Source organism: Quercus robur, chromosome 2, assembly GCF_932294415.1.
Source record: "Quercus robur chromosome 2, dhQueRobu3.1, whole genome shotgun sequence".
Classification (NCBI taxonomy): domain Eukaryota; kingdom Viridiplantae; phylum Streptophyta; class Magnoliopsida; order Fagales; family Fagaceae; genus Quercus; species Quercus robur.
The window spans coordinates 24794635-24861883 of NC_065535.1; the positions used below are offsets into that span (position 1 = coordinate 24794635).

General features: G+C 35.8%; 2 protein-coding genes and 1 long non-coding RNA gene across 5 annotated transcripts; 1 reads left to right on the top strand and 2 right to left on the bottom strand.

Annotated features, from left to right (window-relative positions):
- Positions 1-1868: 1868 nt before the first annotated feature.
- Positions 1869-5304, bottom strand: LOC126713011 (uncharacterized). The gene is made up of 4 exons (XR_007651248.1): positions 4998-5304; positions 4815-4875; positions 4616-4663; positions 1869-4503 (listed from the first exon to the last, which is right to left on the bottom strand). It is a non-coding gene; the product is annotated as an uncharacterized LOC126713011 (long non-coding RNA).
- A 7988-nt stretch (positions 5305-13292) lies between these two features.
- LOC126713012 (eugenol synthase 1-like) lies at positions 13293-27898 on the top strand. 2 transcript variants are annotated; one of them, XM_050412599.1, is made up of 5 exons: positions 13293-13576; positions 13674-13808; positions 14487-14715; positions 14838-15041; positions 27619-27765. In XM_050412599.1, exons 1-5 carry the CDS (start codon positions 13382-13384, stop codon positions 27639-27641), a joined length of 786 nt encoding a protein of 261 aa, XP_050268556.1. In that variant the 5' UTR covers positions 13293-13381; the 3' UTR covers positions 27642-27765. The 2 variants fall into 2 exon arrangements, with proteins under 2 accessions (XP_050268556.1, XP_050268555.1); XM_050412598.1 differs by having other exon boundaries at positions 13297-13576; positions 27576-27898.
- A 17113-nt stretch (positions 27899-45011) lies between these two features.
- Positions 45012-55314, bottom strand: LOC126713013 (protein phosphatase 1 regulatory subunit INH3). Of its 2 annotated transcripts, none has more exons than XM_050412600.1 (2): positions 54832-55313; positions 45012-45369 (listed from the first exon to the last, which is right to left on the bottom strand). In XM_050412600.1, the coding sequence occupies exon 1, from the start codon at positions 55204-55206 to the stop codon at positions 54841-54843; it is 366 nt and encodes a 121-aa protein (XP_050268557.1). In that variant the 5' UTR covers positions 55207-55313; the 3' UTR covers positions 45012-45369; positions 54832-54840. The 2 variants fall into 2 exon arrangements, with proteins under 2 accessions (XP_050268557.1, XP_050268558.1); XM_050412601.1 differs by lacking the exon at positions 45012-45369 and adding an exon at positions 53185-53387 and having other exon boundaries at positions 54832-55314.
- Positions 55315-67249: the final 11935 nt, after the last annotated feature.

The window sequence follows — 67249 nt, forward strand, 5'->3', positions numbered from 1 at the left end:
CACTCAATACTGTAATTCAAAAACCGAAACTGTTTATGAGGTGTTTTCTGCGATGGAATTTATGAATGTGTGTACTTAAAATATATATTATATATCTATTTTAAAAAATATTTTATAAAAAAGTAATTCATTATTTTTACAATTTTTTAATTTTTCATAAAATATTTTTCAAAATGGATAGTTAATGTGCACACATTAACCGAACTCTTTTTTGAATCTTTAGTTTTCAATATTTAAATAATGAAAATTGTTGTTTGAACTTATGTATCAAACCGGCCTTATAATTTTTCTTATGGAAGCTTACTTGCCCACCATTTCATTAAAATTTTGATTTATATTTATATATAAGGGAATTCCTACTATTCTATTGTTTACTATTTTTTTTTTTTTTTTGCTTCTCGTAATTGAAGAAATAATTGCAAAATAAAACAACAATTACAAAGTTGATGAGTAATAACCCTAGTAAAGACTGGTACAATTCAATTCAACATTAAATAGGATTAATATAAATAAATGTCATTTTCATATTTACCCACTTAACCCGCAATCAACCCAAAATAACTTGATTAATATAAATAAATGCCATTTTTTTCTCTAAAAGAAATATGAATTCTTAATTCAAATAAAAATATATATGAATTATTAATTTAATTATGTAATTAAAAGAATTGACGGTTATTTTGAAAAATTCTTCATTAAAACTCTAAATTCCTTACCTTTTACTCAAAGTAAAGAGGAAAACTCTCCTTTTAGCTATTTATTTAATTATTAATTTTGTGTTGAATGGGTTGGAATGTATCCAGTTCCCCCAAATATCCGGATCTTGCTCTTCTCAGCCAATGCCATTTCTCTCCCTCCCTTACTTCCACATATTCCTACGTCACCTTACATGATGCTATATTTATTTAGTTCATTGAAAAATACTTTTAGGGCGTTCATTAACCCACATCTCATCAACAATTTGGCTTTGTCTGAAATATGTTTTGAAGCACGCATTTTGCCACCTTGCTTTTAGGTAATGAGCTAATCATTCAACAAAAGAAAAAAAGTTGTGCAAAACTAGAAAATAATAATAATAATAGGGTAGTGTTAACTGGTAAAGTACTCATTAAAAAATAGTTTTATATCAAATCATTTTACTTAATTTATATCAGATTTTTTTAATAACTTTTTATAAGAGGTAGAGTTAATAAAACTAAACTTTTAAGTTTTACTTGTCATTTAGTAATATTTTTAATTTCTATACCAATTTATACTACTTTTTTATTTGGTAGATTTCACGATAAATTATATTTAACGATCGTTCCCATGATATTACCCCATAATAATAATAAAACATGTGATTGCATGAACAGACTCATTTTGGTTAGTCTCACAAACGACAATATTGGTCATGTAGTCAGTGTGGTCCAGTGAGTGCGCCTAGTTTTATGGATATGACTAAGTGTACCACTAGAAGGCGAAAGATATGACTAATATACAGTACACAACAATATGGTTATGCAGTTGGCCAAGTTATTATTGCTCAAACAATAAGAGGCTGCTGGGAGGGAGAGCCCTGAGCCACAATAATTTTTTTCAAATTTCTAGATATATATAACTAGTCGCTAACCCGTGCTATGCACGGGAAAGTTTGACAATTTTATTTTAATTATTATACATATTTGTTTTCTTTATTAAGTACTAATAAATTAAAAAATATCTATTAATTTCATATTAACATGATATAATATTATATATGTTATCTGTAGAGTATATATGAACAAATAAATCAAGGTTAATAGTAACTTGAGGGTTATTTCATAGGTTCATATAACAATTTTCACATTAAAATTGCAACAATATAACAACAAAAACTCACATACAAATAAATACGAAAATAATTTGTTTATGCTTGTGTACTTCCACTTCTCATAAATGGAAATCTCCATTACTGTATACAGTCGTATCTCTATATTGCTGAATGTACAGAGGGATTGTATTTTTGTATGATGTAGTCTCATTTTTTACCTCAAGGTAAAGTTAAACATGGCCCCAAACAGCAACAAAAAGTTGTTTTTAGGCCCTTAGCAGTGTTCTTTCTTTTCCATGGTATACTCCCAAAAGTGTAGCTAATATGCCTTGAAAAAGAAAATAACTTATAATCTTCCTTGATAACAAACAATAAAAAAGACCTCCTTATGAAAAGGTCCACTTAACAAAATAATAATCATATTCTTTAGTTTCACTAATCCACAGTTGAAGAAAAGTGAGGTTTTAATATTAGAAAAAAATACACTTTCCACTTGTTTCTTTCTTCACCCTTTTAACAAAATCCTCCATCTTATAATTGATGCAAACATAAGCTCCACGATCCTTGCAAACACAATCATAAATATATTATACATGGAGGTACCATATATCATACATAGTTGTTAATACTATCATCAATCACATATATTGTCTAACTTCTCTTATCATAGATATTTCAGATTTTTTGGGGGGGGGGGGGGGGGGGAATTAAAAGAGCTACAATGGCAACCTTCTAGGCTGGACCATGTTGTCCTTTATTTTATGGTTGTAGTCAATAAAAATCAATATTAAGCAAGCAAGAATTTTAGTTCAAGTTGATCAAATGATGCGCATGAAGAGTGGCAGAAAAACATCTTTGAATGTAAAATAGGATTCCACTCATCATATCATAACTTAAAGATTACTTCCAAACAGCTCTATTACGTTAGTGAAGTAAGCAACAGAAAGCATAGTGATGTGAAGGTCTATTGACATATTAGAGACTTGCAGTAGAATTTAACTTGCATTTTCTTTATGCCTAACATCATAAAGAGGAAAACATGACTTAATATACAAAGAAAACAGAAACTTGGGAAGAGAACAACTTTTGGATAAAATAGTATTAAAATTACTACAACTTGAATCCACCCAAAAAATTACACCCATGACAAACTAAACACTTTACAATTGAACAGATATAGCATAGCCTCCTGTAATAATACTTTGCCACTAAACACCCTTGCATTTTTCTAAATCCAAATATATACATAGGCAGCCCAAGCCAACTTGAATAATGAGGAATTACGTTTAGGATGTAACCAACTGATTTGAGGACTAATTTGTACATGAGTTTTGACATCTGACATGATTTATATCAATTTATAAACCAATAACCCACAAATTGGAATAAAAAATTAAAAATTATTAATTTCAAGAAAATTTCTAAAATTAGAATGTAGCATAAAACCAAGAATGCACAATCCAAACATAAATCAAAAGGTGTGGGAATGAACACATTAGATAGTCCAAATAATTATATTTCCACTATTTAAAACCAAGATAGCATATCCCCAGTCTGCATAATGCAAAAATACACACCTCAGGTACAATGTCTAAGATAATTATGATTATTGCGATACATAAAAGTAAATAAACATAAATACAGAACTTAGTGGGTCATCATCAAATAGTTTATGATAGTTCATCTATACTATAATCCCAATACCTGTATAGGCTTGTAAACTAACATAAGTGCAAAAATGTCAAGTAAAACCAATTGCTCTTAGAGTCCTTTTGTCAAACACTTAGCATATATAACCAAGAAATAGAACTTGGTTAATCTAGAGGTGTTGTAATAGAGGGAAGCAATATTTCCAGTACCTAAAGAATATTTAGAATAATGGAATATACAAATTAGAAACATATTGATGCCTCCTATTAGAAGCAAGCCTTCCAACATTATTTCTTCATTGGACCAAGTATGGCTTGATCACTTTTTAGCTCAGATACAATGTGAAGTAAAAAAGTGTGACTTGTTCTAAACCCTTTCGAAATACATTTAGGGGATAGATGGGTGTTCAACATTCTATAGCAAATCATATAATTATCTCCAATTCATTATCATCGAAGGATGAGGATTCATTAGCAATTATGTTGAAAACAAAGAATCAATGAAAGATAATTTTGGGCTGAGATCTTCATTATTTACATCAAAAGAAGAATTGCTAAGCATGAAAAGCCATAAAGTGTTGGCTTCAAGGAGATTTATATGCTTATACAACAGTGGTGGTGCACAACAGAAAAGGCAAACTGTTATAATAGTGCTTTTTTTTGCTTTGTTTCTGCTTCTCTATTTCACCAATAGACATGATCTCTATTTCAAGTAATTCAGCCTCAACATTGCAAGTGAAGGCTGTGGCCAACCCTAGGAGTATATTGCAAGGAGTAAAAAAACAGTGAAAATATATATGAGAGCGTGAAAGTTTGAATTTTTTTTGCTTCTTCCTCCCCAAACAAAAAAACAAAAAATAATAAAAGCGAGAGCCTAGAGACTACGGTAAACTAAACCAAACAACTGTATTCAGCTCATTCTTATTTCTTACGTCAAAAAGGAAAAACAACAATCCTTCTTATTTGTTTCTTTCTCAGCAACCAAAAAGAGAAAGCACAATCGGAAAACTGACCTGGTTAGCTCAACCGAGGAACTACTCTTTCACTTTTCACTCCGATCTTCTACGAAAAAAAAAAAAAAATCAAAGCGTGTAAAACACTACTTTCTAACCAAACAAAACTTAAACAAAGAAAATAGAAAAACAAACAGAGAGAGAGAGATAGAGAGAGAAACCTTTGGTTTAGGGCTTTGGGTCGAGGTGAGGTCCGATGAGCAAAAACCCTTCACAAATCCGAAAATCAAAATCAGTAAAATTGCAGAGAAATTAGACCCAAATTCATTCTCAACGAAAATTTTTAAATTTGCAGAGAAATTCCCAAACTCTAATGTTAATGCACAAATCCACCATAAATGAATCATAAAAAAATCATACCTATCGAATTTTGAATTTATCTGTAAATCAAAGGCTCACAAATCAGTGCCTACACAGAAACCTAAAAAAGAAAAAAAGAATCAAAATTTACAAAGGGAAGGAAACCACATTAAAATTGCAATAATATAACAACAAAAGCCACTATCAGAAATCGAACTGAGAAATTTTTAGGGCAACACTCACTTGGATGTGCGGAAACTGGAGAGGGACTTTCCCATTGATCCAGGATGGTTTGTTCTTGAAGAGGTATTGTGAGGCAGCCTAGAGAGAAGAAGGTTAGAGAGAGACGGTTGATTATTAAATTTGGGTTCCAAGGGAGGCGAGAAGAGAAGGTTTTAGGGAAGTATTGGTTTTAGAGAAGAGAGAGGAGAAGAAGACGATGTTTGGTATTCTTTTCAGAGTTGGGTTTTGGGGAGAAGGGTAGAGAAATAGAGAGAAAGGATTCAGAGTTGGCTTTGTGGAAAAATTTGACTACGGTTAGTGTGGGTATCGGGTTTGCTTTTCACGTTTGTGGAAAAAAATTTGGGTTGCTTATTATTATTATTTTTTTAATTTAATTAATGCTGATGTGGAAAATTGTGGAAGCTCCAAAAGTTTCGGTTTTATATATATATATAGATTATATATATATGAGTTATAAAAAAAATTATGGGTTAGGTGACGGTTTTCAAATATTGTTATTTAAAATTATATGAAAATTGTAGTTTAAAAAGTGTTATAAAAATATATATTTAAAGATTTTATAATATAAAAAATATGTTTAATACTATATTTCTAATGACATATTTTTTTAAAGTATAAAAAATATAATTATGTGGGAGCACAAGCCCAATTTGGTATGAAAGATAGAGAAATAGTAGTTGTCTCCATATGAAATGGAGAGAAATAGTACCGGTCTTGTCAGGTTTGGTGGGTCCCATAATTTTCTATATAATTATAATCATGTCACTCAAAACTGTAATTCAAAAACCGAAATTGTTTTTGAGGTGTTTTCTACGTAGGAATTTATGAATGTGTGTACTTAAAATATATATTATACATCTATTTTAAAAAATATTTTATAAAAAAGTAATTAATTATTTTGACAATTATTTTAATTTTTCATAAAATATTTTTCAAAATGGATAGTTAATGTGCACACATTAACCGAACTCTTTTTTGAATCTTTAGTTTTCAATATTTAAATAATGAAAATTGTAGTTTGAATTTATGTATCAAACCGGCCTTATAATTTTTCTTATGGAAGCTTACTTGCCCACCATTTCATTAAAATTTTGATTTATATTTATATATAAGGGAATTCCTATTATTCTATTGTTTACTATTATTTTATTTTTTTTTTTGCTTCTCTTAATTGAAGAAATAATTGGAAAATAAAACAACAAATACAAAGATGATGAGTAATAACCCCTGTAAAGACTGGGACGATTCAATTCAACACTAAATAGGATTAATATAAATAAATGTCATTTTCATATTGACCCACTTAACCCGCAATCAACCCAAAATAACTTGATTAATATAAATAAATGTCATTTTTTTCTCTAAAAGAAATATGAATTCTTAATTCACATAAAAATATATATGAATTATTAATTTAATTATGTAATTAAAAGAATTGACGGTTATTTTGAAAAATTCTTCATTAAAACTCTAAATTCCTTACCTTTTACTCAAAGTAAAGAGGAAAACTCTCCTTTTAGCTATTTATTTAATTATTAATTTTGTGTTGAATGGGTTGGAATGTATCCAGTTCCCCCAAATATCCGGATCTTGCTCTTCTCAGCCAATGCCATTTCTCTCCCTCTCTTACTTCCACATATTCCTACGACACCTTACATGATGCTATATTTATTTAGTTCATTGAAAAATACTTTTAGGGCGTTCATTAACCCACATCTCATCAACAATTTGGCTTTGTCTGAAATATGTTTTGAAGCACGCATTTTGCCACCTTGCTTTTAGGTAATGAGCTAATCATTCAGCAAAAGAAAAAAAGATGTGCAAAACTAGAAAATAATAATAATAATAGGGCAGTGTTAACTGGTAAAGTACTCATTAAAAAATAGTTTTACATCAAATCATTTTTCTTAATTTATATCAGATTTTTTTAATAACTTTTTATAAGAGGTAGAGTTAATAAAACTAAACTTTTAAGTTTTACTTGTCATTTAGTAATATTTTTAATTTCTATACCAATTTATACTACTTTTTTCTTAGGTAGATTTCACGATAAATTATATTTAACGATCGTTCACATGATATTACCCCATAATAATAATAAAACATGTGATTGCATGAACAGACTCATTTTGGTTAGTCTCACAAACGATAATATTGGTCATGTAGTCAGTGTGGTCCAATGAGTGCGCCTAGTTTTATGGATATGACTAAGCGTACCACTAGAAGGTGAAAGATATGACTAATATACAGTACACAACAATATGGCTATGCAGTTGGCCAAGTTATTATTGCTCAAACAATAAGAGGCTGCTGGGAGGGAGAGGCCTGAGCTACAATAATTTTTTTCAAATTTCTAGATATATATAATTATATATATATATATGAGTTATCAAAAAAATTGTGGGTTTGGTGACGGTTTTTAAATATTGTTATTTAAAATTATATGAAAATTATAGTTTAAAAAGTGTTATAAAAATACATATTTAAAGCATTTATAATATAAAAAATCTGTTTAATACTATATTTCTAATGACATATTTTTTTAAAGTGTAAAAAATATAATTATGTGACAGCACATGCCCAGTTTGGTGTGAAAGAGAGAGAAATAGTAATTGTCTCCATATGAAAGGGAGAGAAATAGTACTGGTCTTGTCAGGTTTGGTGGGTCCCATAATTTTCTATATAATTATAATCATGTCACTCAATACTGTATTTCAAAAACGGAAACTGTTTATGAGGTGTTTTCTGCGCAGGAATTTATGAATGTGTGTACTTAAAATAAATATTATAAATCTATTTTAAAAAATATTTTATAAAAAAGTAATTTATTATTTTGACAATTTTTTTAATTTTTCATAAAATATTTTTCAAAATGGATAGTTGATGTGCACACATTAACCAAATTCTTTTTTGATTGTTTAGTTTTCAATATTTAAATAATGAAAATTGTTGTTTTAACTTATGTATCAAACCGGCCTTATAATTTTTCTTATGGAAGCTTACTTGCCCACCATTTCATTAAAATATTGATTTATATTATATATAAGGGAATTTCTATTATTCAATTGTTCACTATTTTTTTTTTTTTTTTGCTTCTCTTAATTGAAGAAATAATTGGAAAATAAAACAACAAATACAAAGATGATGAGTAATAACCCCAGTAAAGACTGGTACGATTCAATTCAACATTAAATAGGATTAATATAAATAAATGTCATTTTCATATTGACTCACTTAACCCGCAATCAACCCAAAATAACTTGATTAATATAAATAAATGTCATTTTTTTCTCTAAATGAAATATGAATTCTTAATTCACATAAAAATATATATGAATTATTAATTTAATTAAGTAATTAAAAGAATTGAAGGTTATTTTGAAAAATTCTTCATTAAAACTCTAAATTCCTTACCTTTTACTCAAAGTAAAGAAAAAAACTCTCCTTTTAGCTATTTATTTAATTATTAATTTTGTGTTGAATGGGTTGGAATGTACCCAGTTCCCCCAAATATCCGGATCTTGCTCTTCTCTGCCAATGCCATTTCTCTCCCTCTCTTACTTCCACATATTCCTACGTCACCTTACATGATGCGATATTTATTTAGTTCATTGAAAAATACTTTTAGGGCGTTCATTAACCCACATCTCATCAACAATTTGGCTTTGTCTGAAATTAGTTTTGAAGCCCGCATTTTGCCACCTTGCTTTTAGGTAATGAGCTAAACATTCAGCAAAAGAAAAAAAGATGTGCAAAACTAGAAAATAATAATAATAATAGGATAGTGTTAACTGGTAAAGTACTCATTAAAAAATAGTTTTATATCAAATCATTTTACTTAATTTATATCAGATTTTTTAATAAGTTTTTATAAGAGGTAGAGTTAATAAAACTAAACTTTTAAGTTTTACTTGGCATTTTAGTAATATTTTTAATTTCTATACCAATTTATACTACTTTTTTATTAGGTAGATTTCACGATAAATTATATTTAACGATCGTTCACATGATATTACCCCATAATAATAATAAAACATGTGATTGCATGAACAGGCTTATTTTGGTTAGTTTCACAAACTACAATATTGGTCATGTAGTCAGTGTGGTCCAGTGAGTGCGCCTAGTTTTATGGATATGACTAAGCGTACCACCAGAAGGCGAAAGATATACAATACACAATAATATGGCTATGCAGCTGGCCAAGTTATTATTGCTCAAACAATCAATGGCTGCTGAGGGGGAGAGGCCTGAGCCACAATAATTTTTTTTCAAATTTCTAGATATATATAATTATATATATATGAGTTATCAAAAAAATTATGGGTTTGGTAACGGTTTTTAAATATTGTTATTTAAAATTATAGTTTAAAAAGTGTTATAAAAATACATATTTAAAGCATTTATAATATAAAAAATATGTTTAATACTATATTTCTAATGACATATTTTTAAATATAAAAAATATAATTATGTGAAACTGAAAGCACAAGCCCAGTTTGGTGTGAAAGAGAGAAATACTAATTGTCTCCATATGGAAGGGAGACAAATATTACTGGTCTTGTCAGGTTTGGTGGGTCCCATAATTTTCTATATAATTATAATTATGTCACTCAATACTGTAATTCAAAAACCGAAATTGTTTATGAGGTGTTTTCTACGCAGGAATTTGTTAATGTGTGTACTTAAAATATAAATTATAAATCTATTTTAAAAAATATTTTATAAAAAAATAAAAAGGTAATTTATTATTTTGACAATTTTTTTAATTTTTCATAAAATATTTTTCAAATTGGATTGTTAATGTGCACACATTAACCAAACTCTTTTTTGAATCTGTAGTTTTCAATATTTAAATAATGAAAATTGTTGTTTGAACTTATGTATCAAATCGGCCTTATAATTTTTCTTATGGAAGCTTACTTGCCCACCATTTCATTAAAATTTTGATTTATATTTATATATAAGGGAATTCCTATTATTCTATTGTTTACTATTTTTTTTTTCCTTCTCTTAATTGAAGAAAGAATTGGAAAATAAAACAACAAATACAAAGATGATGAGTAATAACCCCAGTAAAGACTGGTACGATTCAATTCAACATTAAATAGGATTAATATAAATAAATGTTATTTTCATATTGACTCACTTAACCCGCAATCAACCCAAAATAACTTGATTAATATAAATAAATGTCATTTTTTTCTCTAAAGGAAATATGAATTCTTAATTCACATAAAAATATATATGAATTATTAATTTAATTAAGTAATTAAAAGAATTGAAGGTTATTTTGAAAAATTCTTCATTAAAACTCTAAATTCCTTACCCTTTTACTCAAAGAATAGAAAAAAACTCTCCTTTTAGCTATTTATTTAATTATTAATTTTGTGTTGAATGGATTGGAATGTGTTATGTTATGTCAACCCACTTAATTAATGGGTTGTGTTAGGATTAAGAGAATTTGACACAATTGTTAAATTGGTTGGGTTATGGTTAATTTCGAATACCCATATCTATACACAACACGACATGATGCAAACCCGACCTATAGCAGTGGAGCCAAGAGGGGGAATAAGGGAGGACATGCTGGATGTAACCACTCCCTTGGTTGGGGGCTATGCCTCCCTGCCTTTTGATCAATACACAGTTGAGTAGGCCGATCACGAATGCTACAGGTGTTGGAGCGATCCTGGTCAGGGAAGGCTAAGATGGCGCCTCGCATATGGGTAGCAAGAGGGCGCTTATGCCCCAATGGTGGGGTCTTATGGGGAAGGCCCAGCCCAATAGGGACAACACACCCCCCACTTCAAGAACACCTTTGTATCGACTAAATCACTCTAAGAGTCTAGTTGGTGGAACCGGTGAACCACGCTAGCTGGTTAGATGCGTGGGGCAGAGGGCTCGTAGTACCCCCTTTTCTTAATCCAACATTTTCTTCGCTTCAGTAGTGAATCACCTACTCAAAAAAGAGGCAGCCCAACATGCCCTATTTGAGACTACGAAGGCAAGCAGTGGACTCTTTCATTAAGGAAGGGAAGAACGAGCCTAAGCACAGCAGATGTCGTACAATTGAGTGGCAAAGGAAAGCGGGATCGTACTTGTCTTTCCAGGCCTGTTCGGACATACAACTCCTACAAAAGATCAAGTTGGTGAGCCGTGTGATGGGAAACTTTCCCGCACGGTTCGGAGAGCACTAAATTAGAATGAGAGGTTCACCACCACATCATTGCATGCAAGGGGAGCTTGCTCGATTTGCGCAAATTGGTCCGACTTGTAATTCACTTCTGACTTTGTGTTTGATAGCCCGATCATAGTGATGTTAATTGTGGTTACATCCATAAGTAGCTTGGTCCATCTTTATTCCATTTCTTATATGTCCGAGGCAGTTGCCCCCCTAACCTCCTATAAATCCTTTAAAATAGGAGTTTAGATCTGTTTGCTCCCTCACCCAACAGAATTTTTAGATTTGGTTTTCCCTCGAACCAAACCTAATTACCCTTACAAAGAAATAACTATACCTCAAATCCACTAATTCATTTTTTCGAATTCCCATTTTGGTTACAAATTCCTCAATTAGCAGAAAAAATAAACAGAGATATAGAGATAAATATCATGTTATTAAATAAAAATCCAAAGAGATAACTTTAAAAAAATATATATATATGACTCACGGAACTTGTGAATTGTGATCTTTCATAACAATTAATATTCTATTTTCCCACGTTACAACATTTTTGGAGTGCCAGAGTCCTTTCTAGTGGGTGCTATTAAAATGGTCAGTTTTTGCTCAAAATTTTGCAATATTTGACTGTAATTTGAACATGATAATAAGAACTTTTATAAAGTGATGCAATCTTAATCATGGGCTCATGCTTTGCGTGGAAAGTGGAAGTTATCTCATGTACTTCAAGGACTTTGATCATGGTCTTCTTAATATGTTGCCAAAGAATAGGAATTTAGGTGCCACTGTTATTGCTGACTTCGTAAAAAAAAATGTGGTGATGCTCTACTTTGTCTTGAGGAGTTACCGTTGTGTTTTTTCTGCCTTAATATAGCGAATGATGCACTTCAGTTATAACTTATAAATCAATAAAGCTTTCTAACTTTAAATAAAACATTTTTTAAGGCCAAATATATTTCATCTTTTTCACTACAGTTCAACTCAAAGTAGCAGATTAGATCATTTAAAATATATACAACGCAATCCTTAAATCTCCATTCCTTTACCAATCTTTTTCCTTTCAGTATATGACTCTTTCCTAGTTTCAAAATAGAAAATCATTGAAGGCAGCTAAGTAAATTAACCTATGTATGAAAAATATGTTATAATCTACACTTATACTACATTTTGTATGATGATTCCATTGTTATATAATTGGCTATTTATTTTTATTAATGTAATTAATTTTTCTTTCAATCTTGTTTTTAATTTTGCCTCACCTGAATTGAAATCCTAGCTCCGTTACCGCCAACATACCATCCCTTTTGAAATAGGATTTTTAATTTTTTTAAATGAATAGTCCCTTTACAGTTTTTTTTTTTTTTTAAAATATTTTTCTTGTTTGAATTAATGGAGAGAAGCAAAGAGCTTTTATTCATTAAGGAAAGACAAAAAAAGCTATTTTGATTCTTACATTTTTGGATTATTGTCAATTTAGTTCATGTTATTTTCAATTTGTAGTCAATTTTTATTAATGAGTTAACGATAAAGATCAAATAAGCTGCAAATTAAAAATAACATGAAATAAATTGACGGTTAATTATTAAAACATAAAAAGCAAATTGACAATGACACCAAAATAGAATTTTCACCCAAGAAAACTGTAATATCTTTCTTTTGCCAAATCACTTTCTAGGAAGCAAGAGTTTGTTCCAACCACACATGTTGCATGTGTATGTTTTGAACTAGTTTTTTATTTAAAAAATAATAATAATATTTATTTATTCTTTAAAAAATAATAAAAAAATTTAATTGTAAACAATTTTAAAAAAAAATGTGTAGTGTGTATATATATATATATATATATATTTGATGAACGTGTGTATATATATATATATATATATATATATATAAACAAACGTGATAGTTTATAAAACTACATATAAAGACTTTAGCAAAAAAAAAAAAACTACATATAAAGACATAAAGAAATACTGTTGACATTAAAAAAAAAACTATCAATTTATTAGTATTTCTTACTTATCAAAAAAACAAAAATACTAATAAATTGATAATTTTTTTAATGTCAATAGTAAAGTGATGATGGGACAGTATCATGCCCATAACTCATAGACTGGCAGTGGCCTACAGACAAATATCACCTGGTGCATGCTGTGATATAGGAGTAAGTGGAAACTGGAAAGTATAGAATAAAGCGGGAGGAATGGCAATGAAGAATGAGAAGAGCAAGATCCTGGTATTTGGGGGAACTGGCTACATAGGAAACTACATGGTGAAGGCAAGCATCTTCTTAGGCCATCCAACTTACGTTTATGCTCGTCCTATCACCCCACAAACAACTCCTTCCAAAATAGACCTACACAAGTATTTGCAGTCCATGGGTGTCACCATTGTCCAAGTAATCTCTCTCTCTCTCTCTCTCTCTCTCTCTCTCAGCAGCAGCAACAATAATTCATTAAAGGAACTATATATATATGTTCAATTGAGACATGCAGGGAGAACTCAACGAGCAGGAGAAGATTGTATCAGTACTTCGGGAAGTGGACATAGTTATCTCCACGTTGGCATATCCTCAAGTTCTTGACCAACTCAAAATCATAGATGCAATCAAAGTTGCTGGTAATATAAAGGTACCCATTCCCTCTTGGAAGTTTTGGTGAGGACTATGCCAGCTCAATTTCGTAAAGGTTTACCTTCAAAAGGAAAATTTCTCTAATTCAATGTACTGTGGTTTTTGTCGGTTTATATAAAATTATTTTAGTGTATTTTTAGTTAAAGGACTTACTTATTATATTATTTCATTTGTTTAAATGATACACATCAATAGTTTATATCACTCGTAATAGATCAGAGTAAAACTCTATCCACCAAAGTTGTTTGAAACGTATTCTATGCTTATAATTACAAAATGATATATCTTCTAATTATAATATTTTTGTATCATACAATAAGCAAGTAATTTTTTAATTATTAAAAAAAATATGTTGCATGTATAACATATATGACTGTAAGTGTGTATAAAACTATGACCTACACATTTCGAGTAGAGCTGAAAGTCTTAACGGCACCCATAAAATATTTTTACATTTTCATCTTCAAGTTGCATAACTTTCAAACAATTAATTGTTGAAGGCATCAATAAAACAACTTTTCCACTCACGCTATCCTTTTGCGATTTGATCCAAAAAGATGCAAATTTATTCTAGTTCGATGGTTTAAGTCCAAAGGTTTTTTTTTTTAATATATATATATACACACACACTTAAATACTCAATCTTAATCATTTTTTTTTTCTAATGGCCTCTCAGAGATTCCTTCCATCAGATTTTGGATGCGAAGAGGACAGGGTAACCCCTCTACCCCCTTTCGAAGATTTTCTAGATAAAAAGAGAAAGATCAGGAGGGTAATAGAAGCAGCTGGGATCCCTTACACATTTGTGTCAGCAAATTGTTTTGGTGCATATTTTGTCAATTACTTGCTTCGCCCACATGAGAAAAAAGACGATGTTGTAGTTTATGGAAGTGGCAAAGCAAAGGGTATGCCTATAATTAACTTTCTTTTACCCAAAACATTCTTAAATTAAATTGGATAAAATTATGTTTGCTCCTTAATTTATGTGTACTAATCACCTTTTGTGAAATTTCTAATGTATGTTTAGCGGTGCTAAATTATGAAGAAGATATCGCTTTGTACACTATCAAAGTTGCCAATGACCCTAGAACATGCAATCGAATTGTCCTTTATCGGCCCCCAAAGAACATTGTGTCACAACTCGGATTGATATCACTTTGGGAGAAGAAGACTGGTCGGAGTTTCAATAGGGTTTATGTCCCCGAAGAAGAATTGGTTCGACTCTCTGAGAGTATGTTGGAACTGCACTTGCACTTAAAAGTGTTTCTAATCTGTTATTTATTTCATTATTTCAACATCATTAATAAATTTACTAATTATGGCCGATAAATGTTTTTCCCACAATTATTAAGTATTATATTATTTGTAAATTCCAGTTAGTTTAACTGGTAAAATTTCTTCTTGTCGAATAAAAGATTTAAGGTTTATTTCTCATCTATACCAAAAATGTTTAACTTAATGATAGAAGTAATCATCATAAAGTAGAAACCATAGATTGAAATTAAAAAAGAATAAATACTAAAGATACAAACTGTGGGGCCCGGCCCAAAAATAATGGGCTATTCCACATTCAGGCCCATCCGAGGAGCGTCTTGTCCAAAGAAAAACCACATATGAAGCATTACTCGATCCCAATAACGCCAAGGAAACCTGTCCGAGGAGTAACTCCTCCTCGGACATCACGAAGCCCAGACGAGGAACTCTCCCCAGCCATTTCAGTTCATCCTCCCAACATATAAAATGAATAAAATCCAAAATATCTTATGGAAAGCTACCACCACATTAATTGCGCCCCAACCACCCTCTTGGCCGCATTAACGAGGAAAAGACCCCTGAACAGTACCACCTTGACCTCTGCAACTCACAAAGGGAGTGATGGGGCGTCTGATGAGACAGGCGCTCAAGTAGCTGCTTAGATGATCAACAGGTGTAAGGTTGAGATGAGAGGAGGAGAACTATATAATGTAGTGGAGTCCCTCAAAGAGAGGGACGGAAAAACTGCATTGGGAACTGAAGAAAGAGAATCATACAGGAGAGATTCATTCTTGTGTTTTTATCTTTTCTGCAAACAATACTGTCCATGTATCAGACCGAATAGGTTCACTGAGGCTAAGTTCTTTGACCCATCCTCTACAAATATTTATTGTGGGTTGCGCTTTGGGCCAAGGCCTGATCAATAGAAGTTGGGCCAGGAAAATCGTGCAACTACAATTGGCGCCGTCTGTGGGAAGAACTAAGGCATCAGCTAGTGCAACGGTCGAGCATGGCAGAACTAGGTCCGCACTAGGAGGATCCTCACCAAACTAACTCCCAACGGACACAACCCGCCGAGTCCCAGAGGCAAAATAACCCAACCAACCCAGGCGGCAGGGGGAATCGTGAGGGAAGTGTGCATACTCTCCGGACGAGCCAGAGTCACACTCAGATAGGAAGTCACGTGTCTCAGAGGCGAAATAGTCACCAGGCCATGCAGCGAGAGATAGATGACCTAAAAAGGAAGTTACGACGTGTGCAGCGAAGACGATCTCCCTCTGACTCAGGCGAGTCTTCTAATGCGGAGGACGTGAGTTACAGACAAAGGTCAAGGACCCCCCCAAGTGAAACTTTTTCTTACGAAAAGGAACCACGCCCTGTACGGAAGTATGAGAGCCCATCCAGCAAGGGTTCGGGGAACGACGCCATGAAGAAGGCGCTGGATCAGGTCTCGAGGTCACCCTTCACGAATAGAATCGAAGGGGCTAAGCTGCCAAGACGCTTCAACTAACCGGTGTTCGCCATCTATAACGGCAGAGCAGACCCGGTAGAGCACCTTGGGATCGATGGCAATGAGGTGGTTCAACAGCCTGAAGACAAACTCCGTAGGCTCCTACAAGCAGCTCACTCAAGCTTTTTGCTCCCGTTTTATTACAAACACTAGAGTCCCTCGACCTCTCAGTTCGCTACTATCCTTATCCATGCACGAAGGAGAAACCCTGAAAGCGTACTCGGATAGGTATTGGGAGGTGTATAACGATCTAGATGACAACCATGATAATGTTGCTATCAGCACGTTCAAAAGCGGCCTCCTCACCGAGCATGGCTTAAGGAAATCCCTCACCGGAAAACCAGTTACTGACGTCCAACAGCTAATGGATAGGATCGACAAGTACAAAAGAGTAGAGGAAGATCAGCTGCAAGGGAGGGGAAAGGAGAAGATTATCCCCCCCAAAGCAAATGATTTCAGGACGGAACGTCACAATCCTGGTCAGCCGAGGAGAGAATTTCCGCGACAGGCTGGGCAGAGCAACCCGCAAACAGTGAATGCCGTATTCAGAGAGCCAGTACAACAGGTACTGGAGAAAGTAAGGGATGAACCCTATTTCAGGTGGCCGGGAAAGATGGCTGGAGACCCTTCCAAACGTAACCAGAACCTGTATTGCCACTATCATCGGGACCATGGGCATACTACTGAGGACTGCAGGAATCTGTGGAATCACCTAGATCAATTGGTCCGAGAAGGAAAGTTACGTCACCTGCTGCACCCATCGAGCGGCCATCCCGGCCAAGCAGCACAAGAGCCTCGAAGGGACGTGTCTTTAAGACCCCCCACCGAGACGATACATGTCATCCTCACTGCACCAGGAAGAACCGGGCCACCCATCCCCAGGGTATTAGCTGTTGATCGCCTCCCCTTCGAGGGCAGGCAAAGGGAGCCCAAAAGGCCAAAAAAGGGAAGCTCCTTGATACTGGGATTCTCGGATGAGGATAAGAGAGGAACTGTTCAACCTCACGATGATGCCTTGGTGGTCACATTGCGGATTGGGGGCTTCGATGTGAAAAGGGTGTTAGTAGACTCGGGAAGTGCGGTGGAGATAATGTACCCTGACCTATACAAGGGGCTGAACTTGAAGCCGGAAGATTTGACAGCTTATGACTCCCCCCTTCTCAGCTTCGAGGGAAGGATTGTTACGCCAAAAGGGCAAATCCGACTACCCGTACAGACTGGAGCAGAAGTGGTGGAGGTGAATTTTATCGTGGTCGACGCTTATTCACCCTACACCGCGATAGTTGCAAGGCCATGGATCCACTCCCTAGAGGCCGTGACCTCCACACTTCACCAAAAAGTAAAATACCCATCGAGAGGACAAGTAGAAGAGATCCGAGGAGATCAGGCCGTAGCCAGGAAGTGTATGGTGGCCGCCATTTTACATCGGCCCTTAGTCAAGTCCTCGGTCCCAGAGAGCTTATAGCAACCAGCCTCCTCGGCAGGGCAAGACGATGGGATGGCCGAGGAGATAAGGTGTGAAAGTCTAGATAAGATTGCTGTCAACGATGACCTGGAGAAGTTCTTTCAGGTCGGCTCCGAATTGCCCTCTCAAGAAAAGGAGGAACTGGTCGGATTTCTCAGAGAAAATGTCGATGTATTCGCATGGGACGCCTACGACGCCCCGGGAGTTGATCCTAGCCTCATTTGTCACCACCTGAACGTTAACCCCTCTTCCATTCCGAAGAAGCAACCACCCCGACGCCCTTCAAAGGAACACGCTAGTGCCGTAAGGGACGAAGTGGCAAAATTGAAAAGAGCAGGGGCTATCAAAGAGGTCTTTTATCCCGAATGGTTGGCGAACACGGTGGTGGTAAGGAAGAAGACAGGGAAGTGGAGGGTCTGCGTGGACTTCACGGACCTGAACAAGGCGTGCCCCAAGGACCCATTCCCCCTACCCCGAATCGATCGATTGGTGGATGCAACCGTGGGGCACCCTCGAATGAGCTTCCTGGACGCCTTCCAGGGCTATCATCAGATACCCCTAGCGCTAGAGGACCAAGAGAAAACGGCTTTCATGACGCCCATCGGAAATTATCATTATAAGGTGATGCCGTTCGGGCTAAAGAACGCGGGCTCAACCTACCAAAGGATGATGACTCGGATGTTCGAGCCACAACTGGGCAAGATCATTGAGGTTTATATAGACGATATGGTTGTGAAGAGTAAAAGGGTGTCCGAGCACGTGAAAGACCTCGGAATAGTCTTCGCTATCTTAAGGGAGCATCGGTTGCGGCTGAATGCCTCCAAATGTTCATTCGGGGTCGGGTCTGGGAAATTCCTAGGGTACATGGTCACCCACAGGGGAATAGAAGTAAGTCCCGACCAAATCAAAGCCATCAACAGCCTACAGACTCCTCGGAATCCGAAGGAGGTGCAGAAGCTCACTGGCATGATTGCGGCGTTAAACCGGTTCATATCGCGATCGGCGGATCGATGTCGGCCTTTTTACCTCCTGATAAACAAGTGGAAAGATTTCAAATGGTCGGAGGATTGCGTTCAGGCCTTCCAGCAGCTTAAGGACTACCTGTCCCGGCCACCCATCATGTCCAGTCCTGAGGCAGATGAGGTGCTGTTTGCCTACATCGCCGTAGCTCCCCACGCTGTAAGCCTGGTACTAATACGGGATGATAATGGGGTGCAGCGACCGGTGTACTATGTGAGCAAATCACTACATGAGGCCGAGGTGCGATACCTACCTTTAGAAAAGGCAATTCTGGCAATAGTGCATGCAACCCGGAAGCTTCCTCATTACTTTCAGGCGCATACGGTCATCGTTCTAACTCAGCTTCCCCTTCGAGCCGTGCTTCGAAGCGCTGACTACACAGGAAGGATCGCCATGTGGAGTGCTCTTTTGGGGGCCTTTGATATTAAATATATGCCCAGACCCTCCGTCAAAGGACAGGTCCTCGCAAACTTGGTAGCGGAGTTTGCCGAGCCCTCTATAGAAACAATGACCGAGAAGAAAGACCTGGGTGGAAAATTGGTTGGCGTAATTTCAGCAGGGGGGACCATGCATTGGAAGGTCTACGTGGATGGCGCGGCCAACCAGAGAGGATCAGGAGTTGGGATAGTTTTAATATCGCCGGACGGCGCTGCCATTGAAAAATCGTTAAGACTCGGATTCTCGGCTACGAACAACGAAGCCGAATACGAAGCCTTACTTCAGGGGATGGCGATGGTTCAAAGATTGGGTGGAAGAATAATAGAAGCATTCTCGGACTCCAAATTAGTGGTCGGACAAGTGATGGGCGAGCTTGAAGCTCGAGATACTAGGATGCAAGAGTATCTGGGACAAGTCAAACGGCTACAGACGAGTTTTGAATCCTTTAGTCTGACGCACATTTCCAGGAGCGTAAACACCCATGCAGACTCACTGGCCACTCTCGCCACGTCCTCGGCGCATAATCTGCCACGAATGATCCTTGTTAAAGATCTATCACAGGCAAGTCCCATCCGCGGAAACCCGGCTCAAGTCCATCAGATCAGAAAAAGTCCCAGCTGGATGGACCCCATAAAGAGCTTCCTCCAAATTGACATCTTACCGGAGGAAAAACTGGAAGCCGAGAAGATACGCAGGAATGCTCCTCGGTTCTGGCTATCAGAGGACCACAAATTATATCGACGCTCTTACTCTGGACCGTACCTACTCTGCATACATCCAGAAGAGTCCGAATCTTTACTTGAGGAGTTACACGAGGGGACTTGCGGAAGCCACACCGGAGGAAGGTCGCTGGCGCACAGGGCACTCACCCAAGGGTACTGGTGGCCGAACATGCAAAGAGAGGCCCAAGAATACGCTAAGAAGTGCGACCAATGCCAAAGATTCGCCCCGAATATCCACCAACCCGGAGGGGTCCTCAACCCCCTCTCTAGCCCATGGCCGTTCGCACAATGGGGCCTTGATATAGTCGGGCCTTTCCCCAAAACTGCGGGGAACAAGCGATACATAATAGTCGGAACTGATTACTTCACTAAATGAGTGGAAGCTGAACCTTTGGCCAACATTAGGGACGTGGACGCCCAAAAATTCATCTGGAAGAACATCATCACCCGCTTCGGGACTCCGCGTACACTCATTTCCGACAATGGTCTGCAGTTCGACAGTAGGAACTTTAGGGAGTATTGCCGCGACTTTGGAATCATTAACCGATATTCCACCCCCGCCTACCCTCAAGGAAATGGGCAGGTTGAGGCCGTGAACAAGGTCATAGTGAACGGACTGAAGAAAAGTCTGGATGAGGCAAAGGGGAGATGGGTAGAAGAACTCCCCCACGTCTTATGGACTTATCGGACGACGCCACGACGATCGACTGGTGAAACCCCCTTCTCGATGACTTATGGGGCTGAGGCCGTGCTCCCGATCGAGAACAACTTTCCCACACTAAGGTCTAGATCGTTTACCCCAAACGATAACGACGAGTTATTGGAACGGAGTCTGGACCTAGCTGAAGAAAGAAGGGAAAAAGCGATGATTCATATGGCCTATTATCACCAGAAGCTGAAACAAGGATATGATGCTAACGTCAAACTGCGGCCTCTGGGTCCAGGTGATCTCGTGATGAGGAAGATTCTTGGCAGCGCAAAGAACCCCTATTGGGGCAAGTTGGGGCCCAATTGGGAGGTACCATACCGTGTCACATCCATGGCCGGAATAGGCGCCTACTACCTAGAAGATTTGGATGAAAAAGCTGTACCTCGACCATGGAATGTAAATAATCTCAGAAGATATTGTTATTAATGAGAATGGCTTAGCATACGTTTTCTTTCATGACTATCCGCTGCTTACTGGTCTACATGACACTATTCATAAGTTTTAAACAGAACCTAAGTCCTGCATGGCTCCTCGGACCACAGACTTAGGGGAAATTATTACTTAAGACAACTATTCATAAGTTTTAAACAGAACCTAAGTCCTGCATGGCTCCTCGGACCACAGACTTAGGGGAAATTATTACTTAGGGCAACTATTCATAAGTTTTAAACAGAACCTAAGTCCTGCATGGCTCCTCGGACCACAGACTTAGGGGAAATTATTACTTAAGGCAACTATTCATAAGTTTTAAACAGAACCTAAGTCCTACGTGGCTCCTCGGACCACAGACTTAGGGGAAATTATTACTTAAGGCAACTATTCATAAGTTTTAAATAGAACCTAAGTCCTGCATGGCTCCTCGGACCACAGACTTAGGGGAAATTATTACTTAGGGCAACTATTCATAAGTTTTAAACAGAACCTAAGTCCTGCACAGACTTAGGGGAAATTATTACTTAGGGCAACTATTCATAAGTTTTAAACAGAACCTAAGTCCTGCATGGCTCCTCGGACCACAGACTTAGGGGAAATTATTACTTAAGACAACTATTCATAAGTTTTAAACAGAACCTAAGTCCTGCGTGGCTCCTCGGACCACAGACTTAGGGGAAATTATTACTTAAGGCAACTATTCATAAGTTTTAAACAGAACCTAAGTCCTGCATAGCTCCTCGGACCACAGACTTAGGGGAAATTATTACTTAGGGCAACTATTCATAAGTTTTAAACAGAACCTAAGTCCTGCATGGCTCCTCAGACACAGACTTAGGGGAAATTATTACTTAAGGCAACTATTCATAAGTTTTAAATAGAACCTAAGTCCTGCATGGCTCCTCGGACCATAGACTTAGGGGAAATTATTACTTAGGGCAACTATTCATAAGTTTTAAACAGAACCTAAGTCCTGCATGGCTCCTCGGACCACAGACTTAGTGGAAATTATTACTTAGGGCAACTATTCATAAGTTTTAAACAGAACCTAAGTCCTGCATGGCTCCTCGGGCCACAGACTTAGGGGAAATTATTACTAAGTCCTGCATGGCTCCTCGGACCACAGACTTAGGGGAAATTATTACTTAAGGCAACTATTCATAAGTTTTAAACAGAACCTAAGTCCTGCATGGCTCCTCGGACCACAGACTTAGGGGAAATTATTACTTAGGGCAACTATTCATAAGTTTTAAACAGAACCTAAGTCCTGCATGGCTCCTCGGACCACAGACTTAGGGGAAATTATTACTTAGGGCAACTATTCATAAGTTTTAAACAGAACCTAAGTCCTGCATGGCTCCTCGGACCACAGACTTAGGGGAAATTATTACTTACGGCAACTATTCATAAGTTTTAAACAGAACCTAAGTCCTGCATGGCTCCTCGAACCACAGACTTAGGGGAAATTATTACTTAGGGCAACTATTCATAAGTTTTAAACAGAACCTAAGTCCTGCATGGCTCCTCGGACCACAGACTTAGGGGAAATTATTACTTACGGCAACTATTCATAAGTTTTAAATAGAACCTAAGTCCTGCATGGCTCCTCGGACCACAAACTTAGGGGAAATTAATACTTAAGGCAACTATTCATAAGTTTTAAACAGAACCTAAGTCCTGCATGGATCCTCGGACCACAGACTTAGGGGAAATTATTACTTAAGGCAACTATTCATAAGTTTTAAACAGAACCTAAGTCCTGCATGGTTCCTTGGACCACAGACTTAGGGGAAATTATTACTTATGATAGATTGGGAGATTATTACTTAAAGAAAATCATTTTAATGTGTGCGCACAGTCTAGCACCATCGCAACCCTCAAATGCGCAGCCCAAAAACCCATTTTTATTTTGACCGTTTACCTGTATCTACATCGTTGCAAATGTTTAAAAGAGAGCGCTACTGACATACATCCATAGTAAGCAAAACGAACATTTTATATTAATATTCCGAGTACATTAGAAAGAGAGGTCCTTACAAAAGAATGGAAAAATAAGACGACTCTCATTCAAAAAAAAAAAAAAAAAAAAAAAAAAAAGAGAGTACAAAGATCAAAAGCCTAAAAGGCTAAGCCTTAGCAGGAGGATCTTCTTTCTGCTCGGGCTGAGGAGGAGGAACCTCGATGGTAGAGTCTGCGGCGGGATCCTTCGCCATATCAGGCACAAGGACGGCATCAGGCACCGCCAGGTCCTGCTCTGAAGCGACTTGGGCGTCATCAGGATTCTCTCGGATCTCCTGAGGATAGAAGATGCTCTCGGGCAGTCTTAGTGCCGAATCCGCAGGAACTCCTGCAGCATCGAGAGCATGAGCCCATGAAATACTGCAGTAATCCCTGCACACCTCGGGGATCTCCTCGGATAGCCTGGCCTCCGTCTCTTCAGCCCCGAGCTGGTGAGCAGCATTCTTCTCGGCCTCAATAGCCTCTCGGATTAGCTGGGCCTCCTCTTTGACCCGCCTCAGCTCATCCTCAACTTTTTGCAGGGCAGTCTTGAGATCCTGCACTGCCTGCCTCTCGGTGGCGAGGTTAATCTGTGTCGAGTACAGCTCTTTGCGCTGGTCCTCCGCCTGGGTCTCGGCACTCTTCAAACCAGCCTCTGCACTTTTGCGCCGGTTCTCCGAATCCTTGAACTCGTCCGTGAGTTTAAGGTGCTCGTGCTTGAGGGACCCCAAGGTTTTCTCCATCTCCGTCCGAGCTTGGGTCTCAGCCTCAGCTCGACTACGGCTATCACGGCAAAACTCTTCAGCCACGAACACCTGCTGAGTAATCTACGAACGAAACAAGATTGTTTTAAAAAAAAAAATATCTAACTGGGGTAAGTAAATTAATAAAACAGTAAAAGGATTACTTACCATCGCGAGATCCCTTTTAAGGGATAGGAAGAGCTCGGGCTGAGAGAACCGCCTATAGGCCTCCATGTCCCGAGGGAGGAGTAAGGGTTGCTCTAAGGCATCCGCCACGTACCCTGCCCGGCCTCGGTTATACTCTCGGACCGAAGCATTGAAAGGGATGGCAACCCCATCCAGCTCCAACTTGGGGTTCCATGCACGAGGGGTAGCGCGCACTTCAGTAAGGTTCTCCTCATCCCGGCTCTCCGAGGAGTTACCCTTTCTGCTCCTTGGCGCCCGTGTGGTTTTTTGCTGCTTGGTCGGCTGGGCAATCACCTCACCTTCCTCAGGAGTGTCAACCGGCCTCTTCTTCCTCAAGTCCGGATTAACCTTAAGGCCAGGGTCCGAAACGCCCTGAGGGACCACGGGGGGAAGGGTTTTGACCTGTGATGGAGTTGGTCCCTTCGATGACTGACCCTTCGATGACTGACCTTTCCCTCGGGAGGACATCAGCTCCTTTAGAGACTTTCCCTTTCCTGCCATGGGCCCTGCCTCTTCGTCTGAAGTATCGTCCGAGCAGATAATGATTGAGGGAACACCAACTGCGGAATGTTGGTCCTGCTCTGCTTCGGGATTAGAAAGTTCCACCAAGGGGTTTTGCTGAATTTCCTCCTCGAAGTAAAACTGGTCTATCTCTTCCTCAAGGGAAAGACGAGATGATTCAGCTTCTTCTTCAACCAAAACAGCAGCGCCAGGCTCGTTTACCGGAGGTAGCTGCTCTGCTAAGTAGGGATTTCTGACACCAGGCAACACAACTAGTGGCAGATCGTGTTGAGCTAGGAACCCGTCCTTGGACACGTCAATCCTAGCCAGCCTCGGACTGCCAGCCCTTATAGCGTGACCGATTGCCTGGAAAGCGCTGCTCAGAGGTTGATAGCCCAGAACCAGATGGGCCGCACGCAACTGTCCGTCCTCGGCAACGTAAATCTCCGACCTAAGAAGATAGTTCAACGCTGGCACGTTCACAAAGTTTATCCGAGGAGCGACGTGAACTTTGTCTGCAAACAACCAAGAAAAGTGGGGTTAGTCCATGAAATTTTCCAATTACAAAGAAAGCAAGAAAAATAACCCCTCCATACTAAATCCTTTCCCAAAAAGGACCGATCCTAAAAGCGCCGCACCTGGGTTTCCTGCCCGAGTTGGACAATGAATACCGTCAAACCACTCCCCAGAAGCAATGAGGAAGTCATTCTTCACGGTCTTATTAGATACTGGGAGACAAGAGATCAACCTAACGTCCTCGTTCCGGGATTTAAGATAATACCCATCATCCCCGAGGCGGTGACATTCGTACAGATGAGCCACATCGTGCCAAGTAAGGCCTAGATTCATCCGCTCGTCTAAGACATCTACACAGGCTAGTATCTTGAACATATTCGGGGCACACTGATACGGCGTCAACCTATGGTTGAACAGGTATTCCCTTGTAATCCTACGCATGGGAAGTGTCATCCCTCCCTCTATGAAAGCAATCATGGGGATAACGACTTCTCCCTCACCTCTATCTGTCAATACTCCTTCAAGAGGACAGTACCGCAGCCCAACCCCCGGGGGAATGTGGTATTTAGCCCTAAAGGCCTCCATAGCGGCTGGAGTTTTTACTAATTTTTCGAATCTACCCATCTGAACTGAACTGGGGAAATGAAACTAAAGACCGAGAAGAAAAGTAAAGTCCGAGGAGGGAATTGAAACGGCAAGAAGAACGAAATGTACTGGTACCTTCACAAAACGCTCAATGGGACGCCTGGAAATCTCTCTTGGACGAAACGCTTCACAAAAAACGGCTACGGTGGCGTAACGGACGCAAATGTTCGTATATCTCTGGGATTCGATGGAGTTCTCTGGAGTCCTTTGAGGTTTATGAAATACATATAAAAAGAAGGGACTGAACCCTTCTGACGTCTTATATAACCTGGAGGAGAGAGAAAAGATCACTCCTGCCTAAAAATACGAGAAAAAACGATGGCCGTTCGATCCACGCCACGCCGTTGGATGAAGGGAACATAACGCCTCCAAAAGTTAATGGCCGCGCCTCGTAAATTGTAGCGCGTCAAAAGTAACGATCCGCACGCGCGCCACACGATCTCCTTATTTCCATCCTCTTACAAACATCAAAACCCCGCTTTTCTCCTCGGAAGGAGATAAAAACCGGAGTTTTGAGGGGCTATTGTGGGGCCCGGCCCAAAAATAATGGGCTATTCCACATTCAGGCCCGTCCGAGGAGCGTCTTGTCCGAAAAAAAACCACATATGAAGCATTACTCGATCCCAATAACGCCAAGGAAACCTGTCCGATGAGTAACTCCTCCTCGGACATCACGAAGCCCAGACGAGGAACTCTCCCCAGCCATTTCAGTTCATCCTCCCAACATATAAAATGAATAAAATCCAAAATATCTCATGGAAAGCTACCACCACATTAATTGCGCCCCAACCACCCTCTTGGCCGCATTAATGAGGAAAAGACCCCTTAACAGTACCACCTTGGCCTCTGCAACTCACAAAGGGAGTGATGGGGGCGTCTGATGGGACAGGCGCTCAAGTAGCTGCTTAGATGATCAACAGGTGTAAGGTTGAGATGAGAGGAGGAGAACTATATAATGTAGTGGAGTCCCTCAAAGAGAGGGACGGAAAAACTGTATTGGGAACTGAAGAAAGAGAATCATACAGGAGAGATTCATTCTTGTGTTTTTATCTTTTCTGCAAACAATACTGTCCATGTATCAGACCGAATAGGTTCACTGAGGTTAAGTTCTTTGACCCATCCTCTACAAATATTTATTGTGGGTTGCGCTTTGGGCCAAGGCCTGATCAATAGAAGTTGGGCCAGGAAAATCGTGCAACTACACAAACTATTTTACAAATTTTTTTACAAAATACTGATGTGGTGAATGATTATTGGTAAATAAAAAAATAATATTAATTGTGAACCTAAATGAAAATTAATAAGAGGTTGGTCACATCAAGATTTTATAAAAATGTAAAATAATTTATGCATGTAACATTACTCATTAAAAAAAATAAAAATAAAAATTATACCATATATATATATATATATATATATATATTATTATAAAATAACTAAAATTTAAAATGGAAAAAAATTAGACAGATGGTATATTATAATTGGTGGAAATGTGGAACATAAAATGGGACTGATGACTTTTATTCCTACGTATGCGTATAAGCGTATATCTATTTCACTTTTAAATAGTGATTTCATTAATTAATTGATTAACTTATAACTGTTATTTTGTGGACGTTGCTGCAGCCACACCAGCTCCAAATAACATTCCAGTGTCTATCCTTCACAGCATATTTGCAAAGGGCGAGCTGATGAACTTTGAGCTAGGGGAGGACGACATTGAGGCTTCAAGTCTATATCCGGATTTTGAATACACAACAATTGATCAACTTCTTGATATTTTTCTTGTTAATCCCCTGAAGCCCGCAATTGCTGCATTTGAATGAGAGAGAGAGAGAGATGTAATAAGTTGTTCTTGGCGGTTGTTGAACACAAATAGTGCACTTTGTTCACTTTTATTTCGTGTTCAGCGTAATGACTTGTTAATAAAATTAGCTGAATGTTTTTAATTTCTAGACTTACTCCCAAGAACTATCTCACCCCTTATAACTTCAAGTAAAAATCAAGTAACTTGCAACATGTCATACTAAGATTAATTTGCCATATATTATAATTTTATTATTATTATTAATTAGCCATATAAATTCTTGACATGTGGGAGGGACAAAAATGTGAGAAGATGGCCAGTGATGCCCAAGCAAGTATGCATATGTTATGTATATTTGCGGAATATTTCAAGGGCTTAAGACTCACACATCAGTGAAGATAGCAAAATTCCTGTCACTGATATCCCTATTGTATACTCTTTGTACAATTTTAAATAAGCTTTCTACCAATGAGGCAAGGACAGGATTGGACAAAGAGTGCCTTGTACTCATCCTATCCTCTCTTTGAGAGGCAGCGGTGGGGTCACCTTAAATATAACAAAAATTTTAAGTTTTAAAATAGTGATGATAATAAAAATAATAATAAAGAGTTTGTTATCATCTTATCCTCTTTTGAGACAGTGGTGGAGCTAGAAAAGATTTTCAGGAGGTCACCCTAAATATAACAAAAATCTTAAGTTTTAAAATAACAATAATTAATAATATTATATTAATTATAAAGGGTGAGTTGATGAACTTTGAGCTGGGGGGAGGACGACATTGAGGCTTCAAGGCTTTATCCGGATCTTGAATACGCAACAACGACTGACTTCTTGATATTTTTCTTGTTAATCCCCCGAAGCCCACAATTGGTGCATTTGAATGAGGGAAAGGCCAGTGAGACATGGAATAAGTAGTTATTGGCAGTTGTTGAACACAAATAGTGCACTTTGTCCACTTGTATTTCGTGTTTCAGCATAATGACTTCTAAATAAAATTTGCTGAATATTTCTATTTCTTGACCTTTTCCCGTTTATTCTTGTCCTTTGTTTCCCGTCCTCTCACATATATATATATATATATATATATATATATATATGGGGTTGGATTCAAGTTACACATAATATAATTTTAAATAATATTATACTATTCAATATTTTTTAATTAGATGCAAATTTTGATAAATTTACTGTTAGATTACATTATCTTCATATATTTTTCATGCTTGCAAAATTTCAATGTAATAAAAAATTAATAGTCATGTCATCAATCAATTTTTTAAATTCAAGTTTTTGTACTTTAAAATAATGCATAAAAGATGATTTTATGGATCAAATGGTAAATAATATTCAATTGGCATGATTGTTAAGCACATATAGAATATGTAATTCAACGGTGAGATTTTCAAAATATGAATTCTATAATAAGTTATTAGGTGATGTAACATTATTTAGAGTTACACCAAGTGTAACTTGAATCCAATCAGTGGTAGAGCCATAAAATTTTCCTGGATGGTATAATATTGTTTAGAGTTACACTAGGTGTAACTTGTAATATTGCTTAGAGTTATACTAGGTGTAACTTAAATCCAATCAGTGGTAGAGCCATAAAATTTTCCCAAGGGAGGCGAAGCCAAATGTATCATTATCTTTTGGTAATCTTAACACTCTCAATATAAATGCATATAAATTTATATTTGGAAAAAAAAAATTATTTGCAAAAGAGATTTACTTATATATTTTGCAAACTACATCCTTAAAATTTGGTGGTATTTGGATTTTACACCCTGGAGTTTCATAATTTGGATTTTACTTCTTGAAGTTTAGGGATATTTAGATTTTACCCCTTAAAATTTAGGTGTATTTGGATTTTACACCTCTAAATTCTGAAATTCAGGATGTAAAATTCAAAAATTCTCAAACTTTAAAAGGTAAAATCCAAATTCTAAAATATCAGGATGTAAAATCCAAACACCCAAAAACTTTAGGGTATAATCTAAATTTTGAAATTTTAGGATGCAAAATCCAAATGCCCTTAAACTTTAGGGATGTAATTTGCAATTTAGTCTATATATTTTTATAAACCTATGCTTTAAATACTCTTAAAATTAATGACTTATATATAACCAAAAAATTTTATAAACCTATGCTTTAAATACTCTTAAAATTAATGACTTATATATAACCAAAAAAAAAAGTTAATATATAAAAAAAAAAAAGACAAAAATAAATTAAAAAATATTTAAACTTTTTTAAAATAAAATAAAAAAGGTGGGTTCCAGTTAGCTCAACAGGTAAAGTCTCTAATAATTGAATAAGAGATTTGAGATTCAATCTCCGCCTACACCAAAAATTGATTGGTGTCTTAATCTAATGATAAATAGCTATCATTAGGAACGAACGCCATAAATTAAAATTACTGCTAAAAAATAAATAAATAAATAAAAGAGAACCATTACCTAAAATGTTTAATTTTTTAACATTAAAATAGAGAATGTGGAGCATATTTTCGGCCCCCTCGCGGTTCCAATAACAAAATGCCAAAAACATCACTTTTTGGACTTTTTTGTTTTTTCCGCCCAATGCACGTGAATTTGCCTTCTTTTATTATTATTATTATTATTTTTTTAGTTAAAATTATTATTATTATTATTGTTGTTGTTGTTGTTATTATTATTATTTTTGCAGTATGTGAATAAAAAAAGACCGAAAAGAAAATCACGTGATTGTATCCAGTGATTCAGGTTCGTCAGTTTCGAAAACGACTTGTACCAAATTTCTATAGTAAGTACTATTCATCCATCTTCCAATCTTGACGGCAATTGTTAGGGCTGGTTGGTAAAAGCATTCATAACAGTGGACTTAAAATTTTAGCTTTTTAACTCCTTCAAAAGTTACTTTATTTATTTTATCTATAGACATGTTATAGCAGTGGATCTATTTTAACTTTCAACACAATAAAATAATATAAACACCACAATAAAATAATATATCCTCTACACTAAAATAATATACCCTTTACAATAAAATAATATATCCTGCAACCAAAAAAAATCCACAGCACCGTCCACAATCACCTATACCATCAGCCCACCACCATCACCGGCCACAACTACCACAGCAACCACAACACAACATAGAAAAAAAACAAAACAAAACAAAACCACAACCACAACGGCTGGGACGACACCTATACCATCAGCCCATCACCAATACCATCAGCCCACCACCATCACCAGCCACAACCACCACGGCAACCACAACACAACATAGAAAAAAAAAAAACCACAACCACAGTGGTTGGGACGTTGTGGGGTGAGGCGATCGACGGCTGGAAAGGCGTAGGGTGAAGAGATCGACGGCTGGGAAGGCGTGGGGTGAGGCAATCGGCGGCTGGGAAGGCATGGGCTGAGGCGATTGGCAACTGAGACAGCGTGGGCTGAGGCGGCAGTAAACTAAGAGATGAGAGATAAGAGCTTGAGATAAACTGAGAGATGAGAGATGAGAGCTTGAGAGCTTTGGAAGCTTGAAAGTGACTAAGAGAGAAGACGGTGAGATAAAAGAAATGAAAAAAAAATAACCAAAGTAATATTATTTTAATCCAGGGTGAATAAACAATTTTTTTTTTTTTTTAGATGTCTGCTATAGTACACATCTAAAGATAGATGTGTACTGTAGCAATTCAGCTAAAATTTTTAGCTATGCCTCCATTGCTGCCTGGCCATTTTTGGTATAATGGTGGAGCTAAAATAGCATTATAACTATTTAGCTCCACTACTACAAATGCTCTAACTTTGGTATGGCTTCCTGCTATAGTATCATTTTACACGTGCTTAGTATTTCGGACTTTTAAATAGTTCTTTAAGTTTGTCAACTTTTTGGGACAATTTCAAATTCAATTTTATAGAGTTTTTATCTTCTTTTTTTTTTTTTTTTTGGTGGATTATAAATTATTTTTTATTGTGAATTCAAGTGAATTCAAGGTTATTTTTCAGAATTGTTTTTCTAAGGTGTTATTAAGAAACTTAAATTAATAATAATTTAGTAATAAGAGAATTTGAATTTATTAAATTATCAACAAAAAAAATGCAAAAATATGAAGTATTTTAAAAAATATATATGTGTGTGTATGAATTTTTACAATTTCCTTTTAAGAGTTTTCATATTTTGAAATAATTACATAATAGTTCATTATTAATTGCTATTGATGAACCCAATAATTTCCCTCGTCCAGGAGGGACAGGGGAAGGCGCTTTAAAGCAAGCATTGAATGCAGGACCGTTGGACAAACAACCGTTGAGGTCTCCATAACCCCTCATTAAACAACAAGGGAAATGTTACAAGGAGGCATTCAAGTTCCCATTAAATGACACCAATGGCTAGAAGAGAGAAAGCCCTATTTAAGATAAACCACACCTCAAGCAAAGGTACGAAAACAAACACACTGAGATCAAAGTTCTGAGATTGGCCTTTCACTCTAACTCTTATCTAACTTTACCATTGGAGACTTAGTGGTCGGCGCCACACTAGTGGCCACCACCACACTAGTGGCCACCACCACACCAGTGGCCACCTGAGCCAAGATCTCCCGTTCTAGTTTTTTGCAGGATTGCTGACGAAATTAGGCCACCCTTCATCTGGACAAACATCTAGACTGACAATTTTGTCATCATCAGTCATTATCTATTATTAATGTGTAGAGGTGTGACCATTTTATTTTTTTAAGTGTGTATAACATTTTTATTTTTATTCAATTGTTATTTCCTATTTGTTATTGTTTTTATAAAAAATATTTCATTGTTTTTATATAAAAAAATATTTTAAACTAAGGGTATGCTTGGTAGACTGTAATAGACATTGTAATATAATAGTTATTCTTATAGTTTAGTTATTTAGTAATATAGTTATGTTTTTATTACAGAGAATAGTCATTCTTTATGAATAGTTATTCTTTAAAATGAGGAATAATTATTTATCTCTAAAAAAGGATGTAATAGTTATTCCTTAGTAGGTGTATTAATTTTTACAATTAATATATTTGTAAATAAAAAAACTTTCTATATGCACATAACAATTATGAAAATAAAAATCATAAAAAATAACTAATCTCTCTTTCAAATTTAAAAAATATTATTTTTTAAGAAATATAATTATATGAGTAAGATATTTCCTAAAATATATCTTAAGTTTGATTTAAAATGTTTTTATTCTATTGTCTTTAGGGTTCTATTATTGTATTGTCACCAAACAAATAAATAGTAATAACCATTACATTACAACATTTTATATTCTTTGTAACATTTATTCTTATTCCTATATAATTACTATTACTGTCTACCAAATATGTCCTAAATAATAAAATTAAACCCATTGGCATTGTATTAATTATCAACCCATATAGCCACATTCATTTATACATAGATAATATACTAAGTATCTACTTAATCAATTAGGTACTTGAAACATCATTTATTTTTTTTAACAATATACACACATGTAACAAATTCTCTGTATTTTTTAATTATTAAATTATATAAAGTTATATTATATTTATAATATATACACACACTTTCACACACATCACAATTCACACAAATAATATTATGACAAAATAAATAAATGTATACAATCAGTATTACGCACATATATAATGTAGGAACAAGGGCCCAAAATAGTATATTGGGCCTTGAGCCTTATCCGAGGACATTGATAGATCTGAGGAGAAGCAAGTAGTTGTTAAACGTTCCCAGTTAAAGTCTCAAAGATGGGGAACAAGTGAGAGGTTGTTTGAATAGGAACTCCTTCTCGGATATGATGAATACAGTTCACAAGATATATTCAATCTGTTAGCGTAATCCTCCAAGAAGCTCCAATGATAGAGACGCGCTTCAGGAACATACAAGAAGAAAGGAAACCTAAAAATATCTAAGGAAAAGTTGTCACTACCGCATTAAATGCACTGCAGCTACTTTTCTGACCACATTTATGTGAAGAAGACCTCTGAACATTACTACCTTGGCTACCACAACTTACAGAAAACCAGAGAGGGTGTCTGATGGGACAGGTACTCAAGTAAGGGTTCGGATGATCAACAAGTGGAGGGTGAAGATGATCCAAAGAAGGATATATAAGGTGAAAGACTCTTCATGGATGAGGGATCGGAAAAAAGGGAAAGAGAACACTGTAGTAATCAAAATTGTCTCTGTATTTAAGTGTGATCAACATACATAATTATAACCTCCTCGAACTGAAAGTCTATTGATATCAATGATTCTTGTTTGTACCTGATTGTCATTTAATTCCATATTAGCCGTTGTTTAATTCGTTAGGACTTAGTTCTTCGACCCATTCTCTACAAATTTATTGTATTGGGCCTATTGGATCGAGATCCCATATCCTTTGGATTTGGGCCACAAATCGAGACTCTACATATAATATAAATTTATAATAAAGAGAGATACTGATTTAGATAGTTAAATAAAAAAAAGAGATGAGATGAGATGAGATTCATGAGAATGAAATTAGAAATCAAATCAAAGAGAGAAAGTGAGAGTATTCTATGTTGTTTTTGGTTTTGAGATGTACTGATCTATGTTTTTATTTGGTTTTGAATTTGGGCTGTGATCAGGGATGCAAAAATACTTTTAGGTGTAAATCAAACTAATAAAACAAATATTTTATACATATAATCTATATATATATATATATATATATATATATATAATTGAAACCTCTGAAACCCTCACAATTTTCCACGTCAGCACAATATTTAAATAAAATTATCATTTTTTTAATTATTTTTGTTTAGTCCAAACTTAACAAGGAGTGAAATTTTATTTCTCTAATAAGTCCAACTTAAACTCAAACTCATCAATATCATCTTATTATTTTTGGTGAAGATAATTGTGATTTTGGATTTTGTTTGTATATTAAACTTTTCTTTAGAGAGATCGGTATTGTTTGTGCAATCTGTTATAATTGGAGTAGTGAATCACATCCTCACGTATTTGATTTATTGCACACTTATCTTCACCAATATAATAAGATATTATCCTCAGTTATTATAGTTGGAACACGCCACTACTAAAAAATAAAACCCTAAACCTAGAACAATATAATCAGCTTATTCCGTTCACTCCCTTCTCATCAAAGCCTCTCTTCCCTGCAGTATCAAGATCTCTCTTAATCTCCTCCATCCAGTTTCGTTAAAGCTTTTGGTATTTGATGTTTGGTGTACCGACCTCAAGCTAAGGTATCTTTTTAATTGAAAGAGCTGGAAAATTTATTAATGAAGATTGTGGTCAGTATCTCTATACTATTCTTTTCTCACGTTTTTTCAATATTGTGCAATAAGAGTCTTGAACCATCATGTAGTAGTTAATTTAGTGCATTTTTTTGGCATTATATTATCTCAGACTCGTCCGTTTAGGGAGAGGACGGTTAGAAAATTTACCTTTTAGCTGTGATTGTCTTAATTATGTTTGTTGATATTGCCCTCTTTAAGTGATTGCTCCATCAACAAACAGCTTAAGATGGAAATAGGAACAATCTTCTACTCAACTAATTCCTTCTTTTCCTTTGTCTCTGGTACACCAACAATTCAGTTTTTTATTTTTTTTGGTTTTCAAAAAGGTTAGTTTTCGTAGCACAATTTTGTACCTTTATATTCTAAACACAGAGAATATTTTTCATATTGTGTTTTTGAAACTTCAAATTATTGTTAAAATAACGGGTGTATATTGCAGGAAAAGTAGAGTTACATTAGAAGATGATGCATAAATTGATAGGAATTCTCCTTATGTTGCCCATATAATCAAATACGGTATTTTGTATACCCTTTGAGCAATTGCATGCATTGATGTATGATTGAGATTTTTTTTTTTTTGGTTCGAAGTAATGCTTGAAATTAAATGCAATTGATATGGCTCCACTATTTGCTATGGCTATCTTCACGAACACTGTCATGGATTATTCTTTTGAGGGTAACCAATCTCACTTATATTTCTCTGTTGTGTAGTCATATATTTGTCTAGACTCTAAATCTTTTAATTTTAATAGCTATAATCATGGATTATTCTCTCGAGTGTACCTTATCTCTCTCTTATATTTATTTGTAGTATATATTTTGTTTTTTCTTTCGATAATTTTTAGGCTTTGAATTTTTTGATTTGCTAATTTTTATGGCCTTTTGAAAGTTTAACTTCTAAATTATTGGGTTGATTTTTGTAACATCTTAAACTAGTCTCTTATCTCTTATATTTCTCTATTGGGTAGTCATTTTTTTTTTCAATAATTTATGGCTCTGAATCATCTTATTATTATTTTTTTATTTTTTTATTTTTGACTTTTGGAAGTTTTGACATTGGGTTCTTTGATTTTCCACTTCTTTTTTTTTTTTTTAATTCTTTTGAGGTAACACGTATTTCTCTATATTTCTATGTAGAGTAGAGTAGTCACAATCATATATTTTTTGTTTTGTTTCAATAATTTCTAAGCTTTGTATATTTAATTTCTTTAATATTTTTAGGTTTTTGGAAGTTTTAACATTTGAATTTTTGGGTTCATTTTTTGCAATAATTGAACCTGTCAACTATAGCAATGTATTAGTCTTCTAAGGATAATTCCATCTTTCTTTTATATTTTTTTGTAGTGTAGTCATATATTTTTCATTTTGTTTTGATAATTTCAGCTCTGAATTTTGTAATGATATATTATACCTTTATGTAAAGTTTTTGTGTGCATTGTATGAGATTAAGAAATATGAATTAAACTTAGTATAACCTAATAGATTTTACTTTTTCTCATGTCATGTGTTAGTAATTGAGCTGAATTTGACATGATCCATAGGCCAAATCATAGGAGCTTATTTATTAAAACTTATTAATTAATATATCATTTGTTTCATAATACATTATACATTTATGCAAGGTTTTCCCGTATATCGTACGGGTTAGCGACTAGTATTTTTTAATTTCCAAATCAAAGGGTTGAATTGAATCCCTGAAGATAACATACGGCCGCCCCTGATTTCTTTTCGCTTTCGCAACAACATCAGCATTTAAATTAAGGGAGGATTCTCACTGGAAATTTTCAAAGTCTTTGAGTTAGTGGGATTTATTATTATCTTGATCAATTAATTAGTAGTCTACAAGTTTCCTTATTGCAAGTTACACAGGCATGAGGCATCTATGTACCTTTCAAACGATCTGACCACGACGAAAGCAAAAAAAGTAATAAAAAAGATTACAATATTGTAAAAACAGATCTACTTTTCATTTTCTGCAAGTAACAGATAAAAAAAATTATAAATTTATCATGATTAGAGTACTTCAATATTAAAAATAGAGGTGTGACCGATGCTGATGGGATCCAATTAAATCAAGTGATATCTAATCAACTTTATCCCTATAAAAAAAAAAAAAATGAGATTTACTAACATGTGCCCTTAGGCCTTAAGGCATATATTAGTAAACCATTTTAAAAAAATTATAAAAAAAATGAAAAAATAATTAACTCTTTTAACAGATTTTTCAATATTTCGTAAATTTTTTTCCAAAATAGATGATTAATATATGATCCAAAAAACTCTATCTTCTAATCAAATGAAAAAGATGAATGTGAGTCTTATTCAAATTTTTTTCCCAACTAATATTATTGACTAATTCAGCAAAAAAAAAAAAAAAAAAAAAAAAAAAAAACTAATAATATTGAATATTGAGTATGTTCCATTACGCTTCTTTTATATTTTTGTTAGTGCCCTATCATTTATTTATTTATTGTTTGTTTTTGCGTGTAAACTATCAAAGTGATGCTACATTTTCTAAAACTTCCAAAGTATTGACAATGGCCTTTTATTTTCTTGTTCTGTCCAGCCGTCTTCTGATCTTGACAAACATTGGTAGGGCTGATTGTTTTGACTTGGTGCTATAGTTTCATATGAAACGTGATTAAGATTTTGGAGCTTTCACTCTTTTTTTTCTTTTTCTTTTTTACCACAAATCTTGCTATAATTTTGTCGTGGTTTGAATGTGAATTGTTAGAATATTTTTATTTACAATATTTTTTAGTGTTTTAATAGAATTCGGCTTTCTTTCCTCTTTGATGTCTTTCCTATTATGAGTAGGCCAATTTAATGCATATTGATTAGCAAAAATTTCCAAACATTGGTTCTCTCGATGTACTTCCTTATTAAATGTTTTCTTTTAAACTCAAACGTTTTCTAAGCTGCTAATCTGATATGTTTCTTTCTTACAATATTGAAAGAATCGAAGTAATAAACATGAGAATTTCTTTCTAACGTATATCTCGTTAAATGTGTTTTAATTGGTATGGATTCTTTACTTTATATAGATTTCTATATCCAGCCAAAATGAGATGTAGAGAAAAAGATCAATTTTGGTTAAAGACTTTTCACGTAACAAAAACTTCTCAAAAAAAAATCTTGTTCAGTCAGTTTCCTTTTTTTGAGGAAAAATATATATTCCCACTTCACTATGTTTTTGGGTAAAAGAAAGTACTATTTTGAGAACTTCATTTTCTACAAGTGGTGTAGGCTTGTAAGGATAATCAATAAAGTGGCTTGGTTGTTATATCCTACGGACAGTGTGCATAAATTATTTGTCTACTACATCGGATAAATCAATAGACGGTGTCTATTGTCTCACAATAGTGACATGATCTATGTCTCAACTTTGCCACCTAAAAACTCATGAATTGATGGTGAATTATTTGTTATGTTATGAGATGAGATGCACTTTAAGCACCAACGAGGTAATATCTCCTAATTTTATTTTTTGTTTTGTGGTGAAATATAATTTATGTGAAATGTTAGTATTTAAATGATAATTTGAAAATTATTTATTTATCAATTATAACTCTTTGGAAACAAAAATGGTAGAGAAAAAGTTACAAATTCTTATAAAAATGATTGTATACTATTTACAGTCAACCACTTCAACAAATTGTGACAAATGATGTAGTAAGGGGAAGAACTATTTTGATTTTCAATGGTGTAGTACTGGAAGAGCTATTTTTGTTTCTTTGGAAGTTTTGTCTAGTTCAGTAGATAGTTGTACTGCCTGTAATCTAGGCCGTCGTCCATGTTTCTTATTGCATGGACAAATTATGCAATGAACTTTGTAAGTATTCATGAAATTATTTTGATAATTTTCTTCTTTGCTAAAATATACCGCTGAGCCCTTTGACCAATTCAAGTTGAGGCTAAGGCAAAAACCATAAATGAGTTTATGTGTATTTAAATATCACTTAAAATAATATTTATTTATTAATCTTCAATTTAATTAATGTTGTACTATACTTTTAAAAAAAATCATTATTCTTACCTTTATTCTTTTTTTATTCTTCTTTTTATATAGGATTAAAGCATTTGAGTGATGATAGAAATACTATAAATTTTAGCACATAGTCTTATAATCGTGTCAATTGTCACCAGTTAAAAAAAAAAAAATTGATTGGAAAAGAAGTGATTGGTAGCACCTCAACAATATAATAATTTAATTTTTGAATTGCTTATTATTATTGATGACATAACAATTTGTAAGACATATGTGATAATATTTGTAGTAATTCTGGCATTAATTAATTTTTGAGCATTTTTAAAGGAAAATGCTAAAGGTAATACAAATTTTATTACATAAAATTTATAAATTGATATGGCAACAATGTATGTGATTAGTTCAACTACTTAATAAATGAATTTGAAATGTGTTTGGGTAATTGGTGGCACATTAGTTTGTGAACTTTACGTTATAAACTTGTAATAAACCTAACATTACTCTCCTTAAAAGTGGAGGAAAAAAAAATGTTCAACTAAATTTTTTTTTATTTTTTTAGATCGCTTATTGGCCCCACATCTAGGGGGGCCTTTCTCTAGTAGGGGACCCTCGGCGTAGGGCTAGCCTTAGCCTTGATTTCATGATATTTCAAAGATAAAGGTTAGGGATACAACTTTTACTATAATTTGTTAAAGTAGTTGACTATGAGTGGTTGAAGAAAAAAAAAAGTTAAAATACTACTTAGCAAACCACTTAAGCAAATTATGGTAAAAATTATGACAAAATTTGTATTCGAATAGGAATTATAGTTCAATAGATGGTTGTCTACCCATGTGTCCCTGTTTCCTATTGAATGGACAAATTGAGCAATGAAATGAACTTTGTAAGTATGCATGCAATTATTTAGATTGTTGTACTGCCTATAATCTACCCATGTGTCCCTGTTTCCCATTGGATGGACAAATTGAGCAATGAAATGAACTTTGTAAGTATGCATGCAATTATTTAGATTGTTGTACTGCCTATAATCTACCCATGTGTCCTTGTTTCCTATTGGATGGACAAATTGAGCAATGAAATGAACTTTGTAAGTATGCATGCAATTATTTTCATAATTTTCTTTCTAAAATATACGGTTGAGCCCTTTTTAGTCCATGATATTTCAAAGCAAAAAGTTTACAGATACAACTTTTACCTCAATTTATCAAAGTGCTTGATTATGTGCCCGTTTGGTTTTGGTTAAGCTTTTTGGCCCCAAAAAAGCACAATGGCGTTTTGTAATTGGGAATATGGGTTATAGAAAAAAAAATAAAAAATAAAAAATAGTAGATACATGCAAAAATGATTGTCCACTGCTCACAACTAGTTGTGAGTAGTGCTAATGGCCCAAATAAAATATTATTTTTTTGCCATGTCAACTAACACCTGTACTGCCATGTCAACCGACACTTGTACTATCAAGTTATATTAGCTTAAAATATTATATATATAAAAAAGGAAGTAATGTTCCCCTGAAATTAGTATAGAGTCCTTAATCAATTTCGCTTTTCTAATTGTAAGAATTTTTTAAAGTAGAAGGAACAATTAAAATACACGAAAAGCGTATTGTTTCCTCTCAAAAGTAACAAATTACAAAGACAAAAGGTTCAACATTTTTCACTAGGAAGAAAGGTATGCTGCCATCTGCAAATGTCCACTAAACCAAAGAACAAATAGAATAGGTCCTATCAAAGGGAAGCTTAATCCCATCAAATTTCCTTTCATACCAAATCATCTATGCGAGGTAAAACAACACCACATTCCAAACCCTTGTGCTATTCTATCAGCCAAACACCCATTTCAAACAAAGAAGCGACTCAAACACCTCATTGGCATAATAGGGGTGGCAAAATCAACCCAAACCCATTTGCCTACCCAAACCCGCCTACTTAAATGAGACCCAAACCCACCCAATTATTAATTGGGTTAAATGGGTATTAACCCAATTAAACCTAATTAACATTAATGTTTATTGGGTTTTAATTGGGTACCTAATTAGACCCAATTATGATCCAACTATCATTTCTGCAAATCACTCAACTCTAAAATGCCCCAAAAACACTAAAATTACCAAAATACCCCATCAACCTAAAAAATGACCAAAATAACACCTAAACCTAAAAATGACCAAAATACCCCTAAAACCTAAAAAAAGACAAAAATACCCCTTAAACCTAAAAAATGACAAAAATACTCCCAAAACCTAAAAATTACCAAAATAACCCCAAAACCTACAAAATGACCAAAATACCCTCGAAACCCATAAAATGACCAAAATATCACTCGAAACCCAAAAAATGACCAAAATACCCCCCAAAACCCAAAAATGACCAAAATACCATCGAAACCTTAAAATTACCAAAATAACCCCAAAACCCAAAAAATGAACAAAATAACCCAAAAACGACCAAAATACCCCCGAAACCCAAAAAATCACCAAAATACCCCCCAAAACCTAAAAATTACCAAAAATACCCCCCAAAACCTAAAAATGACCAAAATACCCCCAAAACCAAAAAAATGACCAAAATACCCCCAAAACCTAAAAATTACCAAAATTACCCCAAAACCTACAAAATGACCAAAATACCCCAAAAACCTAAAAATTACTAAAATAACCCCAAAACCTACAAACTGACCAAAATACCCCCGAAACCCAAAAAATGACCAAAATACTCCCCAAAACCTAAAAATTACCAAATATACCCCCAAAACCTAAAAATTACCAAAATACCCCCCAAAACCTAAAAATTACCAAAAATACCCCCCAAAACCTTATAATGACCAAAATACCCCCCAAAACCCAAAAAATTACCAAAATACCCCCCAAACTCAAAAAATTACCAAAATACCCCCCGAAACCTAAAAATGACCAAAATCCCTCTAAAACCTAAAAAATGGCCAAAATAACCCCAAAACCTAAAAATGACCAAAATACCCCCGAAACCTAAAAAATGACAAAAATACCATCGAAACCTAAAAAATAATCAAAATAGTCTAGAAACCTAAAAATGACCAAAATACCCCCTAAACCTAAAAAATTACCAGAATACTCATGAAACCTAAAAAATGACCAAAATACCCTCACCTATAAAGTGACGAAAATACCCCTAAACCTTTGAAATGACCCAAATAAACCCAAAACCTCTAAAATGGCCACAAACAACCTGAAACCTCTAAAATTAACAAAAATACCCTGAAACCCCTAAAACGACCAAAATACCTCTAAACCTATAAAAACGACTAAAATACCTGTCAAAATATCTAAAATGACCAATATACCACTAATCCTATAAGATGGACAAAATACACCCGAAGCCTCTAAAATTACCAAAGTAGGGGTTTGGGGTATTTTGGATGTTTCGAGGCTATTTTCGTTAAATTAAAGGTTCTAAGAGTATTTCAGTCATTTTGTAGGTTTTGAGGGAATGTCACTAATTTTTTAGGTTTTAGGGGTGTTTCATTAACTTTTAAATTTTTGGGTCATTTTTTGTAATTTTCTAGGTTTTGGAGGTCGTTTAATAACTTTTTAAGTTTTAGGGATATTTCAATCATTCTTTAGGTTTCTGAGGTATCTTAGTCATTTTTAGGTTTAGGGGGTATTTTGGTCATTTTTTAGTTTTAGGGGGGATTTGGGTAATTTTTTAGGTTTAGGGTATATTTTTATCGACTTATAGGTTTAAGAGGCATTTTTGTCATTTTAGAGGTTTCGGGAGTATTTTGGTCATTTTTTGGGTTTCAAGAGTATTTTGGTAATTTTTTGGGTTTCAGGAGTATTTTGGTCATTTTTTGGGTTTCGGGGGTATTTTGGTTATTTTTTTGGTTTCGGGGGTCATTTTTTGGGTTTCAAGGGGTATTTTGGTCATTTTTTGGATTTCTGGGGTATTTTGGTAATTTTTAGGTTTCGAGGGTGTTTTGGTCATTTTTTAGGTTTCAATAGTATTTTGGTCATTTTTTGAGTTTTGGGGGTATTTTGGTCATTTTAGATTTAGGGGTATTTTGGTCATTTTTTTGAAGATTTTAGAGAACTTTGATCATTTTCACTTTAGTGGCATTTTGGTAATTTTGATAATTGAGTAATTGAGTAGATTGGAGTTTACCCATAATAATTGGGTTGGGTTGGATTTGAGTTAGAAGCAATTAATTAAATGGATTTTAATGGATAAATGAGTTTTATATACCCAACCCAATTATGTCCACCCCAAACCCACCCAAATCTGCCCATTTGCCACCCCTACGCATAATCCATTTGATACCAAATGATAAAAATACTACTGACCACAAATTGGGCATAGAGCATCTGAACAATTAATCCCACGACAAAGCCCAACCAAACAATTAATCCCACCTATAAAATTAAAGCCTAGAGATTATACTACTTTTGGAATCACCAGAAAACCAATCACCCCCTACAAACTTAAGCTGCCATACCGCCACTATTGCAAAGTCCAGCTTTCAACAGATCTCAACCAAGCCTCCAAAACACTAATTCAAATGAACAAATTCAATGAACCATTTCAACTGAGAGAGAGTATACCATCAAGCCAATAGAGGAACCGGAACAACCTCAATGCCGCTCCTCGCCGCCGCTCCTCATCTTTGGGCGTCACTGTTGCCAAACTTCAGGCCTCACCCTTTCACTCTTGACCAAGACATGAAGCTCTGGGTTGTGGGTGGTAACAAAGATTGGGTTTTATTTGAGATTTAGATCCTCAAGTGCTGAGTTACCGAGTAGTATTGCTTTTTTTTTTTTCTTTTTCTAAAATGTAATATGACGTGGCAGTACACATGTCATTGATGAGGCAGAAAAATAATATTTTATTTGGGCGGTTATCCACGTTAGCATTTTCCATCAATACTTTATATAGCAGGGACCATATTGACACAATATTTAAAAGTTAAAGACCAAATTGACATAGTATAAAGGTTAAGGAGCAAAAATGTAATCTACCCTAAAAAATAACCTCTTTTACATAACTAATCCCTACCATAGACAAATCCTGAGCTCAAGTGAACAGCTTACCCTGAATTTGATTTCATAAATACTACGCAGCTTAACCTTTAACGCATGTGCTTTTAGACAAAACCTCTCAATAAAAGTTCTAATAAATGATTCATCATTAAACCCCTAATATTCCAATTTCCTATGTCTATCAAAACAACATTAAAAGCATGTGCTTTTCGACTAAACCTCTCAATAAAAGTTCTAATAAATGATTCATCATTAAACCCCTAATATTCCAATTTCCTGTGTCTATCAAAACAACATTAAAAGCATGTGCTTTTCAACTAAACCTCTCAATAAAAGTTCTAATAAATTATGGATCATGCTAATGAGTGCCCTTAGGGCATTGGATAAGAATCCAGTTAAAGAAAGTTTTGACATCACTTTTATGGGAAATGAAAAAAGCTATCAAAACATTAATTGCTTTTTTTTCTTTTCCCATAAAAATTTTCTTTAACTAGATTTTTAACCAGTGTCCTAAGAGTACTCGTTAGCATTTCTCATAAATTATTCATCATTAAACCCCTAATATTCCAATTTCCTATGTCTATCAAAACAACAGTAACTAACCTATCTTTTTTTTTTTTGAGAAACAGTAACTAACCTATCTAACTTCCTAAATCTATCCTCTCAAAAAAAGAAAAAAAAAAAAAATCCTAAATCTACATAAATAGAGGTAAATCAGAGAGCCTCAATTTAATCATGTATTCTGACGCAGCAGCAACTAAAAAGAAAAAAGAAAGATGATGACACACATCTAAGGTAACCGCAGATCACTGCTTGAGGATTACAGGTAGCCCATAACTCATTAACCATCTAGAGTTTTTAGAAGGGCCCTGGGCCCCCAAACAACTTTTTTCTTTAAAAAACTGCAACAAATTGAGAATTTAACTCACAGAAAACAACTTGAAATCAATGGATGATAGAAAAAAATAAACAGCAATCCATGATATTTACTGGTTTTACTTTTACCTGCTTATTAGAGTTATGGATAAAGAAAGGAATGAAATAGCCAATAAAATCAAGACTGACGATGAATGCCCCACTTACATAAAGGTGGAAATGTGTTACAAGGAAGAGTATACTTTTTCTGCACAAGAAAAAATTCTCATCTTGATTTTCTCAGTTAGTTCACTGTTATGGTTGATTTCAGTCCTCGGAACCACTGGTTGTAATTAGAGTAGTTCTTAAAACAAAACCATCACCTGAGTCCTGCATGGCTGAGGAGGGAACCTTCCACAAATATTTCCTTCAGACCTTTGTCAAGTGACTGCAAAACTGGAAGTAAAAGAAAATACAATGAAACAACATAAACACAAGGATATACAGAAACCAACTCATTTTCTAGGAAACAAAAATGCCACAACTCAGATGAAGTCTGTCACAAAAATAGACAGACTCTGGTCTCCTATAAATTCTCATATACAAAACTCTCCTTTCAATATTTAAAACTCAGCTTATTCTGATTTTATAACTATGATGATTCTCATTGTTGTTATTTTTTTATTTTTGCATATAACCGCAGCTGTCGATAAGGGTTATGAAAGTTGTCATTGTGCAAAGATACTAATTTACTTTGGTAAGCAAAAATGGCAGAATGGTAGGTCCAAGAGTTCAAGAGCTGTTCAATAAAAAATGCCCCCAAACCAAGCTCTTGGTGGCAGTATCCCACATTTCCTTACATCTTGCCGCAGACCGTGCCAATTGACTTCCATATTAATTTCCCAATTCAAATGTGACAAAGCTCTTTCAAATACGAGTTTCTGATGAAGAGTTCACTTCTTGGACCTACATCTACCATTAAGCAACTAGATAGGGGTAACTTGAAGCCCGTTTTCCATCAATATATTATTTTAAGTTTTTCTTCCAACATATTTCACTACAGATGATGGACATCCAAATAATCTAGTGGAGCCATTTAGAAAAATTGGTCAGTTTAAAAGCAGGCGACGACATATTCTGTTACACAACAATAATCCATCCAAATATCCTTGCTTCATTCAGTTATATCTTCACAAAGAACCAATGACAACATGCCAGCCAACAAATCTGATAAGCATACCAATTGGTCATCCATTGATCTCATTCAGGTAAATGAAAGGGTCCAGCAACGACGGTACATTTGAGATCAAATCAAAAGTAATCTGGCTCATTAAAAGATCATGGTCTCATGCCATCTCATTATCAAATGTAAGCAGCACACTCAAGTTTGCACATTAATTCTGCCCTAGAGAAAATCCCAAGGGATGCCCCGAGTAAATCACCCAAAAGTAGATCTGATGATTTTGAGGTACAATCAGTAAATTTCCCTGCATGGTTTGGCTTTGAAAATTATCATGAGGCCCACTACTGTGGCTGTGACCTGCTTGCCAATTCAATCTTGCAGGAAAAATTCAAAGTTTTTCCCTTAGGCAGTCACCAAAGCCGTTATACTAAATCAGTTCTAGGATTTTATCCAGAAACATAAGTTTCTAGGGATTTGGGATAGAAAGGACCAGGATATTTCGGAGAAAAAAGGGGGAAAATATTAGGGAATATAGGGTTTCCAATGTTATAAGGAAAGAGAAGGACTAGGAGGTGATACAACGAAAAAGACTCAAGTTTTGAAACTGCTTTCTGGGTGCTGTGACGACACTGATCAGTCAATCAGGATCTGTATCAGATCTGGTTTGGGGGGTTTTGAAACTAATAAAAGGTGGGTTGTGTTAAGGTGTTGATCCCATGATTTTTAGGGTTCCAAAAGTGAGAAATCAATGTCTGGTCGCTACATTCAAACAGATAAAATTAAATAGTATTAAAAAATTAAATCAATGTCTGGACATCACACCTAGATGTTGCTAAACATAGCACCATGGATTTCCTCAGCATCACAGCTCAAATAAGGATTGCATCACACAAACCCTAAAGCACAATTGCGGCCAAATTCTCCTTAAAAAATTGTTCTTTATTGACTTGAAAGTGTATCAATATTATAAAAAACTACACAAAACCTTAGTAAGGCCTGGACTCGCAGGACTTTGATTACTAAGACCAATCTAGATAACTATTAGAAACCCAAAAATTAAAAAATCAATAGTAATGCTAATAAGACTAAGCTACACTTTTGAACCTTAATGTTTGGGATTGTTTTCATTTGGTCCCTTAAGTTTGAGAATTTTCATTTTGGTCTACAAAGTTTGATTCCATTTTCAAAATGGTCCTTTCATCCACGTCCATGACTAACATTGCTTTAGCTTGAACCATAGGAAGAAATTCCAAATTACGCTTCTCCACCTCCTAGAGAGATGTGTAACATGTTTGGTTCTTTATTAAAATTTCTCTTTGCTAAACAAGTCTAGGTCCCTTTATTATAATAAGCTATATTGGACATTCATCTTGCTGCTTTCCTATTCCAGTCCTCAGTTTATGGTTTTCCTCTTGCTATTATTGCTGATCTAGCATTTCAGCAACATCCTTAAGCATATTTTGCCCCTTTTTCAGCAGCAGTCTTTGGTGATTCTCGATATTTGTTCCATCTTCTCCGCAATGGGGACATAGAACTTTTGGGTTTTGATGCAAGAGAGGAGTCGGTGGGTCTATCGAATGAGGATCAGATCCGTCACATTCAGCTCAAAGGGGACATAGAACATTTGGCTTCTCTTGAGGAAATTTTCTGGAGACAAAAGTCTCGTGCTTTGTTTGTGAAGAAGGGAGATAATAATACTCGTTTCTTTCATAAATTAGCAAATTCCCATAGAAATGCTAATCTAATTAAGAGGTTAGAGGTGGATGGTGTTCTTTATGAGGATGAGGCTGATGTGCGCTCTCAGTTAGTTCTCTTCTACCAAGGGTTGTTTGAGGAAAATGAGGTGTGGCGTCCTACTATGGATGGGTTAGATTTTGCATGCATTGGAGAGGTAGAGAGGTTATCCTTAGAGAAGGAGTTCTCGAAGGAGAAAGTCATCCAGGTATTAAGGGAGATGGAGGGTGATAAAGCCCCTGGTCCTGATGGCTTCACCATGGCTTTTTTTCACAAATGTTGGAGTGTTGTGGAAAAGGATGTCATGGATTTCTTTGATTACTTTCATCGGCACTCTGTGTTTGAACGGTCTATGAATGCTTCGTTTCTCACTTTAATTCCCAAGAAGCATAATGCTGTTAACATTTAAGGACTTTCGCCCCATTAGTTTGGTGGGTAGTGTGTACAAGTTGCTATCCAAGGTGTTGGCTAATAGGTTGAGGGCGGTTTTGGATAATCTTATCTCTGAGTCTCAAAATTCATTTGTTGGCGGAAGGCAGATCCTGGATTCAGTGCTTATTGCAAATGAATGCCTGGATAGCAGGTTGAAGAGCAGAATACCGGGTGTGGTTTGCAAGCTTGATATTGAAAAAGCATACGACCATGTGAACTGGGAGGCCTTGTTTTATTTGTTGGGCCGGATGGGTTTTGGGTTGAAATGGAGGGGGTGGATCAAGGCTTGTATTGCTTCTGTCCGTTCTTCAGTCCTGGTAAATGGCTCCCCGGAAGGTTTCTTTGGTAGTTCTCGTGGATTGAGACAAGGGGATCCACTATCTCCGCTTTTGTTTCTTTTGATAATGGAGGTTTTAAGTAGACTTTTGAAGAAGACAGAGGAGTGTAATCTTATTCGGGGGTTTCATGTGGGCTCTGTGAACTCTGTTGGTGTGCGTATCTCCCATCTATTAGTTGCTAATGACACTATTTTATTTTGTGATGCCTCTAGGGAACAGCTACTGTCCATTAGGTTGGTGTTGTGTTGTTTTCAGGCTTTTACGGGCTTGAAGGTCAATGTTAGGAAAAGTGAGATTGTCCCTGTTGGGGAGGTGAATAACCTAGATGCACTGGCTAATATTCTTCAATGTAGAGTGGGAAGTTTGCCTATGAAATATTTGGGGATGCCGTTGGGGACTTCTTTTAAGACTGCTTCGATTTGGAATCCTATTTTGGAGAAAATGGAGAAGAAGCTATCTGGGTGAAAGCGTCTCTATTTATCTAAGGGTGGTAGACTTATGTTAATAAAGAGTACGCTCTCAAGCCTCCCAACGTACTTTTTATCTCATTTTACTATTCATAAATCTGTGGCTGCTAGAATGGAATGTATTTAGAGGAATTTTCTTTGGGGATCTTCTGAGGGGAGTTTCAAATATCCTTTGGTGGCTTGGGAAAAGGTGTGTTTACCCGTCGAGATGGGTGGTTTGGGGATAAGAAGTGCGGTGTCTTTTAATCAAGCTTTATTAGGAAAATGGTTGTGGAGAAATTGTCATGAAATTACCCACCTTTGGCGGCGAGTCATCTCCACAAAATATGGTGAGGGTCAAGGGGGGGTGGTGTACTAAAGTGTGCAGGAGGACTCATGGGTGTGGCCTATGGAGAAGCATCAATGAAGGGTGGGTGAGCTTCTCTAAGCATCTGTCTTTTGTAGTAGGTGAAGGCACTCGTATCCGCTTTTGGCATGATAGGTGGATTGGTGATAATACTCTAAAAGATCTCTATCCTGAGCTTTTTGTGGGTTCAGCGGCTAAGGATGCTTGTATCTCTGAGGTTTTGTGGTTTCCAGAAGGGGGTACTGTTAGAGTTTGGGATTTAAGGTTTTATAGAGCTTTTGAAGATTGGGAGTTAACTGCATCTTATTCTCTTCTCCAGCTTATCCAATCTCATATTCCTTGGGGTGATAGGAGGGATACCCTTTGTTGGTGGCTAAAAGGTGATGGTAAGTTTGACACACGGTCTTATTACCATGCGATTCGGGGTGCTTCGAATTCTTTGTTTCCTTGGAAGGGTGTTTGGAAACCAAAGATTCCTAGGCGAGTGGTGTTCTTTTTGTGGACTGCTGCTCATAGTCGGATCCTCACTTTGGATAATCTAATGCTTAGGGGTCACCCTTTGGCTTCTTGGTGTTGTATGTGTTGTTGTGATGGGAAGTCGGTAGACCACCTTCTCCTTCATTGTCCTGTTACTCATTCCCTATGGACTTTTATGATTCAGGCTTTTGGTATTCATTGGATTATGCCAGGATCAGTGGTGGGTTTGTTATCTTGTTGGCATCAGTGGCTTGGGAATCTTAATTCGGATATTTGGAATTTGGTTCCAGGATGCTTAATGTGGATTGTGTGGTTGGAACGAAATCGTCGTTCCTTTGAGGATAATGAGAAGAGGTTGGATGAGCTCAAGGTGTTATGCCAACGTAGTCTATTTGAGTGGTCTCGTTGTTAGGGTTTTATGGATTTTTTTTTTGATAAATAACGTAAGAATATTATTAATAATAAAAAATTGCCAAACCGAGATTAGGGTTTTACGAATTGCTCTACTCTCTCTGAGTTTATGGCTTCCCTTAGCTTAGTTTCCTGATTTCTCTTTTTGTTGTGCTGTTTGTTCTTTTTTTTCTTGTTGTTCATCATCATGAACAACTTGTACTTTTCCTTTTTTCTCATTTATAATAGATTTCTGTTTACCTATCAAAAAAAAAAAAAAAAAATCATGTATTTCAAAACAATTACGAAGTTGCTGAACGCTCTGAGAATAGGAACAAGAAAAAACTCAATGACAAATAGAAATACCACTCTATCCAAACCACTTTGAATGGTTTCATGAGTTTGGTTGAAAGCTTGAGGCAGTTGAATGTAGGTGCTGACTGTAGGATCTTTGGAAGTTCAGCACTAAATTAGGATTCTTGATGAGATCTTGAAGGGTTTTTTTAAAAAGGTTTGATGTTAAAATTAAGGATTTAGGTAGGGTTACCTGTTACGTAATATAAAGCTTGAATCTTGAATGGATTTGAGAGCTGGTTGGTGTCAAACAGTGTATAGAACAAGAAACAAACAAAAGTAAAACAATAGGCAATCATAGTTAAGAAGAAGAAGGCAATAAGAGCCTCAAATTTTAAAATAAGCTGACTCCTGATAACAAAGACAATTAGAAAAGTACTTAAGAACTTTTAAAACAAATAGAAAAAAGACTAAAAACCTAAAACAATATGGCTTTTGGGACAGCCCATTACAGCACATTCCATAAACTCCAAGAATGACAAAATTAACCCTAGTTTTAGAAAAACCTAATTGAAGCTGCACCAGTAATTTTCTAATCTAATGAAAATAATATTAAGACTCAATAATAACAAAAGTAGCCTAAGGAAGGTGCCAAGAAGGCCTCACATCAAAACTAGACCACAATTCTAGAGTTGTTGGTATTTAATCTTGTTTATCATTAAACTCTTTGCTGGCAACACCAACAACAGTTCCACCATCAATGATTGCTTTAAAAGTAACTTGCACCATCAATAATAAGCTGTTTAGTTTGGAGATCTCCACAACAAACAAAAGCTTGAAATAAAGAGTTACAAGTCGAATATTCATCCTCTTGTTCAAGTGTACCAAGAATAGGCCTAAGGATAGAGAAGAGAATTATCAGCTTCATCCGCTTCTAAAATCATTTAAGTCTATAATGCCATAGTTAAATGGGCCTCATCCTCATTATCATGGCAATTCAACTCCTCCATAAATCTATTAAAAAGAAATTAGATAAGATCTTCAGCTCTAATACAAAATTGAGCTATAACAAAAGCTCTTATACCAAATATTTTTTGAAAAAGCCCTTATACCAAATAGATTGCAGAATTTTATCTAGCAACAGAGATTTGGAGGAGTTTGGGATAGCTACAGCTAGGGTTTTTGGTGGAACAAGCTTAAAAAAGATAGGAGTTTCTAACAGTATAAGGGAAGGGTAGTCTTTGGAGGTGGTACGAGGGAAGAGTAGGCTTTGGAGATGGTATAAGGGAAAGGTAGGCTTTGGAGGTGAAACAGTGAAGAAAAATCAAATTTTGAACTGGGTGTTCTAGGTGCTGTGAACATTAAATTGGGCATTGTACCAGTTCTAGTTTGTGGGTTTCAATATTAGCATAGGTTGTGATAGCATTTTTACCCAACAAGTTTTAGGGTTCTAAAGGAGATAAATCAATATCCAGTAGCAAGAATTTCAACAGGAGAAGAAGGTTACATGAAGTACATATAGTTTTGCCTAACATCACACCTAGGATTTTCCTACCATCACACCTCCAAGAAGAATCACATTACACATAACCTCAAGCATAATTGTTAACAAATTATTCTCTATTGAATTGAAAGCATCCCAACAATAAAGCCTTAGTCCCAAAATTTTGGGGTCAGCTATGGATCCTCAACGGATTAGTTAGGGTTGATCATATGTAATCTTTTCCTCCATTTTATTCTATTCGAATTCATACTCTTTGAATTGAAAGCATTACATCTATATTAAAAATAAATAAATTAATAAATCTAACCATAATAGAACTTGGGAATAAGAACTTTTCCAAGAGCCTTGTAGCTCAACTGTTTCCAACAAAGACATCTAGGGTTCAAATCTCCCCTCCCCCGTTGTAACTATCGAATCATCTAGGGTTCAAAATAGAATCTTCTTTGTGCTTCCCACATCATTCTCCCCTGGTTGGAGAAAACTAGGCCTCAAGTTTTGAAGTATTGAAGAATTAAGAATTTTGACGTGACACTTACATCGACTCCTGAATCACTGTTGGTAGTATTAAGAACAAAGAAGCCTTGCATTCCATCCCATCATTAAATCACTTGTAATTACAAAATCAATGTGAGAAATTTGCATTGCAAATGTTACAGCTTTGTCTTGATTCACAAAAAGCACCATTGTTGCGCAGAGTTGCAGATAATAAAGAGTTTGACGAAGTAAAAGATCAAATACCTAAGGATTCAAAATTTTTGTGGTTTAGTTATGATGTGGGACTTTCTTGGCAACTTTCATAGGTTACTTTTGCTATTATTGAGTTTTTTTTTTTTTTAATAAATAACATTCTTATTGATGAAAGAAATAGCTCAAGTACACAGAGTATACATGGGAACAAGAAAATCATGCTCTCAAGATACAAAGATTAAGCATATTAAAAAAGAGTACATATAGAGAAAGAGCCAAAAGTTAACATCCAATCAAAAAAAGTTTTGAAAAGAAAAAGCTTAAGCTTATGGATCATCCATTCACAATCCTGAAAACTTTGAGCATTGTGTTCCCACCAAATGCACCACATCAAACAACACGAATGGCTTTCTAAATAGCTATATTTTGATGATGGCCACACCAACCTTGCCAAGAAGCTAGTAACGCCACAACACTCTTCAGCATAACCCAAAAAACTCCAAACAAGAACACCATGGACCACAACTTTGTAGCTATATGAGACAGTGAAGGAGTGAATGGCCCATAGTCTCCCCATCACATTCACACATATAACACCAGTCTACACAAGCAAGCTCCTTTTCTGCAAATTATTTATCATCAATATTTTACCCAAAGCTGCTGTCCATGTAAAGAAACCAACTCTTGGCAGCACCTTTGACCTCTAAATACATATCAGTAGTACAAATCAAAGACCAATAGTATCTGCCAACCTCAAACCCTCCATGTTTAAGCTGACCTCCAAAAGAACTTATCCTTCCCATTCCTTCTCACAGGAATCAAGTAGATTAAATCCATAAACAACCCCCCCCCCCCCCCCCAAAAAAAAAAGCTCCGACTCCCAATCTTGCATAGCTCTAATAATACTTTTGTTATTAATGTCTTAATATTAAGGTCTTTAGGTTAAAAATATAGTTTTAATTAAGTTTACTAGAAGAAGGAAAATTTAGTAATTTTCAAATTTTTTGAAGGGCTGTCCTAGGCTGTACCAAAGGCCACGAGTCTTATTATTTAAGTTTTTTTTTTCTTTGTTATTAGTAATCCTGATCATTCTAGGAATATGCTATTTAGAGTCATAGTCCTTGGAATAAAGGCTTTATTCCAAGTGAACAAATTTCCAGCAGCTTAGCAATAAGAATGATAGAAATTGATTTTGATAAATTTCCAGCAGCTTAGCAACATCAGTGAGTCTAAAGTTGCTAAAGGAAAAAACTGCCTAGATACAGTAAACAAGTGAACAAAGTAGGAATAGAAAAAAACAAGTTAATAAGTGGATTCATGCTAAAAAAATAAGAGCCAATATATTTGGGATGAACAATCAAGGATAGAAATCTACACATTGAGTGATCAGACAGGAGGGGAAAGCACATTTCTGAAACGTACCTAACCAATCCCACTGATCAACTCAACCAGCTCCTTCGTCTCCAATCTTTCAACAACTTATTCCTTATTAACCAAACCAACTTGGTTATTCAAATGGATTTCAACCTCGCGACAATATTCTTTCTCTTATTTACTCAGGTTGATAGATATTTGAAATTTTCATTTATAACTAATTGGCGTTTATCTTGTATACTTCCCGTATGCATGAGTCGAGCCCCCTTCACTCAATTTAATGAGCAATCTCTAATGAGATCGAGGAAGAGTGCTAACATCATTCGTCCCGACTCAACAAAGTTTGATAAATTCGAAAAGGATCCTCTCCATTTCACAATTCAGATTAAATTTTACACATGTAGAGGGGTATAAACTCGCACGTCATTTAAAATCTTAAATAAATTGGCAGTTTGTACTCCATTAGATTCAGAAAATAAAATATGAACCATGAAATGGACAAAATTGACAAAAGTGCACAGATCTCGAGGACAATTTCCAAGCATAAAATCCAGAAATAAATAAATAAACCAAAGGTTTAACCAATCAATCAATCAATATGATCCTCAAATTAGCTAACAAAACCTAGGAGCGTTTTTTTCATAATCAAAGCCACATAGAATAGAATCTTTCAAAAAAAAGCGTAGACTTACGAGAGAGAATCATGAGTGATGGGAAGAAGAACAAGAAGCGTGGTCGTGGTTGTGGTCGTGATCGTGATCGGGATCGGGATCGTGGTCGCTGTCGCTGTCAGTATCGTCGTCGTCGAAGGGCTTCTGCTTGTGGAAGATGCAGCACTTCTTGGAGCTCTTCTTCTGCATGAACTCGTTGTCCACGGTGTCTTCCTTCCAAGTCACCTTCTTCTTCTTGCGGTTGAGGCGGAGGACTAGGGTTTCAGGTTGTGATTGTTGTGGCTGTTGTTGTTGATGGGGTGGTTGTTGGGACTGAGATGCGACGGTGGTAGTGACGGTCACGGAGGGTGACGAGGACTGTGTTGGTCGCGCGGTGGCGCTCATGGGTCTCGCCATACAACAATACTGCCGGAAGGTTCGGCTTTTCTTGAATTTTCTTTTCTTTTAAATCGATTCCCTCTCTCTGTATGCAGTTTGGTTGCTTTTTTTTTTTTTTTTTTAATTAAAATTTTAAAAACATATATATATATATATATATATATATATATATATTTGGGTGGAGAAAGGATGCTGGTTGTGGACTTGAATTGGTTAAGAATCCGGTTGGAGTGTACCCAATCGGGTCTTTTTCTCTGCGTTGTTTTTGTTTTTGTTTTTTTTTTTTTTTTTTTTTTTTGGGAGTTTAGCTACAAAAATTGAAGATTAATAGTTATATTATCAATAAATTGTTTAAATTGCAAATTTTTGTAGTTTAAAATTATACATAAAAAATAAATTTATAGATCATATAGTAAAAAAATCAAATTGACACAAAATTTGATATGTATTAAGAGCGTAAAAAACATGCAATTCAACGGTTAAATTTTCAAAATATGTAGTAATATTTATTTTATTGAGTAAGATTGTAGTCTAATTCTACAACTAATTTTGTAACTAAACTTTGTCCTATATATATATATATATATATATATATATATATATTAAAAAACATTTTTGCTTTTCTTTTTTTAAATTACAAACAAGTTCTTATGAAACTTTTTTTTTTTTTAATTTAAAAAAAGACCCGCTTGAAATTTATTAATGAGCTGGTAAATTAGCTAAGACTACATTATTAATATCTGGTGAAACATACTCCATCAAGACTAGAAACAGGAAAGAGTACCTTGCTCATGAGCAACTTATGAAAATTATTTAAGTAGTGTACTTTGTTACTCCACTTTGTGAAAAATCAAGTTTCAAGTATAAAATCTGGCTTTCCAAAATTCCAGTTCTAAGAAAGTACCTGTTGATATGATAATTAAAAAAAAATAAAAAACTCATCCCACTTTGAACTTGATTTTGTTAAACTTGATTTGCAAAGAAGACTTATACTTTCAAAATTTTCTCACTATCACTCGTGTCTCTCTTATTCTAAAACACAAAATTAAAAGGAGTGGGGGAAATGAAATCAATTGTGACTAAAAAGGCCTGTGACCCAATTTAATGCAAAAGCATGGACGGTCCCACTAAGTTTATGGTAGTACTATGCATCTTGAGGTAGAGTACAAGGAAGGACCTACAATCCAAGGTGGTTCTCACCATTGACGTAAGATCAACAATCAAGTTATTAAGTTGGGCTAAGATGTACGAGAAATTGAGAACTCCATGAAATTTTTCCTCTGAATTCGTTGAGTCCATGTGAGATGAGGCTGAGGAGCAATAGAATGAGGTTTGAGACTTTGTAGCTAGATTCTTTCTCCTCTCTACGTAGGAGCTTTTCTCTCTCACTCTAGGTGAGCTTTTTCTTTCCACGGGGCCCAGGCACTGTGGAATCTCAGGGAACATAGTATGGATTCAGACTTCATTGAGAGGCTACAAAAAATACAACCCATGGAGGAAGAGAGCGAAGTAGTGAAGATAAACTTAGCCCACAAAGAGAAGACTATTGAAGAATGTTCCCTCACACTGTTAGGTAGATTCCTAACTAATAGACCATACAACTAGAGAGCAGCAAAGGCATTACTACGATCTGCGTGGAAACTTGGAAATGACCAGAGGATTGTGGATGTGGGGGAAGGGCTATTTCAATTCCGATTTAAGCTAAAGAGCCAATTAACTTGGGTGCTAGATAATGGCCCTTGGAGTTTCAACAACAATCTTTTGGTTCTCAAAAGATGGGAGAGGGGCATGACGGCAAACTCGGTCACTTTCTCAACCCTTCCTATATGGGTTCAAGTGTGGGGCTTACCCTTTGACTTGATTAATGAAAAGGCGAGATGGGAAATTGGCAAAGGTTTAGGCCATGTGTACGAGGTGGATAACAAGAATTTCCTATCGGATCAAGCTCGTTTCATCAAAATTCGAGTTGGGATCTCTCCGAAAAAGCCAATTGTTGAGGGGGATAGGTAGCAAATCCTGAGGGTGATCTGGTGCGAGTTGGCTTCAAGTACGAATGATTGGTGGGATTATGCTACCAATGTGGTAAATTCAACCATGAAGTGAAGGACTGGTTCGACCAGGGGACCTCACAGCAGGCCGAGAAACCATATGGAGATTGGCTGGAAGCAGGTTTTCGTCGAAAGGATATGGGAGCAGAACGGACCAAAACCAATACGCCACCACCTACACCAACACCGGAACCACCCCAGAAAGCAACAGTTTCAATCAATTCCTATGATGAGGTGGCAGGAAATAATGATATTTATGGGAGGAAGAATAACGGCTCAACACTTAATACTCGCATCAATCTCAGGCAACGTATTTTCAAGAAAACTGAGTTGATGGTTGTGAGAAAGTAATGAAGGAGAATTTAATGGGTGCGAAAATCTCGGAATCAGATAGAATTAATGGGGATATTGATAAGCAGACGGAAATCATGGGTATGGAGATTATCGTTGTAGAGAGTAATGATTCACATGTGTTGAAATCAACACTCATTAACATGCCTGTCACTTATGATGAGCTAAACCCACATGTTGACCAATTAATTCACATAACACAGCCATGTGAGGAGTCATCCGATATGGAAAAACAAAGTCAGTTACGTGGGGCACCAATTAATGCAACATGGAAAAGAGTTCAACACACCCCAAACTTTAAAACAAACCCTAGCCACCAAAGCTCTGCAACACAAAGAGAGCTTAACCCAGAGTCAATGTCTATGATGAAGAAGAAATCCAGAATGTAAAAAGAAGAAAAAGAATGGAAGAAAAAAAAAAAGAAAACCTCAACAATCGAATGGTGGAGGCTGCTAGGCAGCCCCGCCAAGAACAATGAAACTCATAAGCCGGAACTGTTGGGAACCAATGAGAAGCAAATGTACTCTTATACTTAGTGCTTGTAAAAGCTCCCAAATTTTGTTTCTAATGGAAACAAAATGATCTTTAGAAGAGATGAAGCGGATTCAAGTTGACTTACCCTATCGATGTATGTTTGTGGTACCTAGTATTCGATGCAGTGGAGGCCTAGCACTGCTTTGGATGGAGGAGATTGAGTTGCACATTCAAACTTTCACCTTAAATCATATTGATGCTCTCATCAAGGATGACCCAGCCAACCTATGGCGATTAATAAGATTCTATGATTGGCCGGAGGAATATAGGAAGTAAGAATCATGGCAACTCCTGAAACATCTCCACTCCAAACAGTCTGGCCCTTGGCTCTGCCTTGGGGATTTCAATGAAATCCTTTAATTAGAAGAGAAGAAAGGTGGGCTACTTAAACAATTGACCCCCATGCAGCAATTTCGAGAAGCTCTCTTGCATTGTGGATTGGTGGATTTGGGTTACCGAGGTAATATCTTTACATGGACTAATGGGCGTGATGATTTAGTGCAGGAACGATTGGATAGGGCATGTGCCACGATTGAATGAAGGGATAAATTTACTCAAGTGCAAGTCACTCATTTAGAGGCATCCTATTCAAACCACAACCCAATCCTTGTTACTACTCACATTCGGCCTCAGCTCACCATAAAGAAGAAAACACCACACAGATTTAAGGAGAGATGGGCCACTCAACCAGATTGTGCAAATATCATACAGTTGGCTTGGGAATCAAATGTACCTCATGAAAGCCCAATGGCAAGGCTAATTTAAATAAAAAATAAAAAATAAAAAAGATGCAAATTTGTCCTTGTTGATTGGAGCCGACATACCTTTAGACTCTTTAAACCACAATTACAAGAAAAACAAAAAATCCTGCAAGAGTTGTGCTTATAGAATAGAGCCGAGAATTTATGCTCCATCAAAAACCTCAAAGCTGAAATCATAAATATTATCCACCAAGATGAGCTTTTTTGGTGACAAAGATCCCGATCAATTTGGCTACCTACAGGGGACAAGAACACAAAATACTTTCACAACCGAGCCAGCCAACGCCGAAGAAAAAATCATATCTCCAAAGTGTTTGATACTGAAGAAAGGTGGTGCACTTCTGATGAGCAAGTTGCCTAAGTAGTCGAATCATACTTCCAGGAATTGTTCTCCATGGCCCACCCACAAAACATTGAGAGTGTCTTACAATCAGTTCAAAGAAAAGTCACCCCACACATGAATGAGAGCCTCGCCTGTCCGTACACTACTGATGAAGTCAGATTAGCCCTTTTTCAAATGCACCCATCAAAATCACCCAGACCAGATGGTATGTCCCCTTTTTTTCTTTCAAAAATATTGGCATATCGTAGGAAATGATGTTACTGAAGCTATTTTATCTGTTTTACACTCTGGCCATATGTTGAAAAAAATGAACCACACACATATTGTTTTTATCCCAAAAAAGAAAGATCCCAAATACCTGGCAGACTATAGACCCATTAGCTTGAGTAATGTTGTATCTCAGATAATTTCAAAGGTTACTACTAATCGATTGAAGCATATCTTGCCTAACGTGATTTTTGACTCTCAGAGTGCCTTTATGCCAAACTGTCTTATTATTGATAATACAACAGTTGCCTATGAGATTCTGCATAGAATGAGAAACAGAAGAAGAGGGAAGGTGGGCCATATGGCGATTAAGCTGGACATTAACAAAGCCTATGATCGGGTGGAGTGGTCTTTTTTGCAAGGTAGTATGTAGAAATTGGGTTTTGATCAAAGACGGGTGAAATTGGCCATGGAGACAGTCACCACAGCCTCTTATTTAGTCTTTATCAATGGGGAACCAAAGGTCTGGATCACTCAATCTAGGGGCATTCGGCAAGGAGACTCACTATCTCCTTACCTCTTCCTCCTTTGTGCTAAAAGCCTCTCGGCACTACTAAATAAGGTAGTGGAGAATCGTGTGATCAATGGAATTATGTCTAGCCAAAATGGGGTGTGCATCTCCCACCTTCTATTTGCAGACTATAGTTTACTATTTTGCAAAGCCATGGTTGGAGAGTGTCAACAACTATTGAGCATTCTTGGCCAATATGAGGCAGCATCGGGACAAGCAATCAATTGCCAAAAAACTTCCTTGTTTTTTAGCAAGAACACAAATCCCGAAATAAGGAGAGTGATCCGACATCAATTGGGGGCTAGAGTAATGACAAACAGTGATATATACCTTGGTCTACCAATGACATGTGGTAAATCAAGAGTGAACACCTTCAAAGAATTACAAGAAAAAATTCTCAAACGTATGATGGGGTGGAAGGAGAAGTTTATATCAAAGGCAAGTCGGGAGGTCCTTATAAAAACAGTGGCACAAGTGATTCCCACATATGCGATGAGCCTATTCAAGCTACCCAAATCCATGTATGACTCCATCAATTCCTTGCTAGCAAAATATTGGTGGGGACAAAACAAAGAAGAAAAGAAGATCCATTGGGTTAATTGGAAAAAACTATGCACAAACAAGAAGGAAGGAGGGATGGGTTTTAGAGACTTGCATGCATTCAACTTGGCAATGCTCTCAAAGCAAGCATGGAAACTAACCCAAGGCACAAATTCTTTGTTTTACAGGGTATACGAGGCAAGGTACTTTCCTAATTGTTCATTCATGATGGCTCAATTAGGTAGTAACCCGTCTTTTGTTTAGAGAAGCCTACTTGCAGCAAAGGACATCATTTACAATGGGTCGAAGTGGCGTGTAGGAGATGGCAAGACAATGGTGGTCAACTCTCACAAATGGCTATCACACCCTCCAATACCACTGAATGAACATGCACCAAAGACATACGGGTCTGTGAGCTCTTGGATGAAGAATCACAGCAGTGGGACAGAGGCAAAATTGAGACAACGTTTGCACAGAGAACATAGCAAGAAATTCTGGCAATACCATTGGACCATTTGAACTCTCCAGACACACTGATTTGGATAGAAAATAAAGCTGCGAAATTCACAGTAAAAATAGCTTAATGGCTTGCACTCTGCCTTAACACATAACCTTGGGCAGAGCATTCATCAAGCTGTGCTTTTAAACTAGTTTGGAGCAAAATCTGGACACTCAACGTACCACCCAAAGTTCGAATGTTTTTATGGAAAGCTTGCTCAAATTGCCTCCCAACTAGGGAAAATCTCCATAGATGCCGAATACAAGTGGATACCAGGTGTGAATTCTGTCACCAACAATCTGAGAATACAAATCATATCCTATGGGAATGCCCATTTGCACAAAATGTATAGGCACTGATGAGTAGTCGAATCCAGAAATGCAGAAACATTGTAGAAGACTTCTTTCATTTATTTCGACAGCTGCATGACAAGCTTAGCCAACAGGAACTTGAGCAATGGGCAGTTACGACATGGTCGATTTGGAATGCGAGGAACAAGTTTTACTTTGAGCATATCCAACTCCAACCAAAAATAATTGTTGAAGTCGCGAGAGGCCTACTGGAAGAGTACCAACGCCTTATGGCCTTGCAGTAACAAGCCACGTTTTTTTGTTGCATTTGTAACTTGTTTTAAACTTTTGAAACCCCAACACATACACTAGGGGTCACTACTGTACTACAACTCTTTACACATTTTAATGAAATTTATATCGTTTTGGATGTCAAAAAAAAAAAAAAAAAGACTTTGAAGCTGAGGGTCTTGATGAGGATGAAAACCAACATAAGAGTATTAGCATCCGGGATGCCAAAAAAGTTATATTTTATACCCTAAAAACCTACTTTATATATTTTACCAACTCATTTTACAACTCTCCCAACATCCTAGTTTCTATTTATACAAACAACTCATTAAAATAATATAAAATATACCAACAAATAATATTAAAAACTATTATCTCTTCCATCACTTCATCTCTGTCTCTATCCTCAACAATCAAGCTCACACACCAGCACCGCCAAATCAACCACCTAGAAACACCAAACACCTCCACCACCACCACCACCATCACCTTTGAAACTCCAATAAAACAGCAACAGCAACAGTAACCCACGTCCACCAAAATTTATGCCCACCACCAAAACACCCACCAACAGCAACCCACAACCACTGAAACACCCACAAAAACCCACAAAAATACCTACAAAAACCCAAATCCAAACACATAAGACCCACGGCGAGTAACCCACCCACCCAAAGCAGACCTGGAGAAGAGAGAGGCTTCATCGTGAGAGGAAGAAAGCAGAGACCATTAGAGAAAGAGATGAGAAAAGGAAAAAAAAAAGAAGAAGAGAGAGGTCAAAGGAGTCTAAAGTGAGAGGAAGAGAGAAAAAATATTAAAAAATTATATTTACTTTACATCCTCATGAACAGTTAGGTTGCATATGTGCAACCTTATTGTAGCTGAGATGGAAAAAATTTTGGGTTTGCATACTTGGATGCGGAATGAATTTAAGGGTTTAGGTGGTAAAATAGCAACTTGAGTGTTTTTACAACCCCCCAATGCTAAATCTCTAAGACATCAGTGAGTTTGAGAAGTGGCTAAAGATGATAGATAGTGTCATTGCAATTTATTTGTTCCACTCACTCATTGTATTGTCTCATCTATATTCTCTATAATATTTTACTTAGAACTCAAATTTTCTAAAGTTGAGTTCCAAATGAGATTCAATTTTTTTTTAAATGCCACATCAGTTGCACCACATTAAAAATAAAAAATAAAAATTTAATTCCTTAATTTTACAAAAAGAAAAGAATTATAATAAAAATTCCCTATTTTAGCCCAAAGATTCAAGAACATAAATTCGGAAACTTCCACCCCTCCCCATCCCCCATTATCTAGCTCCCTTCATTGGATCGAGCAAGATGAAGCAAGAGTAGGGTGGTGGAGGCATGGGGAATGGAAAATAGGGATTTAGGAGAGGCATTTTGGGGTATGATGAGAGATGCAATGATGACTAAAGAAAAAAAAATTCATCCTTGTCCATTCCTTATATATATAGATATATATATATATATATATATATAAATTATGGGGTTTAAATTTTCTTGTAGGATTTTGAAAGAGAGGTTTGATTTGGTTTGTTTGAACTTTGACGAACATATATGGATCAAAGAGGAGTCTTCAATGTCCAATCAATGTTTTGGTGCAAGAATTCTAAGACAAAATGTTATTGTATCCCTTACTTGAGTAATTGGTATGCTTTTTTTTTTTCTTCCTTTGTGTTGATTAGTATAGTAAGTTTTTGATTGCTATGATGCCTATTTAGTTAATTTCTTTGTACATCAAACAAAGGCCAAAGCACCTAAACCACAAAAACCCAAAGACCCCAAGTATTAAAACTAAAAGAAATCACTAATACATATAGATAGTTTACAAAAGGTCAATGATTTGGATTTGACAAATCCACCAAGGATTGTAAACCTTAAAATCATTGAATTTAAAATAACTTATAAACCTATAGAATTTTAGAAATTCATATGGCATACTTCAACATTTATGGATTTGGAGTTAAGGCATTTCAAATCCATCACTTTAAATTTCAAATTCAAACCCAAATCCAAATTCAAGTATTCAAATGCAATCTAAAATTAACCTTCGGGTTATGTTAAGGTGATTCCGCATATGCTAAAGAAGATTAAGTATTTATTGTGTTTGGTTGCCAAGAAAGTAAGAGAAAAAAAGTTGCAAATTGAGTTTTTCTTTCAAAAAAAAAAAAATAGTTACTTATTTTTCTTTCTATAAAAATGAGCAATTAAGTGTCTCTTTTGTCCCTATTTTTGGGACAAAATTTATAGGTTTTTTGAGAAATTGTTCTCAAAAATAGTTTTCTAGTGTTTTTCCATCCCCAAAATTTGTTTGCCACTTGTTATCATAAAAAAATATATAATAATAACAAAAAACAACCGAACCACCACACCCTCATCTGGCCAAACCCTTAACCTCGCCCAAACCACCAATTTTTGCAAAACACAAAAAGCAAGTTAAAAGAAACCCAAGGCAAGGAACAATTTCTCAAAATCTAGTGACAATCGATAAAGATCGGGGGGGAAGCTCATGGCTTGTGTGTGCGCGCGCGCGCATGTTTGAGAGAGAGAGAGAGAGAGAGAGAGAGAGAGAGAGAGAGAGAGAGAGAGGGAACGATAATAATTATTTTTAAAAAGTAAAAGTTGATTTATCACAAAATTGCCACTCAAAACAAATTATGAAAACTAAAAACACCCTAAAAGGTGTTTTAGAAAAACATTCTCCACAATGATTTTGGAGAACAATATTCAAGTGCCAAACATTCTAAATGTTAGTAGGAGCCCTTTTTTTTTTTTTTTTTTTTGTATTAGAAAACAAAAAAAAAAAAAAAAGTTTTAAAACAAACATACTAAGTAAGAATTTTACGTTGATTTTTTTATTCATTTAAAAGTGGCATTTTTATTTATTTATAAAATCCTACTTAATTATTATTATCGATGATATTTAAGTCAACAGGCTAAATGCTCTGGGTTTCAAAAGTGGATGGATGACTTGAAAAGAAAGAAAAGACTATCGAAGGTGACCGAGGTGAACCAACCAAAGACCGTTCGACGGTTAAGTCAAATATTTTTCTAAGACTCGAGTATAGTGAGTGGATGAATAGTAGAATGTCAGAGGGTTTTTGGTTGGTTCACCCTAGTCACCTTCAATACTTTTTTTCTTTCTTTTCAGGTCATCCATTCACCATCGAAGTACGAAGCATTCAGCCTACTGATTTCACACATTGTCAATTATTATTATAATATTAGGCATATCATCTTTGAGTGTACCAACTATGCAAGCCACCAACTATGTAAGAATTTTCATCATTGATATAACGGAAAGGATCAAAAATAAAAATTTGTTAAAATTTTTCAAAACATAAGGCCGAAACTAAAAATAGTATCAAAATATAACATAGGAAATGTGTCTTCTTTTTTTTTTTTTTTCTTTTTTTGTTGGGAATAGGGAATATATAACAGAAGCAGAACTACACAGCCTGAGGGCTAGTATTAGTACATAGTCTATTACATCTGAGATTGGTAAGGTCATATTAAAAAAAGCGAGAACGACTCCACAAGAGGAGTGTTTAAAATAACAAAAGACTGTTGGAGATGAACTACTATTCTTGCAAGCTGGTCGGCACAGGCATTTGTTTCTCTAAAGCAGTGCTTCAGCTTCCACTTGGGAATTTGGTTCATTAAATTCCTGTAGTCATCAACCAAAGGGGCATAATCAGTAAGAGAGGCAGTGTTGTTGTTCAGGAGGTCCACCACTGATTTAGCATTGAGTTCTATCTCTATTTCAGGAATTTGGAGTTGGATGCTTAGGGAAAGGCCATCCCTTACAACCCAAAGCTCAGCATATAAGCTGTTTGTTTACCCTATAGCCCTGCAGAACCCTTTAGTCCATTTGCCGTGGTGATCCCTAAGGAGTCCACCACCCCCTGCTAGACCAAGACATCCTAAGGCAGAGCCATCTGTGTTAAGCTTGTGCCAGAGGGGTTGAGGGGCTTTCCATATGACATTGTCAATGATTTTATGTTTGGGGTTAGAGGTCTTAAGAGCAATACAGGCAAATTTAGGGCCTGTTTGGTACATATATTTAAACACATGTTTTCAGTTTTTAAACAACATTACACGTATTTTCACACACTTTTTCACCCACATGTATTTTCAAAAAATACAAACAACGTTACTAGAACAACGTTACCAAACGGGCCCTCAGTTGCCATAAAGTTTTTGTTTTTGTTTTGTTTTGTTTTTTGTTTTTGTTTTTGTTTTTCCTTAGTTTTATGTCGTGTATTTTCGAACACACCAAGTTCATATCACATTAGGCCTCGTTTGAGAGGAGGGAATGGAATGGAATAGAAATGAATAAAAAGAATAATTTTATAATATTCTTCCCTTCTCTTGTTTGGGAGTTTTAATGGAGGGAATGAAAAGTTCATTCCCTTGTTTGGAAGTTTAAGTGGGAGGGAATGGAATGAGTAGGAGGGAATACTCATTCATCTCTATTCCATTAAAATCTCAAATTTTCATTTCTCCCAAAATTGGGAGGAATGAGAGGGAATTAAATTAGATTTAATGATTTTTTTACTAAAACTCGCAAAATGCCCCTATATATTCAACTCTTTGTTTTAAAATAGGGGTTTAATAGTAATATTGTCATAAAATAATTCTATTTCATTCCCTCCATATTACTCCCAAACAAGATTACTTAGGGGGTGTTTGGATTTTGAGTTTCCATAACTTTTAACTCTGTTTCCATAACTCATAACTCAAAAATGGTGGAACCCATGACTCAAAAGCTTGTTTGGATTTCAATAACTCTGTTTCCAGTTTTTATTTCCATCACTCAATTTTTTGATTTTTGAGTGATGAGTTATGGAAACTGAAAACTCATTTTAATTGTTTTCAGTTTCCATAACTCTGTTTTCAATGGCATTTTCGTAATTAAACATACACAGGGACCCACCAGCTGCAACTTTTGACTTTGTTTTTCTTCTTCGCTTTTCTTTCTTCTTTCTCTGTTCTTCTATTCGGTCTTTCTTTCTTTCTTTTTTTCTTCCTTTTCGCCTTTCTCATCTCAGTTCGTTCGTTCCTTTTTTTTTTTTTTTTTTTTTTCCTTCATTTTCTTTCTTTTTCTTTTTTCCATTCCTTTTCACTGGGTTTCTAGGCTTGAATTTTTTTTTTCTTCTTTTCTTTCCTTTTCACATTGGGTTTCTGAGTTTGGTTGCAAACAATCAGCCACACTTCGTTGGTGCACACTTCTCACTCATAAAAAAAAAAAAAAAAAAACCCACACTTCTCAAACAATCTCCAATTTTTGATGTTGATGTTGTTGCTGTTGTGGCTGTGGTGGGTTTCGAAGTTTTTAAGGAGTGGAATGTTGGAAATGATCGGTTGCTGCTGTTGGAACTTGGGCACCTCGGAAATGGGCCAACCATGGTCTTCTGGTCCATGACCGATTTGACCAGGGCTGCTCCGGCTAACACACCCAGACTCATTGCTAGCTGAGTCAAAACGATCAAACCCATTTTCGATCTATTGGAGCACGAACCACTCACACAGAGAGAGCGTTTGAGAGAAGAAGAAGAAGAAGAAGAAGAAGAAGAGGAGGCAAAGAGATTTTATTTTTA

Excerpts from the sequence above, each read along its gene's own strand:
- LOC126713012 (XM_050412598.1), top strand. The coding sequence starts at position 13,382 with ATGGCAATGAAGAATGAGAAGAGCAAGATCCTGGTATTTGGGGGAACT. Across the intron at positions 13,809-14,486 it reads AAGTTGCTGGTAATATAAAG|AGATTCCTTCCATCAGATTT; the intron begins GTACCCATTCCC and ends ATGGCCTCTCAG. Across the intron at positions 15,042-27,575 it reads ATTGGTTCGACTCTCTGAGA|CCACACCAGCTCCAAATAAC; the intron begins GTATGTTGGAAC and ends ACGTTGCTGCAG.
- LOC126713013 (XM_050412600.1), bottom strand. The coding sequence starts at position 55,206 with ATGGCGAGACCCATGAGCGCCACCGCGCGACCAACACAGTCCTCGTCA.